The sequence below is a fragment of the Mus musculus genome, chromosome 16 (assembly GCF_000001635.26).
Source record: "Mus musculus strain C57BL/6J chromosome 16, GRCm38.p6 C57BL/6J".
NCBI classification, from domain to species: domain Eukaryota; kingdom Metazoa; phylum Chordata; class Mammalia; order Rodentia; family Muridae; genus Mus; species Mus musculus.
The window spans coordinates 30,557,894-30,629,429 of NC_000082.6; the positions used below are offsets into that span (position 1 = coordinate 30,557,894).

General features: G+C 46.1%; 2 protein-coding genes across 3 annotated transcripts; one reads left to right on the forward strand and one right to left on the reverse strand.

Annotated features, from left to right (window-relative positions):
* Window positions 1–3,475: 3,475 nt before the first annotated feature.
* Window positions 3,476–29,719, reverse strand: Lsg1 (large 60S subunit nuclear export GTPase 1). Of its 2 annotated transcripts, none has more exons than XR_003951780.1 (14): window positions 29,545–29,719; window positions 27,661–27,787; window positions 24,638–24,758; window positions 24,163–24,249; window positions 23,066–23,152; window positions 16,653–16,713; window positions 15,300–15,476; window positions 13,149–13,643; window positions 11,436–11,537; window positions 11,212–11,355; window positions 9,818–9,941; window positions 7,537–7,616; window positions 6,753–6,926; window positions 3,476–3,969 (listed from the first exon to the last, which is right to left on the reverse strand). XR_003951780.1 is itself a non-coding variant. In NM_178069.5 (14 exons), exons 1-14 carry the CDS (start codon window positions 29,641–29,643, stop codon window positions 3,790–3,792), a joined length of 1,935 nt encoding a protein of 644 aa, NP_835170.1. In that variant the 5' UTR covers window positions 29,644–29,696; the 3' UTR covers window positions 3,476–3,789. The 2 variants fall into 2 exon arrangements, 1 of the variants encoding a protein (NP_835170.1); NM_178069.5 differs by having other exon boundaries at window positions 13,272–13,643; window positions 29,545–29,696.
* Window positions 29,720–41,829: 12,110 nt separating this feature from the next.
* Window positions 41,830–44,904, forward strand: Fam43a (family with sequence similarity 43, member A). The gene has a single exon (NM_177632.3). The coding sequence runs from the start codon at window positions 42,707–42,709 to the stop codon at window positions 43,979–43,981; it is 1,275 nt and encodes a 424-aa protein (NP_808300.1). The 5' UTR covers window positions 41,830–42,706; the 3' UTR covers window positions 43,982–44,904.
* The last annotated feature ends 26,632 nt before the right edge of the window (window positions 44,905–71,536 follow it).

Below are 71,536 nucleotides of genomic sequence, written 5' to 3' on the forward strand. Positions count from 1 at the left end.
GTATATAGTCATGTTTGCAGGCAAAATACTCACACATATAAAATAAAAATAAATCTCAAAATAATTAAAAATACCCAGTCTGCAATGGATCACACTTTACCTGGATATTGTCATTTGCATATTGCATGTGCAAAATTGTTCCCCTTTTATACAAGGGAGTGGATGGAAGACAAATTCATGTGTCTTCTGTTCTTCACTGGATATAACATGCTGAACACAATACATGGCAGGTGGATACTGATCGAACTTGTGGAATGATTTTCCTCACTTCCAAACCAAACAAGAGACAAACTTATTAAAGCAATGTGTCCTTTGCCTAGCTAGTAAATAAGCCTTATGCGCAAGTGCAAGAGTGAATTCACGCCTAGTCACTGCCCATCTCGCGGTGTAGTAATGGGGTGATGGGCGAGCAATGAATCAGGTGCTGAAACGTCACGCTGCGGGCTATATAAGCAGCGCCATTTTCCCAGTTCGGGGTCTTCCTTCTGAGAAGTAAGCAATAAAGCTTTTTGCCGCAGAAGATTCTGGTTGTCCTGAGTGTGTTCTTGCCGGCGGGGACAAAAGCTCGGGATACACACACACACACACACACACACACACACACACACACGATTACTTGCTTCTTGAGAAGAACCTTAACTTCCTAATTTCCTGAAAGTAAACAGATGACAGATGCATGACGGGTTACCATTCATAAAATGTTGGAAAGTGATAACATCGGTGACTGATCATAAAGCCAGGCCATAAACCTCCACGTGGACGGACATCAGAGCATCCAGCAAAAGTCAAAGGGGGAATCCCTGTATCAGGATGCCCTAGTTCAGGAGCCTCAGACTCCAAGCAAGGACTTAGAATTGGTTTCTTAACTGTAGAGCTAAATGGTACCCACCTTAAACCTTGCTAAGTTTCATTTATGTGATGTGCCTTGTTGTAGAAATTATTTAATCCTTATCTGGGGTTCCTACCCCTCATTTGACCATTTAGTTCCAGATAAAACACACACACAACCTTTATGCTTACACTAAGCCTCAAATAGCACAAGAGCTGGGTCGATAGCTACCTTCTGTTATTAGAATCTACTTTTTTATTGATAACCCTGAGTTATTACTGTGTTTCATCTGGGCTGCTCTTAACTCCAACTGGCCAGCCCTGGGGGCCACATTTTTATGGCTCACCTATGTAAGTTTATCTAATTTTTTTACACCTAGAATCTGTTCAGGACTTCAAGGTCCCAAGTGATCTGGCTACAGTTAGCTTCCAGACTAGTGCTCACTCCTGTTTACAGGGCCTTCCCACTTTGGTTTCCTTACGGACTGTTTCCCTGCTACAAGTGGCTGACTGATAAATATTTGCCAAATGAAGTTTCTTGCTGGGTGTGGTGACTCCCATCTGTAAAGCCCTTGGGAGTCTGAGGTGAGGATTGCCTGTGTGTGAAGTTATGTCCTGGGTCTTTGACTTGAGGTGGTGAGGGAATGAAGAACAGATAACACGGACACACAGAAAAACTGGGAGCTGGGCCGATGGAACTCTCTGATGGAGAAACCACAACACATCCTGTTTGTTGTATGGAGTTGAACAGAGAGGCAGGGGAACACACAGTGAGTGAGGAGGCAGGGTTTATGACATCTTGCTGGATCCGAGAAAACAGGTTCAGCTAGTCGGTAGGAGCAGTCTCTGTAAGGAAGCAGTCTGTAAACTGTCCAAAGGGAGAGAGCTACTGTGGACATTTTCTGCAGCCCTATCAACAACTACACAGGACCAGAAGGGAAGCCTTTGCCATCTCCCCGGAGGTTGGGGAAAGGCTTTGAGGTCCTTGATTTGGCTGTGCCCAGATAAACAGCACACACTCAGTCAGGATTTCAGTCACCCTGGGCTCCCTGGAGGTGACCTTGAGAGGTGGTTTAACAAGAATGGCATGCAGAGGGCTTATGGATTTGCACACTTGGTTCCACCCCACCCCCTCCCCAGCTGGTAGAACTTTGGGAGGAATTAGTTAGGTGTGTCCTAGTTGGAGGTGTGTCACTGGGGGTGGGCTTTGAGGTTTCTAAAGTCCACCCCATTCCCAGTTACTGCTCTCTGCCTAGTGGTTGTCTCAATGTGACCCCTCAGCTGACTGTTCCAGGGCCATGCTCCCAGACATCATGATCATACACTCACTCATCCTCCCAAACTGTAAGCCCGATAATTCCTTCCTTCTCTAAGTAACCGTGGTTATGGTGTCTCTTCACAGTAACTAAGACAACTTGTCTCAAAAAGTCCAAATTTTTCCCCATAAAATAACGTTTTTCCTGGGTGTGGGAGTTTCTTTTTCTGAGACAAGAGTCTTGCTATGTCAGCCCTGGCTGCTAGCTCAGGCTGGCCTTAAACTCAGCGCTCCTGCCTCAGCTGCCTAAGCTTTTCACAGGTTGGTGCCACTATGCCGAAGTAAGCCACATGCTGCTTAGCGACATGAGAGGCACGCTGAGTTGATCCTGTCATCTTGTGACCATCAAATGGTTAAGCTATCAACAGAGGGTGTCTTATAGGCTCATCTGTGGTTGATTTAAACATTATTGGGGTTAATATGCCCAGTTGAAGGACAGCCTTCTTAACTGTGAATTCATGGTTGCGACAGAGGCTTTAATGAATTCTAGTTTACAAAACTGTTTGCAGAAATGCGTATTTTTCTGTAGAACTTTACCCCCAAACATCTATAACATCAAAAATTCATGTCTGAAATAAAGCCTAGCAGCTGACCTGGCTCTTTTTTCGTTTCTATGGGTTTGAGCAAGTGCTTCCCCCATGGGGTGATGCTTTCTGGAGTGTCCCATTCTGTAATTAGTGTGCGCTTGAATGCTCTGGTCAGAGTCCTCCCGCTTTGGTAGACTCCAGAGACCAGACTAAGGTCAGCAGGTTTGTGTGACAGTAGCTTTCACTCAATGGTCTCACCAGTCCAGCCCAGCTCTTACCAAACCACCCCTGCTAGCCCTCTGCCATATCAGGGATACGTTAGATATGTGTCTGGAAATTAATTCAAGTCCTAGTCATAGTTTATTTTTAGTATTTCCTTTTTTAAAACTTTATGTTTAAAAGGGGGCAGAGGTGGAACCAAGTGTGCAAATCCATAAGCCCTCTGCAGGCCATTCTCGTTCAACCACCTCTCACAGTCACCTCTAGGGAGCCGAGGAAGCCCAGGGAGACTGGAGTCCTGAGTGAATGTGTGCTGTTTATGTGTATGGGTGTTTTGCCTGCATGAATGTCTGCGTACCATTTGTGTGTCTGGTACCCATCAGAGCCAGAAGAAGTCATTAGATGCCCTAACACTGGAGTTATCGATGGCTATGAGCTGCCATGTAGGTGCTAGGAACCACACTGGGGTCCTCTGAAAGGGCAACCAATGCTCCTAACTGCTGAGCCATCTCCAGACCCTTCCTAGAGGGTCAACATTAAATGTATAAATGGCAGCTTGCCTACTTAAGACAATAAGAATATCAACTAGTGGAAAATTAATTTTAATAACTTCCCAAAACCTCAAAGTCAATGTGCATTTGTATGCTTGTACACATATCCACCATCCTTCTGCAGGATGAGACTTCTGGGGCACCCCATGACTACCACGGCCACAGCAGGTGCTTCCGAAAGGCTGTCTTGATGTCAAGACTTCTGGTGCGACTGTGCTCTCCAGGAGAGCAGGGTCCAGTCCACAGTGCAGTGGTCAGGAGAGCAGCACGGCAGCGACAGCAGCAGTGGCGGTTTGAGCTCGTGTCCTCCCGCACAGCGCAGCTGCCTGCCGTCTCTGTTCAGCCGAGCTCACACATCCAGGTGCTTGTAGAGCCTACGGCTTTTCTCTTTTTTGTTTCTGTTACCGTGTTTTTTCCAGGGCTTCCCAGGTACATTCTCAGCGCTCGCAGCAGCCGCAGTCACCAGGCCATGCCCGGGCTTGTAACCCATGACAGCCTGGACACCTTTGGTCAGTGCTCTGACGTTCTCCTGGAGAGAGGACACACGAGACATGAACAAGCCATGTCCTTTAGGGCATGCGCACTATTCCGCTTGTGCATAGCTTCTGAGGAACAGGAGCAAACCCCTCAAGCACCCGGCCTGCTCTCGCTTCTGTCTCACCCCTACCAGCTCATGCTGGGCTTCACAGTACTCTCTTAACTCAGGTCTTTCCCGGCCCTTCTTGTCTACAGTTTAGTAGTTTCCAATATCTAAAACTACTAAGATCCTCAGAATACCAACTATTTCCTAGAAAGCTCTATTTTTTTCTTTCTTTTTCCTTTATTTCAGGGGAGAGTGTCAGGCTCTTACTTTGTAGCCCAAGCAAGTTTTGGATTCCCAATCCCTGTCCTGAGTGATGGTCGGCACTGCAGTGCAACCACACAGAGCCTGACGCTCCACGGACGTCAGAGTGAAGCCACTTCAGCTCATCTGACACTCAGGAAACATTACCTTTATTTACAAGTATGAATACAAATTATACAGTAATATTCCATGACCACCACAGACCATAAAATATTACTCTTAGGGGCAAAGGTTTAGATGCAGACATTAAATTAAGGTGACAGTTTTTCTCCCTTTTTATTGAAAATAGGTTTTTTCCTCATATAATGCAACTTCCAGCTTTCTCATGCAATGCCTTTAGAAATCTCCCTAAGAACTAAAACATTCAAATTGAATGTTCTGTATGACAGCTGTGGATGCTGGGAACCAATCAGGTTCCCTGCAAGGGCAGCACCCGCTCTTAGCCACCAATCCATCTCTCCAGCCCCTATCTAAGAACATTGGAAACATTGAAACACAACCAAATGACTTCACTCTTTTGCACATAAATGTGACACTGGAAAATGCTGAAGTGATTCAAGTTATTAATATTGAATTTACTTATGAGTGTTCACACACACACACACACACACACGCATCATCTGTGGAAATGAGAACACGTATATGTGGCTATAAGATGTATATGTGGATATAAGAGCAGAACGCCAAGTTACTGGGACCATGGGTGTGCAGCACTGCACCCTGCTTAGAGTCCTCAGCCTGTGGGCGTGCACACCTATGATCCTGGGATGTGGAGGCGGGAGGGTCGGGAGGTCAAGACCATCTCAGTTACAAACAGAGTTCAAGCTCAGTGTGGTCAGGCCGGGCAGTGGTGGCACATGCCTTGAATGCCAGTGCTTGGGAGGCAGAGGCAGGTGGATCTCTGAGTTCAAGGCCAGCCTGGTCTACAGAGTGAGCTCCAGGACAGTCAGGGCTATACAGAGAAACCCTGTCTCAGCAACCCCCTCAAAAAAACAAACAAAAAAGATCAGTATTGTGACTTTGTTTCAGCCCCCTCAAAAAACCAAAAGAACAAACCAAAACAAAATAAAACAAAACAAAACAAAAACACCACTCACAGCTAGTAACAGTTATGTCTGTCCAGGAAACGCACAGGCACCTGTGAGCCTGCGAAAAGCCACTGTTATCATGAAACGCCTGGGAATTAAAGAGCTGAGCCAGGGACTGCTTCATCTGGTTGAAACATCACCAGCAAATGGGAAGTGCAGGGATATGGATCCATGAACCATAGCTGTGAGCATGCTATCAGCCATCTCTGACAGCCTGGCTGCACCCTTTACAAATGACCAAAGCACTCCAGCTCTGCAGAAGTTTACTCCTGAGATGTAAAAACACGTGCTACATAAATATACACATGAACGCACACCTAGCAACAAAATTAGCCAAAACCAACCCAAATGTCTAACTGATCAATGGGAAAATGAACATGGCCCTTCTTTACAGTGACTTATTTGCAATAAGAAGCAGTGATGTACAGACAGACGCTCTATAGGCGGACCCTGGAACAGTTAAACAAAAGGCATGACTCCACTCAAGGAAAGCCTCCAGAACAGATAACCCCACAGACAGAGAAAAAGCAGGCCAGGTGGCAGGGGAGAGGGGGAGGGAGGGGGAGAGAGGGAGGGAGAGAAAAGAGGGAGAAGGAGAGGGAAAAGAGGGAGAGGGAGAGGGAAGGTGGTATGTGGTTTCTTTATGGAGTCATAAAATCCTAAAACTGGTTGTGGCACAACTCTGATTATAAGATAAACTACTCTACACTTCAACACTGTGTTTGGAGCCAGCAAGTCTATAATCCCAGTCCAGGGGAAGCCAGAGTCAGCTTGAGGCACAAAGTAAGACTCAGAAGGAAAAGAGCAGGGGGTGGGAGGGATGGGGGTGGCTCAATGGAGCACCTCTTGCGGAGGACCTGGGGTTCAATCTCTGCACCCACATGGTGGCTCACAACCATCAGTAACTGCAGGGACAGGAGACCTGACACCCTCATCTGACTTCCACAGGCACACACCATGTGTTGTGTCAGTGCCCATGAAGGCCAGAAGAGGGTGTTAGATCCCCTAGATCTAAGTCATGGGGTCACTGTGAGCCCCGTGATGTGGGTGCTAGGAATCAAACTCAAGTCCTCTACAAGAGCAGCAAGTGCTTTTAAACACAGAGCCACCTCTCCTGTCTACTAGATGTTTAAAGTAGTAAATATTTTGAATTCTTAAATGTATTGGATAAGACATTAAATGTAGACTCTCTCTTTCTTTTCTTTTCTTTTTTTGGCTTTTTGATACAGGATTTCTCTGTGTAGCCCTGGCTGTCCTGGAACTCACTCGTAGACTAGGCTGGCCTCGAACTCAGAAATCCATCTGCCTCTGCCTTCCAAGTCCTGGGATTAAAGGTGTGCACCACCACTGCCTGGCAAATGTAGACTCTTAAAATCTTACCTGATGGAAAAAAGTTTTGTCGACTACATTTTCGATCTGTTTGGCTTTTCGGCCTTTGCCCGGCTGAAGTCTCAGTTCTCCACCTTTTACTTTGCTCTCTAGGAGCTGCTGGTGTTGGTGCTGGAACGCCACAGGGTCTTTTCCAGGAGGAGGGTGGCAATACAGTAGTTTACCCTGCAGAGAGAGCAGAGTGACAGTGTACCTGTGTCACCCCAGGAGGGCAAAGGTCCTCAAGGCAGTATGTAGTAACCCGGCACAGGCTGAAGCAGCTGTGGCAAGTGGAGCTTCAGTAACTGCCCTAACTTTCACATACTAGCCCGTCCAGGGCCCAGAGCTTACACGCAATTTGCCTTCTCTGTGGCCTGCCTTTTCACGTGTACTTCATTTCTACTAAGTATTCTTCAGTATTCTTTTTTTTGGTTTTTCGAGACAGGGTTTCTCTGTGTAGCTCTGGCTGTCCTGGAACTCAGAAATCTGCCTGCCTCTGCCTCCCAAGTGCTGGGATTAAAGGCGTGCACCACCATGCCTGGCTTCTTCAGTATTCTTTACACTAAACCTGGGAATACTAGGTTAGAGTCTGAAATCAAGATTGTTTCTGAGGGCCGGGGCTGGGGCTCAGTTTAAGGCCCACAGGTCAATCCCTAGCATCACTAAAAACAAGACACTCCACTTGGGTATCAGTCCATCTCAATGAGAAAACATCTTTTTAACAGGTTGACATTACTGAGAACACAGTGCAGGGAAAAGCAAACTTGCTCATTCTATCAGGACCAGGTTCACTCACTCCAACATAGTCCTTTAGGATGTACCGTGCAGATCGAGGCTGGTCTGGCTGCCCATGTGCTGTCATGAATCCTCTCATGCCTGTCAGAGAACAGTGTGAGAGGGACGCTCCGTCAGGGGTCGGCACAACAGGGTGCACTGAGGCGAGCGATGTGCATTTGGTTCTTCCCACAGTTCTACAAAAGAGTAATTTCCTTTCCCCATAAAACCATCACCAACAGCATTTGCTATGCAGAGTAGACGGTAAGCTTTATCTAATTCTTTGTTTGCTTGCTTTTTGAAACCAGGTTTCTCTGTGTAGCTCCGGCTATCCTGGAACTCTTTCTGTAGCCCAGGCTGACCATGAACTCAGAGATCTGCCTGTCTATGCCGCCCAGATGATTAAAGGCGTGTGCTACTACCGCCCAGAGCCTTATCTAATATCTACACAAGGCTCAGCATATGCCAGGCACTTCTGGTTTCTTGGTATTAGTTATTTCTTCTATCCCCCGATCTTAGGCATTTACTGCAGGAGAATATTTTCTACAAAACAAAAGGCAACACAGCAAACATCCTAATTTAATAACTACATCTATTTTCAGCTTCCCAAACAACCCCAGAAGATTGCACCCATTCTCAATCAGGAGCAATGGAGAGCATAGCTGTTTTGGCAGAAATGCTCGGTTCAAACTCAGCTCCTTCAGATACTAGCTATGCTGGCCTTTTCAATTTAGAAGAAACTAAGTAAAACCCTAATTCCCATCTCTCTCTCTCTCTCTCTCTCTCACACACACACACACACACACACACACACACACACACACACACACACACACACACAATCAATGTAGATCCATTAGGAAGCCTCAATGTTGCCCTGGAGGGCTGCGCAGTGGGCGAGAGCCTGCAGCGCTTTTGCAGAAGACCCACAGCGGTCTGTGATTCCAGCTCCAGGGAACCCCCCTCCCCTGACCTCTGAGAGCACCGCTTTCATGTGCACAACCCCTACAGAGACACGTGTATAGCCACATACACACAACTAGAAATAGAATCTTAAAAAACCAAACCAAAACAAACTCAAATGTTAAAGTAAATATTATATAACTGCACTCTGGGAACAAGAAATCCCCCACATGTAAAAGATCAAACCCAGGTTAGCCCTAAAGGAAAAACACTGCTGTGTTTCTGGCAACGTTCATGGTATTCAAGAACCCAATCATAAGCACAGGGTGAGGGAGAGGGGTTAGGAGAGTTGGTAGGATTACACAGAAACTAGACTCAGAACAACAACAACAAAAGCTTTACACATTAAGACCGAAACAATGCACTGGAGAAACAAGCCAAACCATCACCACTAAAAACAAGAGCATAGATATAAAAGGCTAACAAACTGGGGGTGGGGCGGGGGATTTAGAGGTTCCCTCTTCACCAGCACTTACAGAAATACAAAGCAGGGCTGGAGAAATGATTCACAGCATCAGCAGTTAACAGCACAGGCTGCTCTTCCAGAGGACCAGAGCTCAATTCCCAGCACCCACAGGGCAGCCTACACCTGCGGTAACCCATCCCAGAGCATCACTGCTTCCTCAGCACCACACACACACTGCACAGACTCACATGTAGGCCAAATAGTAAAATTAACAAAAACAAAACACAAAGTAGCTGAGTTTCATACTCTCAGCACTTGGTGGGGGGGGGGGGGTGCGGGGGGAGGCAGGTGAAGGCAGGCAGGCAATCTCTGTGAACTACAGGCTGGTCGGGGTTACACAGTGAGACCACCTTTGAAAAATCAAAACCAAAGACTATGACGTGGGAAGTGGCTCAGTAGTAAAGAGCAGGCGCTGCTGTGCAGAGGACGCACAGAATCCAAGTACATGCCCGGCACCCACACAGCGCTCACAACCACAGGGAACGCCAGCTCAGAGACCTAGGGCCTCCATCACAGGCAGGAGCACTCCTGCATCCAACCATGCACATACACAACTTAAAACGATAGATACATGGTAAAAGAAATTCAGAGGATATGAGAGCGACTTGGCAGTGCATTTACAAGTCCTGGCCAGAGCCTTTACTGCACACAGAGCTTTGTGTGGACAGCGGTCTGAGCAGCTGTCCACATGTGGCCGTCTGTCCTTACAGACGGGAAATACCGACTTGATAAGAAGTAGCAGATGAAAACCAGCACTTCTGCCATTAAATGACACAGCTGGGAGTGGATCTCAGGCTTGTCCTGGGTTTAATGCTGAGTGACCCTCTCCAAATTTCTATGAACCATTTTGCCTGGGTTACGAGAGACAACTCACATCCATAAGCCGTCAACAGTTCTTCTGAGGTTGGAGGTCGGTAGGGGTCTTCATCTTCTCTAGGCTTTATAATGTTAATACCATATGTCACTTCCAAAACTCGCCGTGGGATATTCTGGCAAACGTAAACTTGTCAAGGAATTCTCTTGAACTCACTTGTACACTGCCATGGTACCTAAGACACACTACTTCATGGCTGACACATTCTCTCCAGCAGAATGCGGTTACTTGCTCATTTAAACAGGCTCACACCCCAACCATCACCTTAAATGCATCCTTTAAAATAACAGACCAAACTGGGTCGGTGGTGGCCCATACCTTTATTTATTTATTTAAATTATTATTTATTTAACGTATATGAATACACTGTAGCTGTTTTCAGACACACCAGAAGAAGGCGTCAGGTCTCATTACAGATGGTTGTGAGCCACCATATGGTTGCTGGATTTTTGAACTCAGGACCACTGGAAGAACAGTCAGTGTTCTTAACTGCTGAGCCATCTCTCCTGCCCGGCCCATGCCTTTAATCCCAGCACTCGGAGGCAGAGGCAGGGAGATCTCTGTGAGTTTGAGGCCAGGTAGTCTACAGATCGAGTTCCAGGACAGCTAGGGCTACATAGAAAAACTGTCTTAACCTTCGCACAGCTCCCTCAACTCCCCCAGACCCTCCCAACACTCCCTCCCCAAACCAAAAAAACCCTGAACCAAACCAACCAAAAACCAAGCCAGGCATGGTAACTCATACCTGTAATTTCAGCACTAGGAAGGTTGAGGAGGAGTCTGAGTTTAAGGCTAGTTTGGGTAACACAGTGCATTCTGGGCTAGCCTGAGCAACATAGTAAAGCCTAGTCTCTAAACGTACATAAAACAATCATTAAAATATTATTTCGGGGGTGGGGGTGGGGAATGGAATATAGAGTGTAAAAAATAAATTAAAAAAATTTTTAAAAGTTTCAAAAAATATTATCTCTGGGGCTAGAAAGATAGTTCAGTGGGTAATCACACTTGCTTCTCTTGCAGGACCAGGGTTCGATTCCCAGCACCTACAAAGAGGTTCACAACTGTCTGTAACTCCAGTTCAGGGGATCCAATGCTCTCTTCTGACCGTCAAGGGCAACAGACATGTGAGTAGTGTACAGATAAAGGTACAGGGAAACACACACACATAAAATAAAAATCAACAAATCTAAAACAGATAGATCTTAACTACATTACCTTAAGGAACATTATTATAAACAAACTCTTACCTTTGAGAGATAATCCTAACAGAGATACAAAGAACCACACCTTTGTCCCTAATGCCTATAACTATGCTGTTTGAAGGCAGTGCCCTGAAAATCCCCAGAGCCCTCACTCACATCAATAACCAGAGTGGACTGAAGCAGAAAGGATATTAGTGATACGGGTGGAACGTGGTCTCTCATCTGGTCGATAGGGAGGATCCCATTGCAAATCATCTCTGCTTTGGTGGACACGAAAGATGGCATCACCAGGCCCGGGCAGTCACACAGGCAGAGGCCAGGCTCCACGTACAGGGTCTGAAAGTCACACAGCAGGTTATGACGGCACATGGCAAGTGGAAGGAAGAGGAGTGCTGGGACGAACAACGGGGACATACCTGGAAATGCTTGGTGTGGCCTGGCGTGGCAGACACCGATACTTTCTTGTTGCCCATGATGGTGTTGATGGTTGAGCTCTTACCAACATTAGGGTAGCCCACCTAGAAGAGAACCACAGGTCACCTGAGTGTTGGAGATGCTAGGTAAGTGCCTGGCTGATCTGAAAGACTATTTAACAGATGCTCTGTATGTCTGTCTTTTATTTCTTGGCTTTTAGACTTAGCCTCCTACCTGACATGTGGTGCAGCTATGTGGCGCAGACATGGCTGCTGGCCCTGTAGCAAACCCCACCTCATGCCCAGCGCCTCCCTAGGAGGTGTGTCACTGTTTCCACTGCATTGTCAACAAGGGGGTGTAGCCAACACCAGACCAACAACCCTAACTTCCCAGCATCTATAATCGGCAGTGCTTTTTAGTCAGGACTCAGTGGGATGGGGCAGATGATTTCTGCAGAACACTTAAGACACTCTCTAGATGCCCAGAGTGAGGAATGCAGAAAGCAAGGGAGGCTACTTTATTTCTAGAAATCAAAGACACAGATAGAGAAACCAGGTTTTCCAATACACACGAAAAGTACTTTCTGGAACAGAGAATATAGCCTTAAATCTCAGAGAAATTAAGAAACTTTCATGTTAAGGTTAGTTGAGTGTGGAATTAAGAATTACACCACGGGGGCTGGTGAGATGGCTCAGCAGGTAAGAGCACCCGACTGCTCTTCCGAAGGTCCAGAGTTCAAATCCCAGCAACCACATGGTGGCTCACAACCATCTGTAATGAGATCTGACTCCCCCTTCTGGAGTGTCTGAAGAGAGCTACAGTGTACTTACATATAATAATAAATAAATAATAAATAAATCTTAAAAAAAAAAAAAAAAGAATTATGCCACGCCTATCTAACCCTGGAGGCAGACCTTTAGCCAGTACCCTACAGTGAAATGCCATTTTACTTCAGCATTTTTTAAAAATTACTCTCACTATGGGTGTGTTCACTTCTGTGTGTGCAGCACCTGCAGGCAGTGCTCACGGAGGCCAGAAGAGGGCCAGATCCCTGTGAGCTGCCACATGGACCTTTTCACCTCTGTGAAAGTAGCCAGCGCTCTCTCAATTGCTGAGGCATCTCTCTAGCCCCTACATTGTAAGTGGCCTTCTGCTGCTTTAGGTGGTGGATGGAACACAGGAGAGAGAGCTAAACACAGGATCTACACCTCACACTAACTGAAGAGCTGAGAGACCCGACCTGCTACAGCCTCTCTCTACCTTGTTTTGCTTCTCTGGAATGAGCTTTCTTATATATGCTGTCCCTGACAGCCTCCACGTCCTTAGCTAAGGACGAGCCACGTAGAGCCGGGCTGTATCCTTTACAATTAGGCCATATAGCTGCGATAGCAGCTACCCTTTCCATTTTTGTTATCTTTATACAATAAAAGTATCTGTCATAGTTTGTCTGGCCAAGGCTGGGATTCTCCCTAACTAACGGCATCTGAAACAGCATAAGCTGGCAAGGATGCCAGGATGTCTACAGAACACCGCACTGAAGTCTGGCAATGTCAAAACCTGTCTCATTCTCACCTCTCAGCAACGGATGTGACAAAGACCTGAACTGGAAGGAGTCTATAGAACACATTTAATATAAACATGTGTGGTGACAATATAACCCTGAGATGTTCCCTTTGAGTCAGACCCTGCCCCTCCACTGCCTCACCCCATGATACCTTCCCTGTGTCTTCCCTGTGGTGCAGAAGCCTGCCTGACTGTGTGGGTCCACCTGTAGCTGTGGAAGGACAGGGACTGCTGCAGGCTCTCTCATGTGCTGGCTTCAGTGTCCTTCATCTTACCAGCCCAACAGTTAGCTGTCCATCTTTCACTTTCTTTCCAGTGTGGAGTTTCTTAAAGAGTTCCAGTAATTCCTGTTTCGACACCAGGTAGCTATCATTGTTCACTTGTTGATTTTCTGCGTTTTTTCTGTTCTGAGTCTCAGAATCCGCATTACAGCCCTCCTCCTCCTCAGGGACGCTGTCTTCTTCTGAACACGTCTGCCAATCTTCCTCTTCGTCCTCCTGACAGTCCTCATATTTGCTGTCACCACTGTCACTTGCGGACTCCTCACTAAGCGAGATCAAGTCTCTGTGTGGGATTTCATTCGCATCCAAACTGGAGCTTTCAGACTCTGTTTTGTTGGTGTCTCCAGCAACACTGTCTACTTCCTCCTGATGAAGTGACAGAAACCACAAAGCTTCAGACCTGTGTAACCGCACTTTACACACAGAGGCTAGTGATGGAAGAACAGGAAATACTATGCTGGAGACCAGCATATGGGCAGGCAAGCACATAGGTGGACATCAGCAGATGCCCCTAGCAGGGCAGACCTTCACTTCTGTTGCTCTGTTGCTGCAGAGCTAAGACTGAGCCCAGGGGCTTTTGCATATGAAGCAAGCAGTACACCATCCCCAACCTTGTTCTGATTTTATAATTGTTTTAAATATGTCAAAAAGTACCAAAGTCTTTTGATCTTAAGTAAAAAAGAGCACAGACCCCTGTGTGTGAAATTCAGAGGCTGCAAAATTTCATTCTAGATTGGTGATGACCATGATAATAGACAGGAGCTCACTATGTAGACCAGGTTGTCCTTGAACTCAGAGATTTGCCTATCTCTGCCTTGCAAGTGCTGGGACTAAAGGCAAGCATCACAACACTTGAGCCGTCATGCTTGAAAGCAAACACTTTAACTCCCCGAGTCAAGTTTCTAGCTAGGTTTCCATTCTAGAAATCTCAATCTTTCTGTATGTCCCTTAGCAGGCATGTGGGATAAACACTGTGCTCCATTATCCATCAATGTTAGTGGTAATCATAACAGAAATGGATAAGCACCAAGATGAGAGCCCCAAAATGGCATCTATGAGGTAGCTGAGGGCAAGAACTGAACACTGGCAGAGGAAGAAACCAAGACGACAAAGAACAAACCCTCAGATCAACAACTGGAGCTAGCTTAGTGTCACTGTAGGGAAACGGCTTCTGACTTTAGAGATTAAAGCTGCCTGGCCTTGGTGCCCTGCCATTGCTGGAGGCAAACTTTTGCATGCCTGGGCAAGCACTGTACCACTGCTAGGCCCTCAGCACTAATTAGCCACTGACAGATAATGTGACCTTCCAACAGGGAAACGGAAGGAGGGAGGGATTTCTTTCACTGGAGTGTAGAGCTCAGTAAATAATGAGTTCATCCACGAGAGGGGGTTGTATTCACAGATCTCCCCCCCCCCCCCCCCCAGACAGGTTTTCTCTCTGTAGCCCTGTCAGTCATGAATTCACTATGTAGATCAGGCTGGCCTGGAACGCATAGAGATAGTCCAGCATGCACATCACCTATATTAACACCCATTAAAAAGCCAAAAGATAAAAGAAGAGGGGAAAATATCACTTCTAAGTGTCTTCTAAATATCAAAGATACCAGGACTGATTTTTTAATAGACTTTAAGTTTTAGTAAAACTTGGTTAAAGATAAAAGAAATTGCCTACACTCTTCAGTTGTACCCTGTGCACTGTGAAGTTTCTCTTAAAAGCAAATTAATAATTAAAAAAAAATATGAAACTTCTTAGACAACTTCCTGAAGATTAAAAAAGTTAAGGTCTCAGATGCGAAAGAGTATACGGTACGGCATGAAAGAGTATATGAAATCACAAAGTATCCATGTGGTCTGGTTACAGATTTTTAAATATTTTTATAGGCTCTCCTGTAATCACTGAACTGGGGGGAGGGGAATCCCCAAACAAAGTAATCCTTACAAATCACCAATATAAACAAAACACATTAGTCAGAAATAAGGCAACCCCAAAACCCACCTTGAGAAAGGCCCCCAGCCCATTACCTTCAAGTCACCATTTAGGTGATCAGTTTCTGCCAAAGCTGACCAGAAGATAACCTTTACCCCTTCCTTTTCAAAGTGCACAGCCCAGGCAAACCGCTGCTCAGCAGTCAGCAAGTCTGCCTTGTTTATCAGGATCACGTTCTCCTTGGCAGCATCGATCTCTTTCACGTAACACTCCTATAAAGACAGACATTTCCAGTCCTCAGACAACAGCTGGGCTCATCAGCACCACAGATTCCCAATTAAAGCTGAATCAAACCCCAACCCCAAATCACTTTCTTTTTTGTAGTTGTTTTGTTTTTTTGAGACAGAGTTTCTCTGTGTAGCCTTGGTTATCCTGGAACTTAACTCTGTAGGCCAGGGTGGCCTTGAACTCAGAGATCTGTCTGAGTGCTGGGATTAAAGGCAAGCAACATTACTACCAGGCTTAAATCAATCTCTCTCTCTCTCTGTCTCTGTCTCCCCCCCCCCCCCCCTTGGTTTTTCGAGACAGGGTTTCTCTGTGTAGCCCTGGTTGTCCTGGAACTCACTCTGTATACTAGGCTGGCCTCGAATCTGCCTGCCTCTGCCTCCCGTTAAAGGCGTGAACCACCATTACCCGGCTTAAATCATTTTCTTTAAAAAAAAAAACTATTTTTGTGTGTATACATGAACCTACACATGCTCTACCATGTATGTAGAGGTCAGACTTTGGTCACTAGGCTTGTGCAGCAAGTTCCTTTAACCTGCTGAGCCATCTCCAAGGATGTCCTTAAATCACTTTCTAACTCAAAGATTAGAGCTTTTGATGCTTCTACTAACTGATCCTCTCTGTGAGCTCTGAAAAAAAGTCTACCATTAATATTTTTTGCTGTTCATGAGTTGAGAGAAACCACTATGGTCTTCACATAGAAAAATGTACACCGCACATATGCACCATGAGTTCAATTGGATCACGTCATTTTCAATAATCCTTACGCCTAACACTGTATTAATGAGCTTAGTTCATCTGTAAACTAGTACAGGTGTAGTAAGGTGTGAAGAGAGAACTCTGGAGTGGATTAAACAGTGACGGGAATATCCTGAGGAAAAGCAAATGCCATTCTGACTTGGCTCCTGAAGACAAGAGACCAGCAAATGGCTAGCATGAAAGGGCCTGCTAACCAGCAGCTAGAACGTGGATTCCAATGTCTATGCTCTCTACAGATGGGAACACCTGCTGAAGCAAACCTGTCTACAGAGCGGCAGTGTGTAAGTTCTCGGCTTTGAAGAACAGGGAGTCTGAGTTAGACTAGACTCAGCTAGAGAAGATGGAAGGCTTGCTCAGTCACTGCTGAGGAAGGCTGCCAAGGACCCAAGGCAAAGTTCACTTACCAAATCCTCACATCTAAACAGGAGCGGGTTTCGAGCATCTACGATCTGGACCACAATATCACTGGGGGGAAAGGGAGACAATCCAGTTACTGTAAAGTAAAGGAGACCACTGTTGACACAGCACTTAGCACTTAGCACGGAAGCTCACAACTACCTCCCGTGCAGAGAAGTGTCTGGGGAGTGTGGGAGTCAGCCACAAACAGTGGGCACCCCACTTCCTTTACTCAGTGTCCAGAGACCCTTGAGAAAGTGGGGGTAGAAACATGTAAAAGCCAGGAGCTGAGGAGCAGAGTGAAGCAGTGTCTTCTTGACATTGCACTCAATGAACTCAGCAGCTACAGCTGCCTGCTCAAGATCTGACCAGGCCAGGATCAAGCCATCCACATTCCAGCCTGGCGTGGGGAAGGGGCTCACGAGCTCTTCCCTTAGCCAAGGGGCTACTGACATCTGAAAGTTTCCAGAGAGTCAGTTTTCTTTATGGTGTGGGCCCTGGTCCACCCACCCTGCTCCAGTGGAGGTCCCCACACCCATGAACTTAAAGGAAATGCCAACTGGACCCAATGGGTTATCAAGAAAAATTTATGTGTATGCATTCTCAAATTAGAAAAACATCTATTGGAAAAGGAACCATTGCCATATATATTCTTTATATTATTTGTAATAATAAATACTTTTTATGCATTAAGCAGTTGATAAACTAATTCCTTAAGGCAAAATTATTCACAGTTTTAATAATGTTCTATAATCTGGCTGCAGCTAATAAGTGAGGAGGCCAGAAAGGGCACCCAGAGTCTGGAGCAGGGGCCATCTCTCCCACATTCCACTGCTCTACTATGGCCTGGAGGGCTCAGAAGTCATCTTCCTGCTAAACCTTCACTGTGACTTCTATTACCTTCTGGTAGAGAAGTACCCATCTACCCCAAAGTGAAGTTTACCAAGTTATTCAGCCCCTCATCTGACTTCACATTACGGTCCCGACACTGACCACGTGTCGGCAGCTCCACTACAAAAGCATTTAAACCCAAGACTACTCAAGAGAGCTTATAGTTGCCAACAACCACCTCCAAGTTCTGAGAATGTGTTTTGTTAAATTTTATCTATTTAAAATGAGTGCTCTGCTGCATATATATCTGCCTATCTGAAGAGGGCATCAGATCCCCCCTATAGATGGTTGTGAGCCACCATGTGGTTGCTGGGAATTGAACTCATGACCTCTGGAAGAACAAGCAGTGCTCTTAGTCACTGAGCCATCTATCTAGACCAAGAATGTGTTTAAACAATAAAAATAGGACTAAGTGTCAGCTACAGCAAAGCATGAATGTCAAATCAGACGTCTGGCACATAGAAGATGCAACAGCAAGATAGCTTTCTGCAGCAGACAGCAGCCCCTCCAATCCAGCAAATGTAGACGAGGCACTCAGGCCAGCATGGCACTCAACACTGTCGTATTTTTCTCCTTCCAGCACCCACTTCCTTCCTTCAGCCTCTGTGGCTAGGAGATGGCGAGTGCCATGTGGCTACCATTGCACAGAGATACACTGCTGAGGCAACATGCCTACAGCACTCTCTGCAAACCCTGACTTGGTCGGCCAATTTTGTTTTCTGAGACGAGGCCTTTCTATATGGGCACTGAACTCACTCTGCTCCCAGGTGCTGTGATTAAGGGCGTGTCTGGCTTACATCTGCTCATTTTTAACAAACTTTTAAACTTCTCTAAGTTAGTTTCAATATTTCCTTTTTCAGGGTAATACTGACTTTCAAGCCAAACTCAGCTAAATGAGTATAAAACCTAACAGCCTAACCCACAACAAGATAAACAGGCATTAGCTCTATCTACTAACGCAGGGGAAATAAGCAGCTGCAAACCAGCAGGAAGAAGACCCTGTGGGCCAACCTGTTGGAGGTGAGCATACACCAAGAACAAGCCTTACTCAAACACAATGCTCACCTCACCCCTCAGCACTTTCCTGCAGTGCCTTCCTGTTAGACAGCAAATCTTTTTTGATAACTGCTGTTGAAATTAAAAAGACAGATGGCTTAGTCAGCCTGTTAGCAAACAGGGACATCTGCCACAGGGAAGACATCAATAAAATATTTCTTATTAAAGATGTGGCAGTAGTCACTTCACTAATATTTCTGGCTAACTCAGGTCTATTTCTATGTGATACAAACCATATTGTGTGATTAAAACATACTGTTCTATTAAGGCATGGGTTGGCGAGATGAGTCAGCCAGTAAAGCACTTGCTGTCAAGTCTGAGTTAGATCCCGGGACTGACATGGTGAAGAACAGCACCAAATCTCACAAGTTATTTCCAGATTTCCACAAGTGCACACAATGAGGCAGACATGATGGCAGTCATATCTGTCCCCATCACGGGTATGCTCATAAATAATTAAACATAATAAAAGATTTATAAAAGAGTGTACAAGCTCAGCAAGTAACTGCACTCCAACGGACCTACCATCTTTAACACGCACACAGGCTCACTTTGGGGATCCCAGATGCTAACTTAGGGGCACATGAAGTAGATACAGTACCACTCCATCAGTCATGGAGGACTGAACATACATGGTTACTTCTGCCCCCTCTTACAATCTACAAGGACAGACTAGTTAACATCCCCATTACAGAGCAAGAATGACAGGACCAGAACTGCCCAGTCAGTGAAGTAAGACTGCTATGCCCCACGCAGGAGTGGAGTGCAGAGCTGTACCGTGTCTGAACGGTAAGTTCCCCGCTGCACTGCTGTTCCAGCTGAGCTCAACAGCATTCCTCTACCCTGGCAGCAGAGGGCTGGGGTTTACTATGGGTAAACGACCAGGTTTCCAACTGAGACTCGGTCCTAGGACAAGATGGGGAAGGGAGGTGTTATGTATATAATAAGCAGGGGCAGAGATTAAGCATAAAGCAACCTGTGAGGGTACCTGGCTCCTTTCTGTCACACCATTCTGAAAATTCTTGGTTTTGGATTTTCTAATTTGTTGCAGCTGTTTCAAGGCACGTTCTAAGAATTTACTAAATTTCACTGCTGTCTGGCATTACGGTTCCCCGTTTCCTCTAATCTTATTAATGAGTCTTCTCTCTCACTTTGTTCAGCAAAGACTTTGTCAGTCTTTATCATTTTCAAAGACTCAACCTTGTTTTGTTGATTTTTGTTTGTTTCCTTTTCATTAATTTTGGCGCTGATCTTAATTATTCCTTTCCATCTGATTTGGGTTTGGTTTGTTCTTTCTAGCACTGCGAGATGTACCTTTAAGCTATTTAAGATTTTTTTTTTTTTAAGCAGGACTTGAAGGTGTTATGCAGTCAGGATGAAACTGAATCCTTTTGGAAAAACATTAAGGCTATACTTGTTGGCACAGGTCTTTAATCCCAGTACTTGGGAGACTGAAGCAGCAGATCTCTGTGACTTCAGGTCCAGGCTGGTCTAGAGTTGAGTTCCAGGCCATCTAGAGATAAGAGAGAGACTCTCTCTTAAAACAAGTAAGTAAAAATTAAGACTTTTAAGTTATGCATTTTGTGTGTGCTTATGTGAGTGTGTGCATGCCACAGCACACATATGAAGGTCATAACTTTTCCTTCCCACCTCTACCTTTTGAGTGCCAAGATTATAGGCAGGCATTACTATACTGTGGTGGACTAAATAAGAATGGCCCCATAGACTCACATATTTGAATGTTGGTCGGTCATCAGGGAGTGGAACTACTTGAGAGAGTGTAGCCTTACTGGAATAAGTACCACAGGGGATGGGCTTTTCAAAAGCCCAAGCCAGCCTCATTATCTCTGTGCTACCTGAGGATGCAGATGTAGAGCTCTCAGCTACTTCTCTAGCATCAGGTCTGCCTGTGTGCCACCATGAGGATGGACTAAATCTCTGAAACTGTAAGCCAGCCCCAATTAAATGCTTTCCTTTATAAGAGTTTCTATGCTCATGATGTCTCCTCACAGCAACAGAATGTGGCTAAGACACATGGCCAGTTCTATGTGGTGCTGTGGGTCAAACCCAAGACCCTGTGCATGACAAGCAAGCACCCCTTGTCTGAGCTACAGCCTCAGACCTCTGCTCAAGATTGATAGATGATATTTGAGACAGGGTCTCACTTTATAGCTCTGGTTGACCTGGAACTCTCTGTATAGACCAGGCTGGCTGTGAAATTGGAGGAGATCCACCTGCCTGTCTCCCAAATGCTGGGATTAAAGGTATGGGCCACTACCGTCTAGTTTCTTTGTTTTTTGTTTTTTTAACTTTAAGAAACAGACAGAGAGGGGCTGGTGAAATGGCTCAGTATGAAAAGGCTCAGTAAATGTCTTAGCTTGCCATCAAACCTGAGTACACAAGTTCAATTCTCTAGGAGTCACATGATGGAAGGAGAGGACCAACTTTCTTTCTTTTTTTCTTTTTTTGGTTTTTCGAGGCAGGGTTTCTCCATATAGCTTTGGCTGTCCTGGAACTCACTTTGTAGACCAGGCTGGCCTTGAACTCAGAAATCTGCCTGCCTCTGCCTCCCAAGTGCTGGGATTAAAGGCGTGCGCCACCACGCCCAGTTAGGACCAACTTTCTAAAGTTGATCTCTGACCACAGATGCATATACACACATGTACAATAAAGTAAATGTAACAAACAAACAACCCTGACAGGTGCTGAGGAAAGACAAAGATACTAACAACTTGGAGTATTCCAAACACACACAACAGATCCATGTCCAGTCTCCCTGTAGAAAAGTTCACCACTAGGTAAACTATACCCAAACATGCAGTCCTGTCAATCAGCTTTGTAATACTTCATTCCTAAATGTGAATGGATAACAAGAATCCATCAGGTAGGCAAGTTTCATGTGTAAACAGCGGAAGCCAGGATGAAAAGAAAATGGAACAGAGGAAAGTCTGGAACCAAACGAGAACTGCAGGAAGGCGAGTGGGTGGTGTCATGCGTCAAGGCGCAGTGCTGCAGAGCCTGTGACACTTTGGAAATAAGCAGCACATACCCTCAAATGCTACTGCAGCTCTGAAGGAGGGAGACACGAGTCTACCCCGCTCCACCCAAGTTCCCCAGGGGAAGAGCACAGGCTCTCCGGCTCTAGCAGAGAGGAGACTTAAGGGGAGTGGAGGGGCTTATGCAGAACCTGCCAGCAACAGTGAACTTTCAGAGACCTCCTCTCACCCCCCACATCCCAACAGCCTTCCATTTGCCGGTGGGAAATGGCTTTAAAAACCTGAGTTGTCACTAATACCTTCTCATGGTTTGGGAATATTCACAAAATTCTGCCACCATCAATAACTCTTGAATGTTGGGGCTGGAGAGATGACTCAGTGGTTAAGAACAATGACTGTTCTTCTGAAGGTTCGAATCCCAGCAGCCACATGGTGGCTCACAACCAACCATAACGAGGTCTGATGTCCTCTTTTGGAATGTCTCAAGACAGCTACAGTGTACTTACATATAATAAAAAACAAAATCTTTTTTAAAAAAATATTTTTTATGTGTGCAAGTGTTTTGGTAAATGCATGTCTGTGTACACACATCTGCCAGATCTGCCATGCCTTGGGGGCCAGGAAAGAGTAAAGGCTCCACTGGAACTGGGAACTGTAAGAGTAACAGCTACTCTTAACGGCTTAGACATCTTTCCAGCCCCATCAGTCACTATTCTTACCTACTGGTCAAATGTACACACACACACACCCACCCATCCTCTGGTACTGGAGAACGAACTTAAGATCTCAAACATGCTGGGTAAGTGTTCTACAGCTGAACTACCTCCCCAGACCTAAAAAGCCATTACAATTAAAATTGAATATGGTATACTTTCAGGTCTCCAGACAGGGTTTCTCTGTAGCCCTGGCTGTCCTGGAACTCTTTCTGTAGCCCAGTGCTTTCACATTTAAAGATGTACATGTGTGTAATTATGTCATGTGTCTATGTGAGCGTATACAGGTGGCCATGGAGGGCAGCCCCCTGGACGGAGTTACAAGTGGTCGTGAGCCATCTAATGTGAGCGCTAGGAACCAAACTTGGGTCCTTCGAGAGAGCAGCAAGAGCTCTTACCTGTGCGTCATCTCTCTAGTCTTATAGTTTTCAATTTTTTTTTTTCTCTGAAAAACTTATCCATGCATATACTATATTCTGATTCCATTCTCTGTCTGCCTGCCTGCCTGTCTCTCTCAGCTCCACCCCAGCCCTATGAACATCTACCCCACCCCCACCTTACAGCTGGTCTCTTTGCCAGAGTCTTTTTGGTTTAGTTTTATGATCTGCTTACAATCAGGGCTATTTTCTGTTTTGCATAATTCTCAATAGCTCACTATGTAATTTAATCTCCCTCCTGCTGGATCCAGTGGCCGGAACACATGTCAACATTAGGTCCTGTAATAACACTGCAATGTCTTCATCAAACAAGGAAAACACCCCTCACCTTCTCTCAATGACCCTCCAGAGCTGGCGCCAGAAGTCCAAGTTCCGTTCAAAGGGAGTCAATATCAACTTCTGTTCCTCTTCTAGCCTGGCTTTAGAAGGAGAAGGTTACATCTCTGCCTGACCATAATCGTTTTAAAGAATTATACAGACTCACGCTTATTACATTGAGGAAGATAAGTACTGTAAGTTATTATTGTTTATGGTACTGGGGATTATACCTAAAGTTTTGTAGAAGCCAGGCAAGAGCTCTACCCCTCAACCACATCCCAGCCCTCTTTTTACTTTTTTGTAGTCTAGGAAGGCTAGAGAACTCGCAACCTTCCCATGTCAGCTTTCTGAGTAGCTTTGATTCTAGGCCTGCACCATCAGGCCAGGCTCCGCCCAATTATTTTAATTCCCCTCTTGTTGAGTCAATTCAAGAAAAAAAACCCTTAGTCATATTACAGTCCACCAAATTCAAATTTTGTGTTTAAGCCCTTGGAGTTTCTCTCCCACAAATCTTACTGGACGAATGCTCAGAAGAGCACCTCTGGGTCACAGAAGGGAACTAAAATAGAAGAGACTGGGGCCAGAAAGATGGCTCAGTAGTTAAGAAAGAGCAACTTTCAACCACATGTAACTCCCGTTCCAGGGGATCGGAAGCCCTCTTACGACCTCTGCAGGCACATAGACACACTCAGGCGTGCGCGCGCGCGCACACACGCACACACACACACACACACAAGTAAAGTAAGAAAGAAAAGACCAGCAAAGAAGCAGAGTAGCCACTAAGCACCTCTGTGCTCACTGCACCCTATATGCACAACAAAATGCACTGGCAAACACTACCTCCCTTCCCCACCTACAATCGCATTTTCTTGGTTATTCTGTGTGGATATTTAGAGGCCAGAGGACAACTTGGAGGAATCATCTCTCCTCCATCACTGGGTCCTGAGAACTGAGCTCAGATCAAGCTTGGCTGCAGTCAACCTGCTGAGCTTGTTCACATTCTCTGTATCTCTCTTAAAGGAATCAAAACGTCAGGGGGCAGACGGCAGTGCAAGCCTCAACGCCTGCATGCCGGGCTTCCCGCAAATCCTCAAGTCCAACACTCACCGCACAAGCTGGCGCCTCCATTTCAGGAAGTTATCTTTCTCTGCTTGTTTCAGTTCTTCTGGGCTAGTTTTTCTGTCCCAATTTGGCCTGAAACAATCATAGAAACTAAGAAACTTTATATATAAGCTACCAAACTATGAGAGAATCTGACTGTAAATAGCAAATGGAAAGGAGAAGGAAGCAGGAAAATAATGAACTAAGAATATACTCAGTAGCTGCGTGTTCTTCTTAATCTCTTTATTATTTTATGTGAATGAATGTTTTTGCCGGTACGTATGTCTGTGCACCATGTGCATGTGTGCGAAGGCCAGAAGAGGGCACCGGATGCCCAGAACTGGAATTACAGAGAGCTGTGAGATGCCACATGGGTACTGGGAACTGAATCTGGTCCTTTGGAAGAGCAGCAGTGTTCTTACCCACTCTTAATCCAGCCTCATTCTGTCTTCTAATGATCTAAATTCTTGTTAAAACTTACCTCCTTGGTATACACAAGAACTGTCTGTTTTCTTCGTGGAGTTTCTTAATTCTCTGGCTCTCCTCAAAAGACAGCAGTCCGGTTCTAGCCTCAGGGGGTACAAACTTAATATTCAGCTTCTCTGTTCACAGGAAAGAAAAGTACTATTAGTCAAAATGCAATTTAGAGGCCGAGGGTGTAACTTAGTTGCTACAGTGCCTGCCCAGCAAGCATAAAGCCTTAAGTTCTATGCCTAGTACCTATAACTGGGCTTAGTGGTACAAATCTGTGATCCCAGCACTTGGGAACAGAGGCAGGAGGGTCAGGAGTTCAGGACCTGTGGTGACAAATCTGGAATTTTGGGGTTTTTTTTGGAGACAGGGTTTCCTTGTATAGCCCTGGCTGACAAACTCAGAAATCCATCTGCCTCTGCCTCCCAAGTGCTGGGATTAAAGATTAAAGGCGTGCACACCCACTGCCTGGCTTTTGGTTTCTTTTTAAAAAGGTAGAAATAAGATATGTTTTCGTTTTAATCCCAGGTGGAGGGATTTGGAGCCCCGCAGCTGACTATGATCTGCCTCGTGCTCTAGCAGATGTGACTTTTGCCAGCTGCAGTTTCTGTGATTGTGTGATGTTTGGAATTCTGGGAATTTTTCAAAGGGTATATAAATGCTAGAGCCCTGATAGGTCGGATTGATGGCTGTTGGTCATTCAGAGGGATTGGTTGTGGTTTGTTAGTAATTGTGCTCATAGAAGAGATAAGAAAAAATTAGATTCAGATTTCTCTCCCCTTTCTCTCTTATTTAGTGGTGGGTGGTGAAAGAGGGCTGGGGGGGGGGGGGGATAAAGGGTGGGAAAATGAGGAACCCACGAAGTAGCTAAGACTGGCTAATGTGACCTCACTAGTATATATAATTGAAAAGGTGGAGCCTGTAGAAGCAGAGAATGAATGTGTTAGAGGAAGAAATAGGATGAAGGCCAATAGGAGTACAAGGTTTCAATGAGGCTTGAGAAGGAGTTCTAGACAGCTAATGACCAACATGGTGACCTTACCAAGGAATGCTGGACGTCCACTTGAAATTTACCAAGAGAGTGGACTGTGAATAATCTTACTACACACAAAAGAACCATGTGCAGTGATGGGCCGATCAGTCAGCTTGAAAGTCACTTCCAGTATACTGTGTGTATATATTAAAGTAGACTGTCTACTGTAACTTCATAGAGGTGGGTAGCATGACTACCCCCCCAAACCAAAAATTCCTAAGTCAAAACACTTCCCCCAAACAAAACCTACCAGAAAATGAAATCTGAAACTATGTCATTACTTGCCTAAAAACCTGTAGCGAACCTTTAATCTCCTACCCCTTGAAAGACAAGGCCTTGCCCTTTGGCTAGTGCCTTCTGTCAGGGCAGATCGATAGCTTTCCTGCTCCCCTGAAGACACCGCGGCCTGAAGGCATCCCAGGAGCTCCACTGCATACAGGGCAACTGGGACCTATCATGCCTGCCCTCCGAAAGGCCCAATAAGCAGCTGAAAGAGTCAGATGCAGATATTTACACCCAATCAATGAACAAAAGCTACTGACCCCTGTGGATGAGTTAGGGAAAAGCTGGAAGAAGCTGAGGTGGGCGACCCTATAGGAAGACCAGGAGTCTCAGTTAACCTGGACCCCCGGAATCTCTCAGACACTGAGCCACCAACCAGGAAGCATACACCAGCTGATATGAGGCCCCCAACACATATACAGCAGAGGACTGCTGGGTCTGGACTCAGTCAGAGAAGATGCACCTAACCCTTGAGAGACTTGGGACCCCAAGTAGGGAGGTTTGGTGGGGTGGAGGTGTGGAGACATCCTCTTGGAGGTGTATGTGTGTGTGTGTGTGTGTGGTGAGGGGAGATGTGGGATGTGGAACAGTCAGAGGGTGGACCGGGAGGAAAATAAAGTCTGGAGTGTAAAAAAATAAAAATAAAAAAGACAAGGCCTCACTTGTAGACCAGGCTAGTTTCAAATTCCCTGACATTCACCCACCTCTGCCTTCTGCACTGAGGTGAAAGGCATGGGCCACCATACTTAGCCTTCCCTTTTCTCCTCCTGGGAATATGGCCCTTGCCCATCCCTCAGTGTCTGTGCTCATTACAGCCTGTCCAACTAAACTGCACCAGCACAACCAAACTTGTGACAATTTTCTGAACAAAGAAGGCTGCCATTTCACATTGTGTCTGGATGTCTCTGCCTGCCTGTGTGTCTTTTTTGTGTGGAGAGAGGGCTTTGCAACTTAGCCTAAGCTGGGGATTATTTGTAGCCCAGGCTAGCCTCAAACTATGGCAGGTGCTGCACAGGTGCTGGGATCATAAGTGTGCGCCACTATGAACAGCTGTCTCTGTCCAATCACCTACTCATCACCCAATCTTGTCATACAGAAACTACTATGAGCCTGCTTAGGTCCACTGTTTCTTAGACTTCCTTCAAAACATGTAAGAGAATATTTTAAAAATTAATAAAATGCATCTTTGAACATTCTATGAGTAGCCAGCACAATGTATGAGAGTAACTGGTTCTAAATAAAAGTATTTGGAACAAATGAATGAATGACTTTCTAAGCATGACATTTATACTAGTAAGAGAAATAACATACCAGCATCTGTCAGCATCTGAGTTCTTAGAACACACTTACAACAGTGACTAAACACAAAGTGCCAGACAGCAGCAAGGATGTTTTGAACTCAATGATGAAATACAACCTTTGTTCTGTGTTTAAGCCAGGGTCTCACTATGTAACCTTGGCTGGCCTGGAATGGATGTAGACCAGGCTGGCCTGGAATTCATAGAGGATCCATCTGCTTCCGCTTCCACAGTGCTGGGATTAAAGGCATGTACCACCATGCCTGACATCTGAAGCGTTCTTTAGAGCTGAATTTAAAAACCAGTGTGGTCTTTGCCTTACACTCATGGAACTTTCCCATACTGCTTTTTGGATTCATATGAAGTAGGCAAGACGGCAGTGTGACCAGTGTCACAGGCACTAGGTAATAAACAACTCACCAGCCACAAACTCGGTCCCTGCAAGTTCTGCAGTTGCAAGAAAGTCCTCCAGGGAGCTCTGCTCTGTCACAGACTGAAGATTCAGACGACCCCAGTCATAGCCATCATTGAGTTCACTTGTATGCAGCTGTGAATAAACCCAGAGTGAAGAGTGAGGCAGCTCTCTTGTGGAAGCTCTTCGCATCCACACAGCTCTACCGTTGCTTGTACTGGCCTATGTTCTCAAAGTGGCTGGACTCTTCTAGAATGTACACAGGCAATACCTAATCCTAGCTAAGATGGGGGCACAGCTCAGCAGAACACTTGCCCGTTGCTGTCAACAGTGTCGATATCCAACAACGCAAAAAAACAAGATCAAATATTTAAATGAACAGTTTCTTACCTCAGCAAGGGCACGCCCCCTTTATTGAAGCGAATTTTATTGTGTCCTCATTTTACTATCAAGGAAACTGAGGTTTAAATAGGTAAAATAATTTACCTATTGTTCCAAACTAAGTACTGATGAAGAACTAGAACCCAGACTGTCTTGACTCGGCTGGCCAATTAAAAATATTTCATAGGGATCTATGAGAGAGAATATTTTAAAGCCAAGTGTGGTGGTGCATGCTGTCATCAAAGGAGCAGGAGTCTCAGAGACCACAAGTTTAAGGGCCATCGTGAACTGTGTAGAGATCTGTTTCCCCACTCCCCTTAGTCTCCTCTGCCCCAAATCCCAAGGGCTGGGAGACTGACTTGCCTGGAATGACCATTAAAAAAAGAGCTACCTGCTAATTGATTTCTCATACAACCCTGAGTTTGGACAGGCGGTGGTGGCGCACGCCTTTAATCCCAGCACTTGGGAGGCAGAGTCAGGCGGACTTCTGAGTTCGAGGCCAGCCTGGTCTACAGAGTGAGTTCTAGGACAGCCAGGGCTACACAGAGAAACCCTGTCTTGCAAAAAAAAACAAAACAAAACAAAAAACAAACAAAAAAACCCAAAAAACCAAAACAACCCTGAGTTTGATATATACCATCCCAAGTTATATGCTTACTACAGATACAAACATAGTTTTTTTTTTTTTAAACGAAATTAAGGATTAAAAGCTTAGGATTAACAAATATCAGGATATGAGTTAGAATTTCTTTAGATTAAAATTAAACCTCTCCACTATTTCCCGAAGGCCAGTACATTGAGAGTAGTATCAAAAGTCCAGACTTGAACACTGAGAAAGAAGCATGTGTGTCTTCCTCAGAGTTTGGAAATGGGACGATGTAACGGACACGCACCAGGGACAACTTCAGCACAGGATTTTAGTGAGGACTCGGAATGTCCTCAAATACTCTGCTGGGATTAATTTCTATACTTCATTTACTTTTTAAGGCTACCACGATCTTCCCTAAGCTTCTAGAGACAATGTCAATTTCTTACGATAAACCCCAAGGGGGCAAAACAAGGCAAAGCAGAGATCGCCTCTAACGGAACCATCTCTAGAGGATCGATTCTCTGGGCAACTAAAATCGGAAAGTTTAAAAGATCCAAGCATGGTGGCCACGGCTTGTAAACCCAGAACTCTCCAGGCACAGGCACGAGGAAGGCAGTCCTGAGCCAAACTTGGCTGCATACGGAGACTTTGTTTCAAAATTTTACGATAACAAGTTATCTTCTTTATAGAAATATCCAAGAGCGCCCGTGGCTTCTAGAGCATAACTCAAACACAGTGAAACATTCCAACACGATGGGTTCTTCCCATTTTCATTACACACTAGTCCTGTATCAAGCCTCTCTGCGCCCTGCTGGGGTCTGCTTCCAAACCCTGTTCAGGCGCGACTTCTGGCTCCAACTTTTGTAGCATGGAGGCACTCAGAACAAGACAGAAAGACTATGGAGAGCACAGATTTCCTTACCCAGGAGTCAGTATGACGGTGGCTGCGGCTTCGCTGAGTCTGCTGCCGGATAAGTACTCGGCCCAGGGACCCACCACCCGGCGCTCGTCTCCGACCCATAACCACGCATCAACAGCACAAACCACTGCTCAGCACGCGAGGCTTCCGGTTTCTCCGGCTGTGAACCCGGAAGTGATGTAAGAGCGAGCCTAAGTTGTCCAGTCCGGAAGTGTAACAGCGGGGTATTGAATGACTTGTTTCAGAATGATTTTGGTAGATCCCAAGTTTGACAATATTATAGAGAAGAAATGTAAAATTTTTTTCTCGGTGATTCCTTATGGCTACTCCTACGACTGTTTCCATTTTGATACACTGACCGATTTAAGAGAATGGTACATTCCAGACTTGTACTCCACTGTTTAAAGTCCGGCGGGAAATTGGGACAACTGGAAAATATGTCCGCTCAAGTTCACGGGACTAACTCCATCTTCCCCGCGGCTTCCGTCAGGAAGAGGAGGGGACTCCGGTGAAAGAAGAGTGCTTCTGTGGCTCTAGGTGGCAGAAGGTTCCCGATGCTGGTTTTTCTGCTCAGCAATTAAATCGATTTTTGTTTTCCTAGTATTCACTAGTTGCGGAGCAGGGAGAAAAATTCACACATGGGTGAGAGTTTAGAATGGGCAGTTAAAAAGCATTTTCAGAACTAGAAAGTGAAAGCCGGCGGCGTTGCGCTTCTGCTTTCTGGAGCAGAAAAAAAAAAGTTCACATGTTCCAGTGAGCATTGTATCAACATTTTTTATAATTAAAGTTAAAGCGAAAATAGTGATCTGGCTCCACTAATAGATATTCAATGCCCCAAACCAATCATCGGCTTTCCTCGTAATGTGTATATATAAAAAGTCAATTTAAGCCAGGCGTGGTGACACACACCTTTAATCCTAGCACTTGGGATACTGGATGGCAGATCTCCACAAAGAGAGCTCCAGGACAGTCAGGGCTACACAGTGAGACCCTTTCTAAAAAAGAAAAAAGAAATCAGTTTATAATCGACTGTGTTGAATAACATCCTCATTGGGGAGACCACGGTAACATGCTGCTTAGCCATGGAAGTAGTTTTCACCGGCTATAGATCAAAGACATGCTATGAGTTAGGAGTCTTGTTACACTTCCATTATTATTGAGAGTACTCGGTCATTGTTGCTAACTTGTTTGATTAATCTATGTATAATAAAATATTATAACTAAGTGGCACATAAACATGTATATATACACATATATGTGTATCTATGTATACGCACGCGCACACACACACATGCATGCCCACAATATTTTTACTTGTCAGTTAAAATAATTACGAAAAACATCAGGAAGGCACCTAGTCTGTTAACTTTTCTAACTTTAATGTGTACAGAAATTTCCCAGGAATAACCTTAACAGAATGACTGATTCATAAGTTCTGGGTGCTGTGTGTGTGTGTGTGTGTAACACGTTTCCAGGTAACAAGTAACAAGAGCAGCCCAGCCCGTTCTTTTCTGGTGCCGATGAAGACGCTGCAGTGGACTAGTTAGCAGCCAGCAGAACTGGGACCACACCGCTCACCCATTTCTGACTCTTTGCCCACTTCCTTTTTGTGTGCCATACCTCCACTAGACTCTTGCTTAATTGGAGTGAATTTTGTGGAGCTCCCAAAGGAATGACAAAGTCGGTGGCAGTTGGAAAGTCTTTGGGACGGCAGTGCTCACAAACCAGAGAAGGAATGGACGAGAACATGAATTCTCTGTTTCCCAGCATAGAAGCACGACTGTAAAATCTCTGAACACACTCTCCAGGAGGAAGATAGAGAGAAGATACACAAATAGAATTAGAGACAGCATCTGTTTTTGTTTTTTTTTTTTTATGCAAGAGCAAGAGAAATTTTATTTAATCCAGCATGCAGGGGTCACCCTGCATATAGGGAGAGAGCGACCGCATCTGGCACTGTTAAAGTTAACCCTAACTCAAGGAAATGAAGAGGGTTATGCATTTTAATAATGGCAACACTAATAGAGAGTTTAGAGAAAATGGCCATCTCATTACTAGAGTAACCATTCAACCAGTAACTCAAGGCTTCACCTTAGTTTCCTTTTCCAGAGCATTTGAAAAAGGAAACCCTCTTGGCTGGTTGGTTAGTTAGTTAGTTTGTTTAAGACAGACTCATATCCCTCGTCCCATACGGTTTCTCTGTGTAGTCCTAGCTGTTCTGGAATTCACTCTGTAGACCAGGTTTGCCTAACTCAGAGAAATCTGCCTGCCTCTGCTCCTCAGATGCTGGGACTAAAGGTATGCACCACCAGCTCTGTGCTCAAAATGAAAATTTAATCAAAATTTTTTTGGGAGTGTCAAAAGAGCACCAACATGGTAAGATTAATAGTAACTATTCCAAGCTGCCAACTAAGGCACAACCTATTTAAATATTTTCTCACAACACAATACTCAAAGAAGTGAGCCTCAGTTTTCTTATCTGGCTAATAGGAATATGAATAGTGGTCATGCCTTTAATGTAGTAAATGCCTTTAATCCCAGTATTTGGGAGGCAGACAGAGGCCAATCTCAGTGAGTTTGAGGACAGCCTGCATAGAGAACCCCAGGCCAACCAGGGCTATATCATAAGACCCTGTTTCAGAACAAAACAAACAGAATGATCATCAAAATTTTTGTCCTACAAATGTAACAAACACAATAATTCTGCAAGACCATTGTCCAGTAGTTTGTGGAGATACCCGTTTTTCTTCTGCCCCACCCCACCCACACACACCCTGACTGAGCCATATACGTGAGAACCCAGCTAGATAATTGTTCATGGAGAAGGGCAAAGAGGTAAGCAACTGAGGGAGCTGATGAGGCAAGAGCATAGGACCCAGATTCGAAAGAGGAGTGCAAGTGAGGATCATGGTGATGAAGGATTGAATAAAGGGCTGGATGCTGCCAGAAGGAGGGGGATGTGTGGATGAATCAGCCAGGTCCCTGCCCTCTGACTGCAGGAGCTATTCCACCCACACACTGTAGGGCGCAACATAGCCCAGCCAAACTCCTGCCATTGCTTTGTCATGCCATCTGAAAAGCTCATCTACCAGACCTCCACCGGAATACTCCCAATTCCCAGAGCTAAGCTCTTCCATGGAAACCAGGATTTCCCGAGAAACTGATTCCTGGGGGGTGGGGTGGTGGTGGTGGTGGGGAGGCTGCATTGGTTTGGGGTTTGGAAGCCTGTATCAACCTTCCAAATAGCAGCACAGGGAGAGTGGCTCACCCATGATGTTGCATAATAGGTGACTTACCTTGTCTAAACAAAGGCAGTTCCAAGCCCTGATACCCACACCCAGGAACAAATGTTGGGATCGTGTTTCACCAATTCAGTTCCACACTGCTCCCAGGGCTCCACATCTCTCAGGGGAGGGAGACGAGAAGCAGATTGGCTTCTATTTTGGCTTTATCACCCCTTTGCCCAACAATGTGTCAGTGGCTGACATTTTCTCAAGGTAAACACACATCCCCATTCTCCCATCTCTCACCTCTACACACCCTAGTCAGGAACAGCAAAGCAGTTTGCATAAGCCCACAAGTTGTGAAAAAGTCTGGCCATCTTTGTGGAGTGTTGACAAGTCAGTAGGGGAACTCCCTCCTATTATCTGTTCTTTTCCGTTTCTCTAAAATAGAGATGGATGGGTTCTCACCTGCCAGTGAGTTTAAATAACTTTGCAGACATTTATTGGTGGTTATTATTAATGATTGGTTCAGTGCAATTAAACATTGATTGGCTGAGTAAGTTGTCCATGCAAAGGAAATTTGCAAAGGGGCTCTTGTTTTGATTGTATCTTCTATACTATAGGCTATAGTACACACACACATATCACAGCTATAGAAATATATATGTATATATGTGATATATATATATGTATATATATGCCTATGGATAAAAATAACTTAAAACATTTAGGGTGGATGGAGAGATAGCTCAGCAGTTAAGAGCACTGACTGCTCTTCAGGAGGTCCTGAGTTCAATTCCTAGCAACCACATGGTGGCTCACAACCATCTGTAATGGGGATTTGATGCCCTCATCTGGTATGTCTGAAGACAGTGACAGTTTCTCACATACATGAAATTAATAAATACATCTTTAAAAAAACATTTAGGGCGTGTGGGTGTGCGCGCGAATACGCGCAGCTGCATATTTATGTCATGGCACTTCTATAGGAGATAGAGGACAATTTTATAGAGTCGATTTTTCCTTTCCCTGTCACAAAAGCTCTGAGGATGGTGCCCAGGGTACCAGGTTTATGCAGCTAGCCTTTACCCCCTGAGCCATCTTGCCAACCCCTACGCCTATGGATTTTTTTTAAAAAATCAACTCTTACATGTGATGCATCCACGGTCTTATTCATAAATGACTTTACAATTAAGTTTCCCTTTCACAAGAGTCAGGTAAGAAAGGATATCATTGTTTTCCTGCACCTAAAAGTTGTAGCAATTGTAGACAAGTTGAGTCAAAGTTAAATGAAGGAATCTAGGTGAGGGTTTAGTAATTGCCAAATCGGAAATTAACAGAAAGTGCCAGGTTGATCCCACTGGGTCGATAATTTCCTCCATCAATTTATGGATCTCCCCAGCATCTGGACAGTCAACTTTGGACAAGCTCCTGACTGAATGAGTGTATATTGCAGTGTCAATCACCCAGGGTTAAATAATTCCCATCAGCCTGGGAGGGTGGCATGGACCATCAGGTAAAGCCTATTCCAGCAGAGCGCCCCCTACAGACCAGCATTTTTGCATTTTGTCTCTATGACCTCTCCCCTTTAAATCACTGTGTCGTGGATGATGGTGGGATATAAATCTGTGTTGTAAGACAGCACACTGAAGGCATGCAGTGGCTATTTTGTTTATTTTGTTTATGGTCATTTCTATTCATAAGGAAAGGAAAGAGGGTTCTAAGTGGATGAAAGACCAACAGAAGCAGAATGCATGCTAGAAACCAGATCACAGTTTGAGATTCAAATTGGCCTGAACTCTCTTATAATCAGTGGCTCAAGGACGGCAAGTGCAGATCTGGAAATAGTGTGTTCCCTACCACCAGAACTATTTAAGCAACGACTATATAACCAAGGATCAGGGTGCACTGTGCCATCCCTGAGCTGGTTGCCCTGGGTTCTAGAGGAACAAGACAATAGATAGCACTTCTCCAAGGCCTCTGCATCAGTTCCTGGCCCTGTTTGAGTTTCTTCTCTGGCTGCTTTCAATAATGAAAACAAACCCCTTCCTCCCCCAGTTGCTTTTGATCATGGTGTTTCATCATAGTGATAGAAACTCTAACTGGGCAGTGGTTTGGCGCACGCCTTTAATCCCAGCACTTGGGAGGCAGAGGCAGGCAGATTTCTGAGTTTGAGGCCAGCCTGGTCTACAAAGTGAGTTCCAGGACAGCCAGGGATACACAGAGAAACCCTGTCTCAAAAAACAAAAAAACAAACAAAAGCAAAAACAAAAACAAACAAACAAAAAACCTCTAAGATCCTCTGTTTTGAGTTGAATGACAATCCTCAAAAAGAGATGCTAAAGTTACTAAGATCAAATTCACAAGTAGTAGGGATTAGGACTTTAGTCCTTGCTGCGGGACCCCTCTAATCTTTGCAATATTGATTTCCTGTGGTTACATCTGCAAAAAGACTTTTCTAGATAAGATCACATGCACAGGTACTGGGGATAGGACTTGTCCAAGATAGGACTAGGCCAGAGTCAATGCTTTTTTGTGTGTGTGTTTAAGTTGAGCCAGAGTTTGCCTCCTGAGGACCTTAAATGGCAGATCAAGGCCTCTCCCATCTGGAAGTCACTACAGGCAATGAACAAGAGAAATACCATGAGTAGAGCCAGAGCTCAGCTACTCAGAGACCATCTCTGAACAGTGCCGTCCCTAGGGCAAGCTGTTCTCAACTCCTTCAAATTCAGTCCTTCTGTGTGAAGCCAAGGGAGTGGGGCAGCCCACATAGCACTCTCAAGAAGATGGGTCTCAAGCTCTTAGCTGTGTCAGACACAGAAAGGAGCTTAGCACACTCAAGGTCTCTCTGCTTGACACCAAGTGCCCACCCTGCCCCCATTGGAGATAAAGCTTCCTGAAAGCCATCCTGACCTCTTCAGTGTTCACTCGACATTCACCTTGGAGTTCCCAGGGTATGTAGTGTGCTCTGAGTACATCACCTCAGATCAAACATTGGCATTTGTGTTTCATGCCCTATGGATACCAAAAGTCACCTCTTCAAGCCCTCTCCAAAATCAGTGAATATGGAACTATGAATTCCCAAAGGATAAGAACAAGTACATCTCCTGATAGCAAGTGTGCAGCAGCAGCTAAAATAATCTTTACATTGAATAGCTATTATGTTGTTAGTTCTTGGCATTGCCTAACTAAAGGTGTTCCAAGTTTATATATACAAGAGAGAAGTTTAGGGAAAAGAGAGAGAGAGAGAGAGAGAGAGAGAGAGAGAGAGAGAGACACCGGTCTACAGAGTGAGTGCCAGAGCTACACAGGGAAACCCTGTACACACACACACACACACACACACACACACACACACACACACACGGCAAATACAAGGTTGCTTAGTAAGTAACCTTTTCTATTCTTCATTTGAATATCTTCAAGTACCTCTATGTATTTAACCCATTTTTACTTTATAATATTTTCTGAGAAATGAAACTATGCAGGTATTGTTTTTAAAGTTTAAAATACTGACGAGATCAAAGTTAATACACAAAACAAAGGGATTCCGTGGCTACCACACTGTCACGAACCTAAGTGTGATCTTTTTTCTTTGAGACAGGGTCTCACTATATAGCCCTGGCTGTCCTGTAAGGAACTCACTCTGTAGACCAGTCTGGCTTTGAATCCACAGAGATCTTGCAACCTCTGCCCTCTAAGGGTTGCGATTAAACCTGTGGACCAACATTCAGGGCCTAAGTGTTATCTTTACTACAACAGAAACCAAAATCTTGCTACTAGAGTCTGGTGACAGATATACTTTGGCTCAAACCTTTTTCAGAACCATTAAAAAGTGGATTTTTCACAGAGGGCCAGTGAATGGAGAGATGTAAGTCTGACTAGTGGGGAATGACTAAACCTAGTTGATAAAATTAACCAGAGGGTCCCAAAACATAGACTTTTTTTAAAATCAGGTGTAGCACATGAGTTTTAAAATAAATATAATAAATTTATTTAAAAGCCTTGGCTTTGTAGGTAGCAAAAGTAAGGCGGCATGAAATTCAGATTTAAGCCATATGGAGCCTCATCCTGGCTGCCAGTAAACTGCTCTCTGGCCATGCACACTCTCTCTGGGCCTTGGTTTCTTAGTCTTTAAAACCAGAGGGTTTGACTAGGTTACCATGAAGCGCTCTCTAGTTCTGGCAGTGTGCATGTAAGACCCAACTGTTACTGTACAAATATTCACATGGCTACTGTCCATTTCACATTCCACGCATTGGCCATACATTGGTAGCAGGCCTGAGCTAGGGGCTGACGAGACTGCAGTGGATGAAACGCAGGTACCCACTAAAGGAGCTCACAGCCTAGTGAGGAAAATGGAGAGTCAACCTGACAGTGTTGTTAACCAGATGAGAGCTATAGCAAAGAGAACAAGTGAGGTTGAGGAGGAAACAGAATGGTTCCTGGAGAAGACACCATCTGAGCTGGCTCTTGAAAATGAGTGTCAGGGCTGGGGCGGAAACTCAGCGGTAAAGCTTCTGTCTGACATGGTCCTTAGGTTAGTTCCCAACGTAGAAGAGGAAGAGGAGGGGGGAGGAGGAGGAAGAGGGGGAGAGGAAGAGGAGAGGAGGGGGAGGGAAGGAGGACAAAGAGGAGGCAATAATGGTGGTGGGGGAAGACAAACTAGGGACCAGCCAGGGAAAGTGACAGAAACCATTTCAATTAGATGGCACCATACAAGCAATAGAAGGGACAGAAGAAGCAGTCTCAACAGCCCAAGGGGAAGGCCAGGCCATCCTTCATTGCCTAGCACGGATTCTGTTGCCAGGAAAGGTCAAGGAGGCTGGGCAGCTAGGTAGGGGGCCCAACATCAGAATGCTTGTGTGTTGGGCTGAAGGGATTGTGCCTGGAGTTGGTAGGAAGCCACTTCAGTGTTGAAACTAGGAAGAGGCACAAGGCCAGGGCTGTGGTGTGGTGACTACAGAGTAGCTCTGAGGAGACAGGCTCAAAAGGAGAGACTTCTGAGCTATGGGGGAAGAGGTAGGTATGTGTGTGGACACACCGTTTGCTGTGAGTTTGGTTGGGACACGAGTCAAGGTCTAACTGCCTCAATTGTTTGTTGGGGAACTATCGGTTCAGTTCTGCTTGTCACTACAGAGACAACTATCTGTCCAGGGACATCTTCTAAGAAGATTGGCTCTATCATTCTGTTTCCTGTCGCTATAACAAAACACGAAAAGTTAGCCACTTAGCGAGAAAAATGGTTTATCAAGTCCACAGTTTAGGAAGTCTAAAATCTAAACAACATAGCACTGGATCTGCCAAGAAGCCCCTTGGCTGCTTCCTCTCACGGCAGATGGCGTGGCATACATCAGAGCCTACACATGACAGAGAAACCATGTGGTGAGACACAAGGCTGGAAAAGGATCCGAGGGCCCGCTTTTGCTCTTTTGTAGTGATATTGTTTGGTGGAAATTAGCTGGAGTCCCACACAAATGGTGGGAAACCCCTCGAAGGGCGGTGCCTCAAGTGACTCAGTCGCTTCTCATTAGTGTTAGTGGAGGCGGCTGCAGGGCTGAGGGGGTTAAAAAACCTCACAGGAGTCCAGGACAAAGGGGCTGCAACTGTAAGATGCTAGGGTCACAGAGGGGGACGAAGAAGCCTGAAAGTCCTTGAGTCCATTTAGCTTATTACAAAACCTAAATGCCTTTATATTAGCTGTGGCTTTTGTTCAGGACAACATTGCGTAAGCCAACAGCCACAGTAAAGAAGGAAGGGAAGTGGGGGGGGGGGGGAGATTAAGTTTAATGCAATGCCTTCGATCTACCTCACAGTAGCCTAAATGTTGTTACTCAGCATGGAATTCATATACAATTATTACAACTTTTTGGTCTAATTAAGTCATCAAAAAGCACATTTGTGGTGTACTTCAACTTGAGTCAACCACCTCCTGGGTGCTCGAGAGCCACGCACACCAACTTTACCAGACTGTGCAAGCATCTCTTTGAGTGCCTGGCTCCCTCAGATGTTCGGTGTTCATGGCTATCCCCGAGAAACATCTTCCAGCTTTGAAAGCAGCCACTTTCACTCCTAGTACTGCCTCCTGTTCACCAGCGACTTAGCATTTTATTCCTTTTATTAGGCATTTTATTCCTTGGGTGTTGGTCATCTGCCTCTCCACAGGCTATCACTCCCAGGAAAGCAAACACCCCCAGCTGCACTACTGCTCAGCCTCCAGCAATGTCATCACCACAGCAGACTCTACAAATATTTTTTCAAAGGATTCCAGAGTCACCATTGTCACCTTGAAGTCCGTGTCCAGTGAGTGGGACAGCGGGGGAGGAGGAGCACTATGCAAAACACACAGTGGCAGAAAGCCAGTTCAAAAGCCCTCTAGGAGGCTGGTTCTCAGATGCCAAGTGAGAGGCTGGCACTCCTGCTGGCAGCGTTTCTTTTCAGCTGTGACTTGGTGTATTGATTCAATCGCCGGCTTGTCCAGTTTTGTGAGAAACAACCTCACCAAGCGGCACTTCCGCCTGCCGCCAGTAGATGGAGTAGCGTCATTGAAAATTCAGCCCATAGTGTCTAACCAGTTTCTCCAAGGACCCTGCTGAGCGGTTCTCTGTGAACCTGCTTGTCATCTGCTCCTCCCTCTCACCGAGGGTCTGCGACCTCAGAGTTCAGCGAGGCTGGCCAGGTTCTCCAGACGGCAAGGTAGGTAGACCCCCCAAAGGCTATCCAAGGTCCAGGTCTGCAGGAGATATAAAGGTTTCTTCCTTCCTGGGTCTTAGAGCACAAGCCCAGGACGTGACTCACACATGGGGTGTTCCCATTCACCTAGAACCTTTCTGCTCTTCCAAGATCGAAACAAGCTTATTAAACAGGTAGTTAGGCATGACACAGCCTGTACCTCTGAGACTGGTGCTCTGGCTGCCACCAGAGAGCTGTAGTGGATGCTTCCTTATCGCTGCTTCTCTCTGGTTTCTCTGTAACTGGGTGTAGCCCATAGTCATACCTTCATTGGAGATGAGACCAGCTTTGGTCCTCTTTTTGCTCCCCGAAGCCCTTCTGGCCCTCAGACATCCTGGACACTTGGCAATGTTAACTTCTTGGATATGGGCTCTAGTTTAGAATTTAGAGTTGGGGATTATAGAGGATCACTCAGCTGAAGGCTAAGTTGGCATGCTTTCCCCAGAATATTTTGTTCTTTCGAATTTGCAAGTTGTCATTATTGGCATTGAACAATAATTTCTATTGTGTGCACACACAAATACGCACAATATTGCAGTCCCTTTGGCAGAAAAGAAACATCAATGTTGGCATGATGGATTATTATAATTCTGGTTTGTTCCATCCTGGTGTCTGGTATTCCCCCCCCCCCCCCCGCCTTAGCCCACCCACACAGCTGGCAAGTTGGGCACTAGGACCCTCGTTAACGGCCAGTCAGGAAAAGGCCATTTCTTCCTACAGAGAGAGAGGGTTTTAAATCCATTATAGGACATTTCTTTGATGGGGAAACATTTCTTTATTGTTATCACTGACTCTGTCGAATCTCATACAAGTGTCTGCATTTTAATCTTGGCATTGCATCATCCTCTGCTCTCAGAGAGCCCTCCAATCCCCCTCCCACTTGGGGAAATCATCTTTCAAACATCGCTTGCTCCCTGGATCCTCTTTAATTTTCTTAGTCACTGGGAACTCTCTTTTCTCTTTTCCCAGATTCTCATAGGACTTTGGGCTTTTCTGGCTGAAGTTAACCCAGCAAAAAAAAAAAAAAAAAAAATATATATATATATATATATATATATATATATATATATATATGTTTGCTCGGATGTCTCATTCATCAAATAGAAGTCGTTTAGCTTTTACTGGTTGGCCCCTGGGTGTCCAGAAGGTTGTGGAGGGTTCAGAGGGGCAAGCCGGCGAGTGAGGGTATCTTGTCTAGAGCTAGACATGGTGGTGCATGCCACAATGTGGAGACGGAGACAAGAGGATCCAAATGTGCGTAGAGCCTGATCGAGGTAACCAGATCCTGTCTCAGGGGAGGGAAAATAAAGGGGAACAAACAAACCCCACGTTGTCCAGTTAGCTCGTGAAAAAAGAGTATGAAAAGTATCATCTGAGTTTTTACTAAGCATTGTCACCCAAATTGCATCAGTGATGGCTCTACAAACAGCAGCACAGCCTTACTTAGAAACTTCATATGTCTCGAAAAAGTGCCTTACTCTGAGGGTCTGTGGCAGTTTGGGTCGGGGGTGGAAACTGGAAGCAAGTAACTTAGGGACCATTCACTACTGTGTTCAATATTGTTCATGGCAGTCATCTTAACCACGAACTTTCCACTACCTGCTTGCTGCTCACCGGCGGATAAATGGCACCAGGAGAAGAGTAACAGGCAAAAAATTGATTCTCTTATAGTTTGCCCCCCCCTCCTGATTCCCCCCCCCCCCCCCCCCAGTTTCTCTGTGTAGCCCTGGCTCTCCTGGAACTCACTCTGTAGACCAGGCTGGTCTCGAACTCAGAAATCCGCCTGCCTCTGCCTCCCAAGTGCTGGGATTAAAGGTGTGCGCCACCACCGCCTGGCTCTTTATTTTCCTTAATAGATGATTATTAAAGAATAATAGTAAACAGAACCTGCAAATTCTCTTGAAGTTGTCACAGAAGGAACACAACAACAGTCACCACAACGACAAAATACTACGCAATTTTCCCCAGAGCCTACAAGCTCAACTTCCACCGCCTCCTCCAGAAGTTTCGATCTAGACGTAGACTTATTCAGCGAGTTGCAATTTAGCCTAGGGTGGAGTGTCAAAGTTTAAGTTCCTCTTGCTATCTATCGGGTAACTCCAGGTCTTTTGGTTTCTATAGCTAAAAGAGATGCTGGTAAATTTGGAACGTGGTTGCCTAAGTGGACTAGTCTTCCCTTCTCTCGACCAGTGCCTGCAACCTGGTCCCTTTAAGAGACCAGAACTGCGTCCGGCGTCGCAGCCCTAAAGGGATCCTCTCCTGTGCTCCTCCCCTGTCCGCGCGGTGAATGGTTCGTGCCGGCCTATATTAACCCGAGATCTTCCTCCCGGACGGCAATGATGTGAAGCGAGCAAGTCGGCTACCGCGCGCACGACCACAGAGGGCGCGCTGCAGATCGCCGAGAACCCCGAAGCGGAGCCGGACACCCCCGGAGGGAAGCAATGAGGTAGCGGCAGTCCCCGGAGCGGACGATGTGCGCGTCCTGCCCTCCGAACCCCGCGCTACCTTGGCCGAGACGGCCGAGCGCGAGTCTCCGGCGTCCCCTCGGAGCGAGGATGCAGTGAGCTGCGGGACCGCTGTGCTTGGCCCGCCGCGGCCAGCCAGACCTCTCGGACCACACTTGGGGCAAGCTGCTTATTCAGGGACCAGTCCAGCCAAGGGGCTCGCCCTCTTCTGCACCCACTGGGGGTGGGGAGCACCGGCCCCTGGGCGCACTGCTGTAGTTTCCGCGGCTCCTGGCCCTGGCCCAAGACTTGTGTGTGTGTCACGTTCGCTGAAGAAGAGTTCCAGCTTATTTCTCTCACCATCCCGGTTGCTTTGGCCGAGCCGCCCACCTTTATTTATTTGTACGCACTCATTTGGCCTTTTTCTAAAATATTTTCCGCTCCGCTCTCTTATTTTGTTGCTTGTTTGAGACTTTTGTCCTGGTCCTCCTCATCTAGGCTTCTCTCTCTCTCTCTCTCTCTCTCTCTCTCTCTCTCTCTCTTTCCTGAATATTTTTTTCTAATATCCTACCCCAGTCCCTGCGGGGTTCCCAAGCACTATCTGGCCTCTCCTGCCTCCATCTCCCTGCCCCGGAGGTCCTCCCAGCCTGAGTTTTATTTTTCGAGCTTGCCCGGGCCAAGCGTAGCCTGGGTTGGTGGCCCTGCGGGGCTCTCACCCCGCGCTCGGCCACCGCCGCCCCAGCCACTCCCGGGCGTCCTCCGGAGATGCTGCCGTGGAAGAAGCACAAGTTCGAGCTGCTGGCCGAGGCGCCGCCGCGGCAGGCGTCCAAGCCTAAGGGCTACGCTGTGAGCCTGCACTACTCCGCGCTCAGCTCCTTGGCGAGAGCCTGCCCGGAAGGCGCGCTCAGCCGGGTGGGCAGCATGTTCCGCTCCAAGCGCAAGAAGCTGCACATCACCAGCGAGGACCCCACTTACACTGTGCTCTACCTGGGGAATGCCACCACCATCCAGGCGCGCGGGGACGGTTGCACTGACCTAGCGGTGGGCAAGATCTGGAGCAAGAGTGAGGCCGGCCGTCAAGGGACTAAGATGAAGCTGACCGTGAGTGCGCAAGGCATCCGCATGGTGCATGCCGAGGAGCGAGCGCTGCGACGTCCCGGCCACCTCTACCTGCTGCACCGCGTCACCTACTGTGTGGCAGACGCGCGGCTACCCAAAGTCTTCGCCTGGGTATACCGGCATGAGCTGAAGCACAAGGCGGTAATGCTACGCTGCCACGCGGTGCTGGTGTCCAAGCCGGAGAAGGCTCAGGCCATGGCTCTGCTGCTTTACCAGACATCAGCCAACGCTCTGGCAGAGTTTAAACGTCTCAAGCGGCGGGATGATGCGCGTCACCAGCAGCAGGAGTTGGTGGGCGCACACACCATCCCACTAGTGCCGCTGCGCAAGCTGCTCTTGCACGGACCTTGCTGCTACAAGCCGCCAGTGGAGCGCAGCCGCAGCGCTCCCAAGCTGGGCTCCATCACCGAGGACCTGCTTGGGGAACAGCAAGAGGAGGAGCTGCAGGAGGAAGAAGAGGAGCATCTGGAGGACTGCCTGGAGGAGGAGGAAGAAGAGGACGGTGTGGGGGATGGGGATCCAGCAGAGGAAGAGGCTGAGGCGCAGAGGGCGCTGGTGGTGGCCATGCAGTTGGAATGTGAGGACTTGCTGGACCCGCTGGAAAATGGCCACGAGGAGGCGTTGGGGGACGGCGGGGTCTCGCTGGGCCCCAGCTCGGGGACATCACTTCCTCTGTCAGTCTGTGCCTCAGACATGAAGGCCCAACTGTCACAGCTTATTAGTGACCTGGGCGACCTTAGCTTTGGCAATGACGTGAGCACCCTGGAGACCGATTTAAGGGTGACACGCCTGCTGTCGGGCGAGAGCACAGGCAGCGAGAGCTCCATCGAGGGCGGAGGCCTGGATGCCACCCCTGTCAGCCCTGGCAACCCATCGGGCCCTGCTGACAGCACCAGCCTAGATGAGCCCTACTCGGGCTAAGCTGCCAGAAGACTTCTCTGTGCGCCCCTCCCAACATACACATAGTGGCTCCCCAACAGTAGTTCTATTCCCCCTAACCTCCAGGAAAGGGAAAATGATGCACTTGAAGCCCAGACCCGACTTTGGAGTTTTCTGGGGAAGCTATTCCCTCTTGCTAGTTGCCCCAGCGCTTTGGCTCAGAGGTGGCTCAGGTTGTGAACAGGGGGATGGGGGGCAGGGAGGGCGAGAAGCACTACAAAGGTGGGTGAGGGAGAGCTGGCTGAAGTTGGAAAAGGCCAAGGGCGGGCTGGAGGTGCCCAGCAGCCGGTTTCCTGTTTGTGAGGCAGCTGGGGCTAGGGAAGGAGGGGTTAACTTCCTCTCCAGACCCCCTGACTGGAAGGCCTCTTTCTGTCATCAATATCTCATTAACAAAGTCACTTTCAAAACGTTGGAGGCTTCAATGCCACTTTACCTGCCCCCAGTTCTTTCGGATAGGGGAGCTTGGGCTGTTTACCTCAGACTCAAACTCTTGAAAGTTTGCCAAATTTCTCAAATAACTCTTCTTGGGGGGGGGGGCAGTGTATGAAAGTCGTGTTTTGTTTACAGTTAAAGAAACCTAATATCTAAAAAACAAAAAAGGAATTTTCCTTTAGAAATACACACCTTCCTCTGGCCCCAAAGCTCCTACTCCATGATGCTATGTAAAATATTTTTGCACTGTTGTGAAGTATTTTTGACTTTTTGTTTTTTGTACATAACTGTGTTCTCGGAGCTGAATGTTTATATCTCTTTTGCTGTGCAAAAGATACCTGTAAAATGTTGTACGGTTGTATATATGGAAATGTGTATAAAACATTTTGTTATTTTTTTGAGCAGCCTTGTTTCAGTTCTGTTGGCATGTCAGCAGCGGGGTGAGAATAAAGAGGAAAAGCTGTCAGAACAGGCGAGAGCCTCTGGAAATGCTACCCCAGATGATTGGCGGGGAGGAGGTGGGGGCGGGGTTGTGCCTCCAGTTTTAGTGTGGTCCTGCTGTGGCTGGAAGAGAGCCGGAGGTGAGACCTTGCCACCCATAGCGTGCTTTTGGATCAGACCAACTCGGGGTGTTTTATCTGTGGCCAGCCTCTGTATATTTCATATTCCCATTGTGTGTGTGTGTGCAGTTTTGCTTGCTTGTTGCTTTTGAGACAAGAGACGCACTGTGCGGCTCTAACTGGCCAGGAACTTCCTAATACAGACCAGGCTGGCTTCAAATTGAGAGATCTGCTTGCCTCTGTTTCCCAAATGTTGGGGGTCAAAGCTGTGCAACATTCGTTATGCCTGGCATATGGATTTTTTTTTCCTTCAAGCTAATTTTGGAGAGGTCAGTGTAAATTCAACTGCCCACGCTGTTTACACGAGTCACGTGGATGGCTGTTTACTGAGTGACTTGCCGTGTGCTGAGCTTTTTTTTTTTTTAACCACCTCCTGTGGGTTGGCCTAGTGACCAAGTACAAACATAATCTATAGTCCTTTTCCTCTGCAAATTGCCACGGTGCTTTGGAGACCGGACTAGCACCCTAAAGAGGGACTCAGTGGAGTGAGGCCTTTGTTTTTCTCTGGGAAGAAAAGCAAAGAGAAAAGTTGTAGGCCCCAGCCACCCGGGGGTGGGGGGTGAAGTGAGTAATGGCGCAGGTGGGGCTCGGGGAGACAGCTTGAACTGCCTGTTTCCTGCCCTTGCAGCCCAGCCTGGCCCAGTGGGAACCATTCTGAGAGCAAGACAGCGGAGCTGTTGGCTTGGCGTGCGGGTGTGTGCTGTGGGCTGTTCATGCTTTCTCCGTTTGTTTCTGTTGTGAACTCCAACCAGATGTCTCTGGTTGGGTTACACCCAGAAGCTGCCCGAATTCCCTTCTGCCAATCATTTTTCCCATTGCCCTTTTGGATCTCTCTTCCTGTGCGGCCGAAATGGATCTCACTACTGGCCCTTTCGAGCTGTCCTGAGGCCACTTTGCTTTGTTTTCTTCCAAAATATGTTCTGAACGGCTAGGCCCAAGAATCCCGAGGAGACTGGAGGGCACTGGAATCAGAGAGGAAGGGAGGGTGAAGTTTTCTTCCTAATTAATGGGAGTGGTTCAGCAATAAACCTATCCCTTTAAAAGAAAATAAAAGGGGTGGGGGTGTGGGAAGTATTTTTTTTCTTTTAATATTCAATGTCTTTTTAAGGACACAGGCCACACCTTTTAATCCTCTAGTTTGGTCTGGTAAAGTCTTCATCTCCCAGAATGCATCAGAGGTACATCATCGAATGACATTTTGAAATGTTCAGGTAGACATCAGGAAGGGAAGCAGCAGCACACCCTGCTGCAGCCGTCTTTGGCGACACCGCCCGCAGATAGCTGTGTGAGCCATCGGTCTCCTGTCTGACAGAGTTCACATTTCCAGTTACTTCCACACTGCCAACTTCCTCCACCGAACAAAACCTAAGGACGTCTAAGGCAGTGGAGCTGATACAATTCCTACCCAGGAATAGGCCCTTAACTGTTAGCCAGACCTCACGCCAAGGTTGGCTTTCATCAGCAAAGGCTGTAGATAGGACAACAGCGTTTAAGCCAATGCCACCAGCAAGCACAAGGCGATTCTGTCTTTAAAGTTTGATTTTCTTTTTTTCCTGCCTTCTTGCTTGATTTAGGAGTAGGAACAAGAAATGCTGATGGAAAAAGAGGCAGCACCCTTCCTCCCTCTCTCGTCCTTGCCTCCCTCTTGCTCCCCTTGGCTTCTTGGCTGTTTGTCACCGCACCTCAGGGCTCTTGGCTGATGTAATTCTAGAAGAGATGCGAAGGGGAAACACGATGCAGTGGCTTGCTTCATCTCCGTCTTCCAGGGATGACATCACTAGACAAAGGAGAAATGTCTTGAATGAAGACACAACAAAACTTTGTTTCTGGTACCTAGTGGTGCTAGACAGTTTGGTGTGATGACAGCTGGCTCAGGCTATGGGGCGAAAAGTACACTCCAGAGAGGCCCGGCGTCTGCTGTGATCACGCGGACCTCCTCCCTTTTGTAAGGTGAGGTACCTGCTTCCCACTTCATCTGTGTAACCCGCTGGTGTTTTAAATGCAGTGAGACACTGCTCACTCTCTTGCAGCCTGAGTCACACTGCTAGTCCAACAGCACAGCACTGATGGCATAGAACTCAAGTGACTTCCGGAGGCAGGAGGGCTTGTTGCAGAGGTGGCAGCTGAGTCCCTGGAGCAGGCATTTGTCCAGCTTCTCTCAGCACAGATATGGCATGTTCCTGTCTGTAATGTGTTGTGTGTGTTGAGGAAGAACGAGGGAGGAGTTGGAAGGTATAAAATAAACCTTAGCATGACAGAGTCTCTGGACCATAAGTGTTTCAGAGAACCCCCCCGCCCCCCCTCCCCACACAGTGCCTCTTTAAAGAAACATCTCTCACTACACGCCCACCTCCCCCACTCCAGAAGCACAGCGGCTCTTAAACAAATCAGAAAGGCTCTGTGATACCGATTGTGCAGATTTCCTTCCCAGGGGACACAGCTGTGTTTTGAGGGTTCCGCTGGTGAAGAAGATGGAACCGCTGGGAAGAATCCACCCTTGGCACCACACTGGAGATGTCAAAATCTCCCAGGAGTCGTCAAAGATCACGAGAAACATAAAAATTCTATTTGGAGTGGGTTGACCCTGTTTTCTAACAGGATTTGGTAATTTAATCAGCGGGCCTCTTCCTTCTGTGAGGCATGCATCAGTAGTCTCAGCAACTGTTGGCAGGGGATGCATGACAGGGCTGGACCCTGGTGAGCATGGACCGCAGGCAGGGGTCGGGGGCCACATCAGATGCCTGGGAAACTACTCCTGGCCCCGGAGCAGGTGGGGGCCAGGGCAGGCAGTGCTCACTGCTACCGGATGTTGTGTATATGGCCACATCTGGATCCAGTTTTATTGTGAGTTGGAGCCTTTCCTCTTCCTGATGACTCCCCTCTATTCACAGCCCAAAGGTCTCTGCCACTGTATCCTTGTGCAAGCAAGCTCTGAGCGGAGCCAACTAGAGCAGCCATGAGTAGTCACCATTTTGGTGGTTTGAAAACCTAGGGGGCAGCTCTTCCTTCCTCAGTCTTGGGGTGTTCAGCAGCATCAATGAAAGTCTTTATTTCTAACTCCCATGGACAGTGATCCTTCCAACAGATGCCATTTCTGTCCTCTTCATCTCTGCCACCAACTCTACTTCCTTCTGTTAATATACTATCCCCACTGCACACCCAGATTCTCCTGTTGCTGCAATCACCACCCGGTTCTTGGCTTCATTTCTCAACTTTCCACAAATGCGCTTAGAAAAGCCAGTTACTCCAGAAGCAAAATAAAACCCCCAGGTGTTAAAGAGAAAGCAAACCAGGCAGGGGGCTATCAGTCATCACCACTCCTGAGATTTCAAGACATTCTCTGACCCTGCCCCCACCTTTAAGAGACAAGAAACTGGGGTATAAAGGGTTTGTCCTGGCCAAAACCACACAGGAAGGCCCCAGGGTCCAAGTTCTAAGTCAAAGCTGCTTTTCCCGGCCTATTTTGTACTCCCACGCTTCATCCACGGTAGACATTCAATTACAGATGTTTATGGTGTTGGTGGTTAGCATCCTCCACCCCTGTTTGTGAACAAATACAAATGGGATGCACATGCTGGAAGTGAGAGAGGTCAGGTGTGTGTCTTCCTGAGAAGAGGAGTGCTGGTGGGAGGCTGGGTGGGTGGCTGCCAGTTCTCAGAGCAACTTGATCTGCTCTTCCACCCATGAGATCTGGTCTAGCCAGACTCCACCCTCCAAGAGCAGGTCGAAGTTGAGAGCGAGGAGTTCTTCCCATTGCATCATGGTTATTAATCCTCTGTATCCTTCCGGCTGGGTAGATTCTTCAAGGTCAAGAACGTTTTAAGCATCTCTGATTCACTCTATAGAGCATCAAGGTTTGCGTCTAATAGGCACTCAGAAAATACTCCCACGGAGGGAAGAGGTTAGTCCATTCCAGGCTAGAGGTAGAGTATGAGAAATCTCCAGGTCACCACCCAGGCAAAGGAGTCTAGTTTTGAGGACCTGTGCGTGTTGGGTGAGATGGGAAGTTGCTTTCAACTTCCCACTTCTGTCTGAACGTCAGCTTTTTCCCAAAACATCGCCAGCCTTCTAGAGCGAGGGGATTCTAGCTTAGAGGAAGACGGCTCATTTGGAGCTGATTCTGAAGATAATTGGTAACTTGCTTCTATGTATTTTAGCTTCCAAATCCTTGCCTAAGATCACTCACTCAGTAAGTTAGACTAGAATTTTCGTCTCCTGACTGTGGGTTTTAGACACTGCATATTTAGAGTGTGATGGATACATTAGTTTGTAAGTAGCTGAATTTTTGTCTGAGGACATTTAGCAAAGCCTGTGCATGCCATCAAGGACCACCAGGGCATCTGGTGGCTGGGTGCTTTGTAACAACAGAGCCCAAGTCCCACCCGAGGCAAGACTCAGGAACTGACTGTCTTAGAGATGCTTCACCCTAGTAGCAGACCTCACCTCGCCAGGATCCTTATCCCCTTCCATCTCTTTCCCCAGAACAATGGATTCTCTGGTTGGAAGTCCAAAATGAGCCAATTATGGCTGGCAAGGGCCTAGGTTCATTGCCAGGGACCTCGCTTCTTTCTAATTCTGATTGAGAGCCACACAGAACTTCAGGCTTTGATCCCTTTATTTTATAAATGGGGAAACCGAGGCCAAGAAGGATTTTTAAACACATGTCACTGGAAGCTCATGTGGAGCAGAGCTTAGATTAGGACTCAGGGCACAATTTTGCCCCCAGTCTCTTTCCAAGACGCCATATAATCCTCTTCTAGAGCCCTGCAGAAGGTAAACGAGAGAGTCCCACAGCCTGGGGAACAGGTGCCAGCTGCTTGTTTTCAGAGATAAGCCCTCTCCCCACCCCTAACAACTGTTAAAGCACCCCATTTGGCCTCCTTAAGCTTAGTATATGTCCTGGATCCTTTTCTAATAATAAGGGGATTGCAGGAACCAGGATAGGGAACCATTGTGGGCAGTAAGAAATGTTTTGGTGCAGGGAGTACTCATAACATTACAAATGTTTCTGTAACACCAGATGCCACATTTCAAAAGGCACCAATCTTTCAGCTGAATTCCTACCCAGAGAAAGTGAAAGATTTCCAAGGTCACATGAGTTCAAGGGCGGAGGGTGGGGAGGGCCACCAGGTTCTGCATCAGCAAACTCTCAGTTCTGTGTTATAGATCAGGGCTTGCAAATGGTTTCCCAGGGACCTCCTACAGACCTAGAAAACCACCCACAGTTAGCCATGGCTGCCGATGCCCTCTCCCAAGGCTTTCCGGGAGGGAAATCCAACCTTTGTAGGACACCTTTTCTCTGGGGTCCTGAATTCCAGCAACAACCCGTCACTGGTGCCCATCATCTGATTCCAGTCGAGGAGCGCTTCTCTTTGGAAGAGCCTCTGTTTGTGCCTGGACAGCTTGTCTGGAAGAGATTACCATGTCATGTGGGACCCAACCTGGCTTTCTCACATCTGAGGCAATTGGTCAGTGGAGGAACTAGCAGAGTTTTTGACTCAGTGGGCTTAAGAGTCTCTGCGGGGCTCCCACATACCACACATGTCCACAAAATGTGTTCCAGTGCCCAAGGAGGCCAAACGTGTAGACACAAGGACACAACCAGTTAAGAGCAGGAAACTGTAGGTAAGTATTTACACAGCACAAGGGAGTTTATGGATTAACATTGCCATCAGAATGTAAGGTGTCCACAGCAGTTCTGGGCCATCTCCACAGCAGTCTCTCCCATCAGCTGTGGCAGAGGGGTGTATCACTGTCCTGGCTTCTCTGTATGATTAATAATTCCATACACACTCCTTGAGACAGTGGTTTAGAGGTGTGGAAGATCTGAGGTTTTTCTGGGAGACATTATATATGGAAAAGAGTACACACAGGCTCTCTCAGAATTTGTGTGTGTGTGTGTGTGTGTGTGTGAGAGACCATGCTCTCTCTGTGTATGTGTGCACATGCATGCGTACGTGTGTATGTACATGTGTGTGCTTTTGTGCCTGCCTGTGTGAGTGCACATGCCCCGTGGGTGGACATGACTGGGGCTGTGCTCAGAACACAAGCTGTGCTGTACATTCTGGCTGTTGTGGTTGGCTTCGGTGTGAGATACTCGGTGAGACACCCGCACCATGAGTACACCATGCTGATCCCCCCAGACTTCTGCCCAGAGAAGCTTCAAACCACATCACCCTTGCCTCTCCGCTAAGCCCTCAATGTCTTTGCTTTTATTATTAAGGGCTGATCAAATTAGCTAATCAAAATTATCAATCCCCTTTGGGAATGCTTTATCGTGCTGAAGACCATGACCAAGCAAGCTTTGGGCTGTTAGACTTGCCACAGGTTGTTAGGCCTCCTCAAGGCAGCCCTGGTGTGTACCTGATGCCCTCGCATAATTATAGGGAAAGCGCCTTCTGTTCTCAAAATGATACAACTGCCCACCTGCAACCTAGGCAGTTTTCATCTTAATATGTAGTAGGCCTCCGTTCTTTTTGGCTCTCTCCCTCTCTGAAAGTGCACTTGTAATGTGAGCCAAACATATGATACTACTCCATCACAAAAAGGGGTGGAACCGAGGAGAGCGCTCAGAGGAGAGGCAGAGCTTAGGTATGGTTCTGGGGATAAAGACACTTGCTGCCAGGCCTGGCTACCTGAGGGTTGGGGGGGGTTGTTTTTGTTTTGTTTTGTTTTAGACGGAGTCTTACGTACCTGGCTGGCCTTAAACATCCTCCGTAGTTCAAGATAACCTTGACCTTCTGTTCCTCCTAGCTACACCTCTGAAGTGTCAGGATTATACCCGAGGTTTATATTGCTGCAGATTGAACCTAGGGCCTTGTGCACGCTTGGTGAGCATGGTACCACTGAGGTATATACATCTCTAGCTAAAATATTGAAAAAAATGTTGAAAGGGAATTTCATGTAGTTCAGATTAGCCTTGAACTTACTATGTAGTTGAGGATGTCTCTGGACTTGTGAACTTGTCTCCACTTCGGAGTGCTGTAATTGCAGGTGTGGGCCACCACACCAAGTCGATGCAGTATGGGGGATCAAACCGGGGTGCATACTAGGCAAGTTCTCGACTAACCATGTTAGGTTTCTGACCCTCTAGCACTGTCCTGTTAAGGTCTCCTTCAGAAATATTTATTTATTTATTTATTTATTTATTTATTTATTTATAAGAGTACACTGTAGCTGTCTTCAAACACACCAGAAGAGAGCATCAGATCCCATTACAGATGGTTGTGAGCTACCATGTGGTTGCTGGGATTTGAACTCAGGACCTCTGGAAGAGCAGTCAGTGATCTTAACCACTGAGTCATCTCTCCAGCCCCAGAAACATGTTTAATCTCTCCCCTTCCACTCTGGTCCACTTTCTCATCCTACTTGGCATCTACAAAGAGGGAGAGTGGGGTGTCTAATGAGTTAAGGTATAGAATACTAGTTACATTAACAAGCCTCATACTTTTACTGCTTGATATCATGAAGATTTATGTATCAAAGGGTGATATTAAATGTGAAGACTTCCCTTGTAATTTTGTTAAAGCACTGTCACACCTGCTCATTTGCATACTGCCTACTTTTGCTTGTGCATCATGACAGTGGCGGCTAACGTAGTCTGCCCCTTGGTACCTAAGGGGAGTCGGTTCCAGGACTGCCTTTCCACTACCTCATAGATGACAAAGTCTGAGGATGTTTAAATCCTTTGTGTAAATGATGCTTACTTACCGTATAATGTAGGTAGGTCCTCTAGTATACTTTAAACCCTCTCTGTATTATGGTAAACTATTTAAAAAGGAAATTCTGCAATAGTTGACATATTCCTGTTTTTATTTGCATTTTTGTCATTGCATCATGATGATGATGATGATGACGGTGGCGGTGGTGATGATGATGATGATGATGACAGTGGTGGTGATGATGATGACAGTGGTGGTGGTGATGATGATGACGGTGGTGGTGATGATGATGATGACGGTGGTGGTGGTGGTGATGATGATAGTTTTTCCCACCGCAGGTTGAATTTACAGATGTAAAGGTTTAGGATACTAAGTACCAACTCCAGTTGCAACGAACACTGTTGCTATGATTTGGATAAGTATCTCCCACAGGTCCCTGTGTAAAGCTTTGGAGGGCTGTTTAGGAGGTACAGCATAATAAAAGGCCCCTTAGGTCTTAGGGACTGAACCACAAAGGGGATTGTGGCATCTAAAACGTGTCCCTTCTCTTTGCCTCCCTGCGAATGAGGTGAGAAGTTTTTCTCTACCACCCTCTTGCCACAGTGAGCTCCCCTCAGGACAGGCTCAGGGTGATGGCTCCAATCTGTCACAGACTGAACTCTCCAAATTGGGAACCAAATTAAAATAACATAAAAAAATGTTCTTTGCATTGGTTGTGTTAGATGTTTTTCTTTTGTTATAGTGACAGAAAGTAGACGACTAACAGAGCCCACAAGCCTAAAGAATCTGTCACCCTACACTTTACATGAATACGTGCTGGCTCTTATTCAGAGTCTGCCTGGTTCTCTACATCTAGAGTGTCCTATGGTGCTCAAGGCCCTTTACAAGGCTTTGCTAGATCGAGTGTGGCAGGGATACACGTCACTTCTGCCTACACTTCCTTGGCTTGAACTGAGAACAGAGTTGTCCTTGCCCTTGTCCCTGCAACAGAAGCTCAGAAATCAGTTTGTGCTCATTAGGAGAGGGAAAATGGCTTGGCTTGGTTTTCTTCTGCTGTAATAAAGACCATTAACAAAAGCAGTTTGGGGACGAAAGAATTTCTTTCATATTACAACTCAGTTCATCTTGAAGGAAAGGCTGTGCAGCAACTCAAAGGTGGGACCTGGAGGCAGAAATGGAAGCAGAGGTCGAGGGGACGTGTGTGTTTACCGGCTTGCTATTCATGGCTGCCTCAGCTTGCTTTCTTATACAGCCCAGGCTCATCTGTCCAGGAGCGGCAGCACCTATGGGCCCTTCCATATCAATCCTTAATCAAGAAAATGCTCTACAGACTTGTCTGTAGGCCACCTGATGGAGGGATTGTCTTCCCTGAGCTTCTTAGATCACTCTTGTGTGTGCCAAGTTGACAAAAAACCCCAACCAGGACAGAAAGGGTTTTGGAGAAGGAACATGCCGAGTTGACAGCGTGCTGGAAGGGACATGGCTGGTCACTCAGACTTTGTTCATATGCTGCTCACTTAAATCTTGAAAGATGCGGCTTTAATCAGCCCAGCTATTAAATTATCCTTCCCTGGGCTGAGGAGATGGCTCATTTGGCAAAGTGCCTGCTAAGGGAGCATGCGGACCTGCATTCGGATCATCCTCAACACCTAAGAAGAAAGCTGGACATGCCTCAACATCTATGACCCTAACGTCGTGCCGGGTACAGCGGAGTGAAGGAGTAGAGAGAAGCAGATAGCTGGAGCTCACTAGTCAGTCAGTCTAGTCATCAGTGAGTGCCAGGTTCAGGGCATAACCCTAGCTCCAAAGCTAAGGCAGAGCCAGGATGGTTGCATATGCTTTAACCCCAGCATTGGGGAGGCAGAAGCTCGAGGCTCTCTGGGAGTTGGAGCCACTGAGTTCCATGCCAGCCTGAACTACATAGTGAGACTTTGTCTTACCAAAAAGGTAGAGAGTGACCTACCTAGGAATACACCTGACATTGATCTCTGGCCTTCATATGCACACTCTCACACTTGCATCCATGTGCACAAGTGCACACACACACACACACACTTCATCTATTCACTTAAAATTACAAACTAGTTTTCTCCCTCTACCACGTTGGTCTCAGGGATCAAACTCAGGCTGCCAGGCTTGGCAGCAAGCTCTTCTACCAGCTGAGCCCACCTCACAGCCCATATTATAGATTCTTCTGTTGTCTCTTCATTTTATGACCACTAGTTCAGGTTTCTCTGAGCTAAGAACATGGGAAATCCACCCTTTATGGTTTCTGAAGCTATCGTTTATTTAGTCAGCACTTGGCCTACAGGCTGCTTTGAATAGTTTAGGACACGGAGCCCAAGCAACTTTTCCAGAAGATCATGAAAATGCTAGCCCTAAGCTAGAAGGACTGTCTGAGGCAGAGTGTCTCCTGCCAAGGGGCTCCCTAGATGCTCGCTGTCCCTGGCAGCAGACCTCTTTTTCCTGGAAGGGACTCTGTTTCCTGGGAAGACATTCTGAGCTCTGTCTCCCTGCAATTTGGTGCACTGATCCCCTATAAAAAGTAGCCACTGTGGAGCCCAGACCCACAGTGAAGAGAGAGGGAAGACTCTGCCTTCTAGGCGAGAGGGGTCCAGACAGATGAATGAGCAGCCACGGTATGCCTCAGAATGGTCTAAGCCAGCGGTTCTCAACCTGTGGGTCTCGACCCCTTGGCAAACTCCTCTCTCCAACAATATTTACATTATGATTCATAACAAGAGAAAAATTTCAGCTACGAAGTAGCAACAACAATGATTTTGTTGTTGGGGGTTCGCCACAACACGAGGAGCTGTTTTAAAGGATCCCAACTCTAGGAATGTTAATGCTCTAAGTGAATTCCACCCTGTACCATGACCCCACTCCATGTCTGGGAAAAGTCTCACTACCAGGCTGGGGCCGTGGCTCAGTATTAGAATACTCACCTAGTATCCCCCATGCTCTGTCTCCAACACTGTGGGGCTCACTGCCTTTGCCAGAAGCATCTCTTCTAACCAGTTGGCTTCCCACACTGGCCTGGAGGGTATACAAGACTTCTATTTTGCATAGCTAGTTATGCATCACATTGCTTAATGGTGGTGTTAGGAGGTTTGTGTCACTGTGTGAACATCATAGACAGACCTACACAAACCCAGGTGGCCACAGTGTCACATTGTGCACGTGCCTGGCCACTGACTAAAATATCATTACCTGGTGCATTTGACTGTACTATGCTGTATTGGTTGGATTTGGGGTTTGTTTATTAGCATACACTACACCAATTTAAAATTAAACCACACGATATGCTTTAAGAACACTTTGATTTAACAAGGCATTTTTTTTCAATGTTTATGGCTTCCAAAAAGACATCTGAGAAACCAAACGACAGTGGATTTTTCATTATTATCTTTTGATAACTTTAGTGGTGAATCTGTAAATAGTTGAAATTAAGGTGTCATTATCAAGAAAAAAAGAAGAAGAAGACAGGAAGAAAGAGAGAAAAGACTAAAGAAAGCCAAGGGTACACGCTGGGGGAACATACCATGGGATGGAGGAGTGGAGGGGTACAGGGAGGGGCAGCACACCAGCAGGTTCAGAGGCTGTTTGTGGCCTCTGCAAGTCCCAGGTGGCATCCGGGGGTACAATTCTGAGGTCCACAGCTCTCATTTGTAAATAGAGCTAATTGTGGCATTGTTCAGTTCAAAGGAAACCATGAACAGAAGCCACATCTCATGGAAACTCCAGGCTCAGTCTGCATCTCAGCACGGGTGGGGGGAGGGGAGGAGGCCAGAGAGGAGTTCTGGCCACCGCTGCCTTCTCTGACTGCTTCATCCAATTCCTGCTCCAGCTGCGACATCCCAAGACAAAGTGTTTCCTGAGGACTTGTGATATTAAAGGCTGGATCCTCTCATCCATGGCCCAGTCCTGAGGAAGTCACTTTTCTGTGTACATGGTACATCTGACCTTACAACAGCGATGCTCTCAGATAATTTCTACCTTGATGCCTGTAGCTACCCAGTGTGTCGTGCAGTGGGCGCAGCATTGATTGCTCAGCTTTTAGGTAAGAGACCTAGGGAGTTAAGAGTGGAGACCATCAGAAAGGACAAAACAGCACATGCTTCACACAGCAAAGCACTGGGGCCTCCAGACATGAGTATCTGATTGTAAGAGGGTGAACCAAGGCAGAGCCAGGATCGCTGTCCAGGTCTCCTGAGTCTCAGTGTTCAATAAGAGTCAAAATAGCAGAGGTCGAGGGGATGGCTGAGGAGCACTGGGGATGATGGGTAGTCAGGAAGGAGAATTGTGGGGAGGATGGCAGCTGGCAAGAACAAGGGAGTGGGTGGGGTTGGGGCCATCGTTTCTATTATGTGACTGTCATCAAAGTGCCCAAATAAATAAAGGCTTGCAATTACAGGGAGAAGTGGGTTTGGGACTCTCCCAGCGGCAGGGCCCAGATGTTAATTAAATCTGGGATAGATCATTATCTCTCTCCTCTGGACTGAGCTGAGGGACGTGGATACAGACGGCAGGTTGAGAGCTTACCCACACAGCTGTTAGGTATTATTATTTCAGGGCTTTAAGAGGCACCTAACCTGGGGCTCTGGGGCACAGCTGAGGGGAAAGAAGCCACACTAAGTGCTAGTTACAGAGGACATTCCCTACTCCCTTTCAGAGTTAATACAGGGCCTGCCTGGGCTCTGGGAATTTACCCTATGGCTATGCTGGAGCTATGTGACTTCTGTCCCTATACTAGGCCAGGTCCCCTCCAGCCAGACCCAGTGGTCCAAGTATGGACAGCAAAAAAACACAGACACCCTAATGGCTGCAGGCAAGTGGCTCAGTATAGAAAAATCACAATAATAGCAATGTATTAGGTATCAGCAGGGTGTACACACCCCTAGTCTAAACAGTCATTGGTCCAAATAGGGGGCCTGACTTAGGTCATTTACTTATTTAAAGTATTGCCTCTTCAGTAGCTAGGTCATGGGCACATGGGAATGTAGGCAGGAAGAGTTCACAGAGGAGACATGGTAGCCGGATAACATCATGGGAACCATTGGGCTAGTGGCTGTTTTCTAACAGATATGGAACGATTCGATATTATGCTTGCTAGAAAGGCTGTCCTAGGAGATGCCGGGCAAGAGAAATGCACTTCTTTATCTGTAAATTAATTTAGAGACATCAAGGACCTTGTGTTAAATATCATTATTGTTAATGTGACTTAGCTCACAAAATGTGTGTGGGCTTTGCTTTCCATCCCATTTTCCTGCAGTCTGTGTTCCAGATAAATAAGAGGTTCCTGGTCTGCTGGTTGGTGGTGGCCCTGGCTAGCTCTCTGTCTGAGGTGGAGAGAAAAATAAACCATACTCTGTTATTCAGGATCTCCCATTGGCAGAGGATTCCCCGTCACTATAAGATAGATGGATCACCTGTGTTTGGTGACCTGTGTATCTGCTTCCATCCACTTGTGTAGATCAAGTACCTGTATGTTAATGAGAAGTGAGTTGCTTAGGATTGATCTAAGCATCAAATGGCACCCCCCAGAATCACCCAAAAAAGCTGCCCCGATAATTGGTCAGTCTCGGGGTCTCGGCTTTTCTATGAAGGAAGATAAAGAGGGTCTTATTCCATAGTTTTAGCATAGAGTAATAGTGGATAATCTTTTCAGAGCTAAAGCTATGCAGTGATTTTGTCACATTGTCTCTGGCTTTAGTCACTCTGGGTATAGTGACTCTCAAGGACACTATAAAGATTTCCTAATCATATTTTTATTGTGCTTGGAGACACAAAGATGAAGGCTCCTGAACAGAGTGTGGCCATGATCTTGAAGATCAAAGCGAGGCCCGTCTTAGACACTTCTGACTCCTGACCTTGCTTTTGAAGAGCTGAGCACTCACAAGGATAAAGAGGCTTTGAAACACTATGGTGGCCTAGTTACGTTCTACCTGGGAAAGGCAAACAGGCATGAGTTACTTTAATTCTGTTCAGCACATTGGTTAACAGGCTGACTGAGCATTCAGGGCAAACCTTAGAATAGGCACACATGCCTGGATGTAAATAATCAGGCTTTAGTATAGAACTCGGGGGATGTAAGAGGAAGATTATAGATACAGGCCTGGCTCATGCTGTCTGCCCATAGCTTACTCAGTAAAAGTTTAACTCCCGATGCTTCTTGTTTTGATTGTGGCTTTGAGACAAGGCCTTACTTACTGTACAGGCCAGGCTGGCTTAGAGCTCCCTGTGCAACTCAGGCTTTAGGTCTTTGTGTCTCAGCCTCCCTGACACTGAAATGTCTGCCCGCATACCTGGCTTTTGATTCCTGAGTTGGTTCAGCCATGGAAACAGTACCCACTTTAGAGGGTATATACTTTGGTATATTCTTGCTTCTCTCTTAAGTTAATATTTACTATAATGTCTATAATCATGTTAAAATTGACCTAGGAATATTTACAAAGAGTTTTAATGTACTAACTGTTGCTTATAACAACTAATGCATTGTTATAGCTTACCATAGTATTTTTATCCCATTAATATGTTCTATATATCTTTATACGTTTACATCTCATTTGATTGTAAACATTCTTTTGAAGTGGATAGAAATTAAATTTAAATTTAGCATTATTATTATTATTATCACCATCATTATTATTATTTTGAGACAAGGACTTGCTTGAAGACCAGAGTGAACTTGAATTTTTAGCAATCATTCTGTTTCTGCCTTGTGGTAGGAATTAAGCAAAAGCCATCACACCTGGCTTTGGGCAAAGATGATTGTTGTTATTTATAGATTAGGAAATTAAGGGTCAGAAAGGCCTATTGACTTAGAGTCACAGAATCAGAGGTGGTGGTGACCTTCTAGTCACAGACTTTCTTTTTTCTTTCTCATGGAGAAGCTAGTTGGAAAGAGAAGGCTTTCTCAGTCCTCAGTAAGTGGACCGGAGCTAAAATGCCAAGAGCATTTTCTTATAGTTGAGATCCAAACTATCGTCCATTTAATCAGTGACTTAAGCTTAGATATTACCAGGGAGAGAGAGAACTGACTCTGGGTTAAAGTCGGAACCTGTCTTTAGCAAGAGGTTGCTTCGAGCCCATAATTATTCAGTTTAAGGTAATATAAAAGACACAGAACTTCGAAGGTAGAATTTTAACTATTGACAGTAGATGCACTATTGACAGCAGATGCTTCACGGTGAGGAGAAAGAGAGAAATTGGATAGAGGGGAGGTGGTCCTAGGAGTGTGAGCCATGGTAGTAGGTTCTAGATGGATTCCTGTTCTGTAGGACCCCCTGTCACATGCCCACCTCAGCCACGCATCTCTCTGCCTTTCTAAGCAGGAGAGAACTTTGACCACCTCATGCCCATGATGCCACTCCACTGACCCCCGCCCCCAGCTCTGTCCTCTCTAGATGCATATAGGCTCTTCCCTCTCTAGGACATGGTACTAGGCATGAAAGAATAAGAGGTGCATCAAAGAATTCTGCCTGCCCAGAAGAGTCAGTGGCTTTGGAAAGGGAGAGAAAACCAGTGTATCCAGAACTAGCCAGGATCCCCCGTGGTAAGTATTTCATCAATAAAATTGAGCCCCCTGTACCACACCATTAAACAGGGAGACAGAGGGACTGAGGAAGTGAGACTTAGCAGGGAAGAGGACAGTGGTGACCTACCGAGAGAGAGAGAGAGAGAGAGAGAGAGAGAGAGAGAGAGAGAGAGAGAGAGAGAGAGAGATTGATTTGTACCGGGAATAATCCATTTTCAGTATAAGAATGTCATGGGAAAATAAACTGAAGTGTGACTGATCAGAGAATTGACAACTTGGGAAGGAAAGGGTGTATTTCAGCTTCCAGTTCTACATCATGGTCCATCACTGAGGGAAATCAAGGCAAGAACAGAGAAACCTGGAGGCAGGAACTGATACAGAGGCCATGGAAAGGTGCTGCTTATTGGCTTGATGCTCATAGCTTAATCAATCTGCTTTCTCATAGCACCTGGGTTGGTGCTATGAAGCTGCCCCTACCATGGATTTAGAGGCAGTGTGTTGATGTTTCAGAGGCATGAGATGGACCTAGGAGAAGGGAGAGATGAATGAAGAAGATGGGATGCAGTGGAGTAGAGGAAGGCATTACTAGTGAACTAACCAATGCATGCAAAGGCACATCTCATTTTGGAATAGTTTAGCATGGAACAGGGAACATAATTTATACTAAACAGCCATTTGTGAGCTGTTGTTTTCAGGGGCCTAAACTAGGTTCTTATGACTCAATTGGCTACATCTACAAATGAATTACTCCTTAGATGCTTACATGGCCCCAGCGGTGTCATGGAAGAGCCTCCTTGAACCAGGAGTCCATTTTTCCTCAGGGCATTCTCTGAACACAGTTTCGATGGTTTATCAGTTACCTTGAGGTTGACTCTCAAGCAGACCTAGACTGTTATTCAACAGGGGGATAAACTGAATTTGAGAGAATGTGTTGAAGGTTTTCTGAAGATCACATTCCCATTTAGAGACCTAGGTCATTTGTTGAAGCTGGAACTTCAGAGTTATTTGTAGCTGCACAAATTTGGAAAATGGCGTATCCAGGTGGACATGATGTGGGATCTTCCGAGTGTCGGTCTGGTCCTTGATCATTTGACTGAGCTCATGGGGTTTGCTGGCATGGTTGGCAAATTAGTGCTGACTGAGGGATGCTGACAGCAAATCTTCACTGCCTGTCTGCGGGGCTGTTGGAGTATCCTCATGACCAGGCAGCTGGCTCCCCACAAGTGACAATCCAGGAGAGATTAAAACAGAGGAGATGCTTCTACGCCTATCCCACGGCCTAGCTTCAGAAGGGATTCATCAGCATTTCCATGGTGTCAAAATAATTAAACCATAGTCGTCGTAGTTGGTGCAGGAGAAGTAGCACAAAAAGCAGAGATGGCCGAGCACCATCTCCACTATTCACTCTCACACAACCCCACACAGGCAATGAGTTAAGATCAAGTGAGTCCGGGGTTCAGAGGACTTGGCTTTGCTGGTTGGTAGGTAGGGATCCCCTGAAAGGATCAGCTTGTGAAACTGAGCTGTAGCCCTTGCCTGGTTGGCTCTAGTGGGTGGTGATAAAAGGTTGGCTGTAAAGGAACTGTGTAGTCTGCAGTTCCATCCAGGAAGACCACCATTCACAGGTTGAAAAAAAAAATCAGAGAAAAATCGTGTCGGTAGTTGGACTTTTGGCTACTTTATGGGTTCTTTTTAATTCCACCCTTTTCTACCTCTCTTCTTCCCTTCCAACCTCCTAACACTATGTAGATGAGTCAGGGGATAAAGGAGATGGAGAGAGAGAGAGACCCCTGAATATAGTCAGGGGTAGGAAAGGGGTGGTGGTATCTTAAGAGGACTTTCTGCTCATTAGGGGGCATCAAGTTCCTTGGGGGAAAGTTTGATCTTCACTGGCAGGATGTCTAATTTCTTCTTTTCATCTCTTTGTACACAGCTTCTTGACAAAGCATAGCCAGCAGAAACCAACAGCATCTAGCTACCAATTGGCTTAACAGCCACCTCTATTGGGGCCCGAGCATTTATATATCCTCCGAAAAGTCTCCAGAATTCTAAATATCACATGCTCGCAGAAACTATCTGCAGCTAGCAAAACCACATCTCTGCTAGAGCATGAGGCAAATCAGACTCACCTGCTGCTGTGAACCAGCTCTAAGTCCCACACCTGGAATCAAAACAAAAGCATATTTCCATAATATTTCTATGTTTTTAAAAGAAACCAAAATTCTTACTATAAACCATCATTAAACATATACACAATTTTCCTGAATTATTCTGTAGACAACACAACAGATGTTTACATGGAATTGTAATAGGTATTATATATAGGTTTCCTAGAGACTATTTAAAGTACACATGAGGTTGTATTCCTGCTCATATGCAACTTTGATGGTGTTTCCTATGAGGGAGGTGAGCATCTGTGGATTTTGGTATCTGGAAAGTAGCAGGCCAGAACTATTTCCCTCAGATACTGAGGGATGACTGTCCAGATGCTAATTATATCATCTGTGGTTTTAAAAAACAGAATAAGATAGAGCACCCAAAATTTGTGCTTCTTTGCTCAGCAAAGCCCTGTGGCCTCTAGTTCTCCTGAAAAGGCAGCTGGAGCCTACTGGACTCCAGTCTGAGGCTGTCTAGGCTGGAAGCTCAGTTCTACTACTTACCAAGAAAAGACCTTGTCCTATATACTAACGCCCTTTTATGCCTCAGTTTCCTGGCCTATTCCCATAGAAATGATGACAGTCTCCAGTTCTTAGGGCTTTAAGGATTCAATTAGGCAGGGCAGGCAGAGCAGTGATAATGGCCGACACTCGACTGCTTGATGTAAATAACAGCTTTTACTACAGCGTGGCCACGAAGTCTGGAAGCAGAGATATCATATTGGCACGCATCATAATGAAATATCAATAAACCATCCATTATATTTCAGCCTGTATTTCTAGACTCGGTGGCCTGCCTGGATCACTCTCCTGTTCTTCAGTGCCCAGGCACTTTACTGTGCCCTTTAGCTGCACCTGTAAGCCAGTTGGCTGATCTGAGATAGAATCCTACCTAAGCCCTCATTAGTGAAGTGAAGGCCTTCATTATACTAATTAATGTTGGTCCAGCCCTGGCTTCCCCAGATGTGAGGTGCTGTTAATGCTATTCTCAAGCTTGTTGCTCATCCTTCTGGGGCCTTTTATTACACAGGCACACAGGGCAGAACAGATGTCCCCATGCTACTAAGTTGGTTTTGTGAACTGTAGTAGCCAACCACATAATGGCCTAGATATATCTTACCCAGACAGAACCAGAGTACCAGACAGCATGTGAAAACTGTTGCGACAACCGGGAAAGGAATGTTCCAGAGAAGGAAGGCTTGGGGCTGCATAGATACACCCCACGTTGTCACATAATTCTGAGCACCCAAAACTCTGAGCCTAGGAAGAGGTTAAAATTACTATAAAACAACTCCTTGCACCCAACTTCCCAGAAGGTTCTATAAATACAGAGCTCCTGGCATTATTTTTTGTTAGTTTTGTTTGTTTTGCTTTCTTTCTTCAGGAATCTGACTCAGGTCTTTCTGGAGAGTATCTATTACTTAGGTTGGTTTTTCCAAAATGTGCTATAACACAAACCCCATAGAGGGTTACTGGAATTAAATTCAAACAGGTTTAGTGAGCAACTGAGCTTGGGAAACACTGGATTGAACACAGCTAAACACGTTTCTTTCTTTCTTTTTTTTTTTTTTTGCAAGACTCTCAGAGGTTTTCAGACACTGATGAATCGTCAGGATCCTTGTGAGTGTGATAAAATCTACTGTGTTCCCCAGGTTTAGTAGGCCCACAAACCTTGTTGGGGGGCATATTTCAGACTACACGGCCACTGGAAAACAGAGGAAAACACAGATTTAATCATTTGGAACCTAGTTCCTCATCTCCTTATCATATCCAATTATTTCTGGTAACACCATCTACCTGAGAACCACACCCACCCCCATTCACATGGTCCCCAAGGAAGCTGGTGGTGTATGTGTGTGCGTGCGTGTGTGTATGTGTGTGTGTGATGTGTTCACATGTGGGTTGATATACATGTATGCCTGTGGAGGAGTCTTCCTTTATCTGTCTTCCATGTTAATCTTCGAGGCAAGTCTCTTAAACCCAGAGCTCTCCGATGTACCTAGCTAGACACCCAGCCTGCCCCAAGGATCCCATCTCTGTCTTGGATCTAAGGTCCATTTGGCAGTCATGTGGGTGTCGGGAATCTGAAATCTGGTCCTGAAATCTGTCCTGAACTCTGTCCTGGATCTAAGTGAGCTCCAGACAGCGAGGACTACACAGAGAAACCCTGTCTCAACAAAACAACAAAACAAAACAACAAAAACAAACAAAAAGCCCAAAACCGGCAAGAAAACAAAACAAAACAGTCACTGTACACCATAGCACATGAGTAAGGGGAACTCACCTAGAGAAATAGGCTAAAGTGTGATCGGAGACCGCGGTGGAGCAGGTGCACCCTGGAGCCATGGCGGCCCACACTGTCACCCCAGCACATGGGAAGTAGAATAGAACTAGCAGAAGGTCCAGGCCAACCTAAGAAGCTTGAGAATGCGTCTCAACCCCCAGCCTCCACTTTGCCCCCAGTGTTTCTAAAATATACATGAAGAACACAATACTTTGACAGTAAAGGGAAACTAAGTTAACATTCCTAAAAGGGGAGAAAAAGAGAGAGACAGAGACAGAGAGAGACAGACAGAGAGAGAGACAGAGAAAGAGAGAGAGAAAGAGAGAGAGAGAGACAGAGAGAGAGAGACAGAGAGACACAGACACAGAGAGATACACACAGAAAGACAGAGAGAGAGAGGAAGAAAGGAAGAAAGAAAAGAAAAGGCAGGGCAGTGGCTTGTTTTAGACTGGGTTTGCTAGATCTGAGTTGTGTGACTTGTCTAATTTTATTATATAAAATATATTGTTTTAATTTATCGATGTATCTCCAGGAGATCCGGGTCAGAACTGGTGGATCCATGCAGATAATCTGCACATAGAGCCTCCTTATCCCTGAGGACCTGACCCCATCAACCTAGTGCCTGACCACACCCTGGGCTCCAGAAATGACTACACCTGAGCAGTACCTGCTAAAGCAGGGAACAAGCTAGACACTAACAACAGCCACGAGGCTGAAGACATTGCTCCCGTGCCCAGAACACAGCAATTCCACTCCTAGGTACAGAAGCAGAATACACTATGCACACACGAATATTCATTATGACATGTTTATAGCATTAAAAATCTGTCAAGACATTGGAGAAATTGCATATTTGTCAAAAGAAGAATGCACACATAAATCTTGGTGCTTTCACATAGTGGAGTGCATATGTGAACTGGCATTGGCATGGATAGATCCCAGGTTAAAAGACTTGGGCAAAAAAAGTAAGTTAGTAGCAGTTTGATTCCATTAATATTACTTATTACATAATATTTTATATTAATATACTTTTTCTTATATAAACACCTTATTTTAATTTATTAAGATATGAATTCCTATCAGGCTTACACGACAACTCCATTAAGTTAAAAACACTGTATGTACTACTATTTGTCATTTATGGTTCTCTAGAGAGGTGGTTCCTCTAAACTGTTACGCATGTGAACACGAATCATTGAACTTCCGGGAGCGTGGGCTTGAAACCTCGACTGAATAAGACAGGAAAGCAAGCCAAGCACCTATCAGCATCCACCTTTCTCTGCTTCCTATGATGCAATACAACCAGCAGCTCCTGCTACTGTGCCCTCCCCATCATGATGGACCACATCCTGGACCAGAAGGCTACAGCTCAGGGCTACCTAAGAACAAGGACACTCATGCCCACTCCTGTGTACCATCCTGGGGGTTTTAGTCCCTAGGCTTCGGGCTTAGGTCAGACAGCACAGGTTCATTCTTACCACTTGTTTAATGACAGGGAGTCTCCTGGCCTAGAAATCCTAGTTTTTATTTGATCTTTCTCAAGCTTACCCAGCTGCTTGGCTCACAGAAGCCTCTGCTCTCTTGGTTTTATTTTGCATTTTCTACTCTGTCTATTTCAGCTTTTCCAATCTTTGTTAAAAAAAAATGTGCTCAGTTCTGGCTGGCACCAACATTCTGAGAAAATCTAGACGGACTTGTTTTCTGGTATCCTTGCCTGGCATTGGCATCGGGAGAGTCGCTTCGGAACCCCAGCCAGCAAATAGAAATGGCTTGAGGCACATCACACCCATCTCAGAGCTGCCTCTGCCACAGCTTTGCTCTTCAGGTCGGTGTGACATCATGGTTGCAGAATACACACCTTGTTTATCACATTTACAAGTGCAGGGACTAGATGACAGGCTTTGCCTAGCACAAGCTAACGCATTTGTTCACCCTTTCCTCGGATCCAATTTAGTGACGAATGTTTCAGGCTTTGGGCTTGGTCTAGTTCCTTCCTCCCCTCCTGGATGCCTCCCTTTCTTCCTCTGCTCCTCTCTCTTGCAGGGACCGATCTTCTAGATTACCCGGGGCTCCCAGATTTTCACAGCAGAACCTGGGTCCCAGCCTCCAGACAAGATGAGACTTTTCATCAATGGTTGATCTTGTAGAACCTCAGAGTGCCTAGGGAACTTAAAAGACATCAGCTCCTCAACACAGACAACATAACCCTTGCTCTTCTAGGCTCCTGCCCCGTCTCTAGAGAATGCACCTGCACCCTAGGGGTGGCCTGGCATGATGCAACTTCCTTTTTGGATGCTTTCATCATCCTAAGAAGGAAGAGAGGCAGCCTTGCATGGTAGCACACACCTTTAATCCCAACCCTTGGGAGACAGAGGTAGGCAGATCTCTGTGAGGCTAGTGTGGTCTACAAATCAAGTTCCAGGACAGCCAGGGCTACAGAGAGAAACCCTGTCTCAAACCAAACCAACCAAACAACCAGACTTCCAAGTAAGCAAACACCAACAAAACAGTGAGGACAGAGATCACATTTTCCTTGACTCCATTTCTCCAATTCTTTCTTGGAAAGCATTTCTCTTCCTTCCTTCCTTCCTTCCTTCCTTCCTTCCTTCCTTCCTTCCTTCCTTCCTTCCTTCCTTTCTCTCTCTCTCCTTCTTTCTCTCTCTCTCTCTTTCTTTCTTTCTCTCTCTCTTTCCTTCTTTCTTTCTTTTCTTTCTTTTTTTATTTCTTCTTGATCCAGCTCCGCTAGCTCCAGCCCAAAGACTAATTAATTTATCATATGTAAGTACACTGTGGCTGTCTTCAGACACACCAGAAAAGGGCATCCAATCTCATTACAGATGGTTGTAAGCCACCATGTGGTTGCTGGGATTTGAACTCAGGACCTCCGGAAGAGCAGTCAGTGCTCTTAACTGCTGAGCCATCTCTCCAGCCCAGAAAGTATTTCTTAATTAACAAATTCTTTTTAGTACTGCCCTTACTTCTACCTTGTAAGGTAAAAGTGCTGTCCTGAAGGGCAGCTGGGGGTTTCCTTCTAGGGTTCCGATAGTTAGAGATCTATTTTCCTGGCCGTAGGACCCAGTTGCAATCTTGCCTGTCAGAGAGAGCTCACAGTTCACTTCCCATAGGTTTGGAGTGGGCAGCCAAGACCAAATCCAGCTGTGAAGAATCTATAAGGCTTGTTCTCTGCTTATCCACATCCAAGAATCGATGCTTGAGTGTGGCTCACACAAACAGTGCTCTGGTATTCTGCCTGCCTTTGCAAACATCAAACATTTGTAGTTCCTTCTGGAATCTTCCACATTAGTCCACGGTCTTCCTCCTTTGCCTTCACTGGGCTCTGTGGAGTCCTCAGGAGTGTGCGGTCTAGCAAATCTGGGGGCTCCATACACAGGCTCCTGGCTGATGGAGTAGAAGTACTTATCCAAGAACACACATGGGGTAAACAGGTTTGGGGCAGTTGAGTGTCTTGTTCTCCAAGGAAGGACCTCTGAATCCAGGCAGTCCAGAAACAAATGTGCTGGTAGGTAATGCTTGGAGTCGCTGGTGTCAGTTTCCATTTCCCTAGAGGCTTGGGTTCCAGTTCTGCATCTACGGTTACTCCCTTTCCTCTGCATTAGCTGATCCAATGTGCAGCATGGTTGAAGGCTGTCTTCTGGTTAAATGAGCTAGTCACATGGTTAAATGAGGCAGTCACATTCTACAAGGTATTTGGCTAAGGACTGGCTGTAAAAAATATGACATATTCTCATTTACACTTGAATACTCATCCCAACGGTGAGGGCAGACAAGTCCTTGGTAGAGGAGACAGGGAAGCACCAATTAGCAATGGTTAAAAAAAAAAAGTAGCAGCGATGGTAAAAATTTTAAGCGATTGATTGTAATTGATGGATTTAATATTTTTGAGATTCTTGGTGGCTCTTTCCCCTATGGCACTCTATGTCTCCAGTTCTTCAGCATCATACATTAAATTGGGTTTTTACATTCCCTACTGCATACCAGCCTAGTCAATTTCAAAGCAAGCGTCTACCCACTGGTAAGATTATTCAATCCTGGCCACAGCTTGGCCTATGAAAGGGTGATATAATGCTCATGTAAGTGAGAGAGAGTTTGTAGCTGGCTCTGCACCTACTTTTGGTCCCCATTCTTCCTCCTGCTGCCTAATGTCAACTCACAAGGATTCTAACCAGCTAATGATTAACCACATATTTGATGAGGGTTGCCTATGTGGAGAATCTTGGGGAAGGGTCTGGGGAAGAAAGAAATGAATCCGACATTGTTCTCACAGGAATGGCCATTGCTGTATACAACTTCAGGAGAATCTGACTTCTATTCCACTTCCAAGGCAGGCATCACTAATCTATCTACCTATTAACTTACACTGGGCCTGAGTAGTCTATCTATTAATTTACATTGCACCCTAGTGGGATTTCAGAAGATCAATACAATCACCAGCTGTCACTCAAGATGGTAAGAGTGGACATCTACTCAGCACTTACTATATGCCCTGTATCTGCTATTTCCATATTTGCTATTAATATTTCCTTTAAAAAAAAAGATTGCCGGGCAGTGGTGGTGCACGCCTTTAATCCCAGCACTTGGGAAGCAGAGGCAGGCAGAATTCTGAGTTCGAGGCCAGCCTTGTCTACAGAGTGAGTTCCAGGACAGCCAGGGCTACACAGAGAAACCCTGTCTCGAAAAACCAAAAAAAAAAAAAAAAAAAAAAAAAGAGATTTATATATTATTATATCTAAGTACACTGTAGCTGTCTTCAGATGTACCATAAGAGAGCATCAGATCTCATTACAGATGGTTGTGAGCCACCCATGTGGTTGCTGGGATTTGAACTCAGGACTTTCAGAAGAGCAGTCAGTGCTCTTAACCACTGAACCATCTCTCCAGCCCTATTCATATTTCCTATTGTGTTACTTCTACGTGACTCTTGAGGCAGATGCTGTCAAGTCTTTGTTGTACAGACGAACAACAGCCTTTGCGAAGTCCAGGCTCTTGTTCCCCAGAGAGAGATCTATGATTTGAACCCAGGTGGTCCAATGCAGAGTGCGGTCTGCTTTCAATCTTTTCTGTGTTCTGTTTTCTAACGCCAGTGCCCTGACACCCTCTGCTTTTCTTAGCACAGATCTGGCATGGCTTGAGGGAGAGGGCAATTTGACATCCCTTGGCTGCTCTAGCTGATCCCCTGGCGCTCCGCAGCCAATGAGCACGGGCCTCATTTCACAGAAGGAAGTGCATAAGGGCTATGACATTGTCTAGGTGACAGCTGAAACCACAGGAAGAAATGGAAGCTAGGCTAGAGAATTCCCAGGCGCAGGCCTGGGATCAGCCCAGGAACCCAGGGGACTTGGAGGATGTTTATAAATGTCTCTTCTTATTCCTCAAAGCCCAACTTGGTTTAATTCTGCAAATACACCCGAGACTAAGAACATAGAGACAATAGATCTGAGTCAAACCTGCCTGATATTTTGTACAGAGGAAGTGCCGGAGAAGTGCAAGTGGCTGGCAGTGAAAAGATTCTCTGGCAGGAATGTCTGACCATTGGTCTGGACTCTCCACAGCGCTTTCCTGCAGTTCTTGCATCACCCGCATTAATAGATACAGGGTTAAACTGGGGAAACCAAAAGCTTTTCGGTCAAGGTTGTGCACCAGATATCCTGCCAACCCTCATTAGAAGTAAAAAAAAAAAAAAGTTGATTGTTTGTTAAATAAATTTTGTTATTTCTAAGCAGAGATTGGTGGCCAGAAACATGAAATAAAAGCACAGACTGCCCACTTCTTCCCCAAACCCAAAGTCTGACTTCAAAACAAACAAACAAACAAACCCCCAAACAACTCCATCTTAAACCTTTCTGAAAGGCCAATCTAATTAGCTACATATTTTCCTTCCAGCTAAGGGTAGATGGCTTTCTACCATCCCACAGAAGGATTTTAAGTCTAGATCTACAGGTCACCTAGATACCGGTCTCCACGCCCTGCATTCCAGCAGCGAAGAAAAGAATTACTCATTCCCTGGGGCATTGGTTGTACAAGCCTTTAATCCCTGCACTCCGGAGGCGCAGGCAGGTGGATCTCTAAGAGTTTGAGGGCAACATGGTGGACAGAGTGAGTTCCAGGACAGCTGAAGCTATACAGAGAAACCCTGTCTTGAAAAACTAAAACCAAACCAAGCTAATCAAACAAACAAACAAAAAGTAAACAAAAAAGCGTGCTTGCGTGATTGGAGGAGGGAGGGAGAAGGAGAGAGGGAGAGGGAAGGAAGGAGAGGGAGGGAGGAAGAGAGAGAAGGAGAGGGAGGGAGGAAGAGAGAGAAAGAGAGGGAGGGAGGATGAAGGAGGGAGGGAGAGAGAGATGAAGAGAGGAAGGGAGGGAGGGAGAAGGAGAGAGGGAGAGAGGGAAGGAGGGAGAGAGAATTACACACAAATAGAGTAACCTTCTGGAACCTGTGAACGTCATCTCATTTGGGAGAAGAGTATCTGTTAATTATTTCTCTAGTGCTGTGCTAACATATGACTAGGGCAACTTATAGAAGGAAGAGTTTATTTGCGCTATGGTTTCAGAGGGAGACTGTAATGCTGGAGGAGGCATGGCAGGTGCCATTTGGAGAGGGAAGCCTGAGAAAACACAGCTTCCTCTGCATACAGGAAGTGGAGAGTGCCTTAGAGTGGGGCCAGCCTCCAAACCCTCAAAGCCCACCCCAGTGGTGTACTTCCTCCAGCAAGGCTGCTCCACCTAAAATTCTAGAATCTTCCCAAACAGTGCTACCAACTGGGAACTGAGTATTCAAAAGCCTTTACTTTAAACATTCAGACCACCACAGTCCCATTGCAAATGGAAT

What these genes read in the sequence shown, in the direction of transcription:
- Lsg1 (NM_178069.5), bottom strand. Translation starts at nt 29,643, where the DNA reads ATGGGTCGGAGACGAGCGCCGGGTGGTGGGTCCCTGGGCCGAGTACTT. An exon ending in TGTTTAGATGTGAGGATTTG is followed by an intron (nt 15,477 to 16,652) that starts GTAAGTGAACTT and finishes CTGTCTTTATAG; the next exon opens with GAGTGTTACGTGAAAGAGAT. An exon ending in GACAGCTAACTGTTGGGCTG is followed by an intron (nt 11,538 to 13,271) that starts GTAAGATGAAGG and finishes GTTCTCTTCTAG; the next exon opens with GTGGGCTACCCTAATGTTGG.
- Fam43a (NM_177632.3), top strand. Translation starts at nt 42,707, where the DNA reads ATGCTGCCGTGGAAGAAGCACAAGTTCGAGCTGCTGGCCGAGGCGCCG.